This window comes from Pipistrellus kuhlii, unplaced genomic scaffold (genome assembly GCF_014108245.1).
Source record: "Pipistrellus kuhlii isolate mPipKuh1 unplaced genomic scaffold, mPipKuh1.p scaffold_m20_p_18, whole genome shotgun sequence".
Taxonomy (NCBI): domain Eukaryota; kingdom Metazoa; phylum Chordata; class Mammalia; order Chiroptera; family Vespertilionidae; genus Pipistrellus; species Pipistrellus kuhlii.
Genome location: NW_023425493.1, coordinates 19404562 through 19476650, shown reverse-complemented (window position 1 = coordinate 19476650; position 72089 = coordinate 19404562). Strand labels below are relative to the sequence as shown.

Genomic DNA, 72089 nt, shown 5'->3' with positions numbered 1-72089 from the left:
GCAATGGCTTCTATTAGCTAATTCTTATGTCAACACATGTATTGAGTTAGTTTGGTTTTAGTGGTTTGCAAGTGGAGAGACCTGCAAACCAGAAGATCTGGAAACCTGTTCACTCTATGCCTTCACAGTCAGACTGTGTGGGAAGCTATTTTCAAAGTCATAATAATTCTTTCAACCCTCTAGGAAATTCACTTAGTAGGGTGCCTTTTGTATCAAAATTTTATCATGAATATCCCATGCTTTTTGGAATTTAAATATTTTAGTGGCCTAGTTATGAAAAGTGAATCTCCCTCTTCACTGATCTTTATTATATTATTGAAGATATATATTCATGTTTTTTAAATCTCATTAAAGAGTTGAATCTTTATTGCCACCTCTATTGGAACTCTCTTTTGAGGCCTATTACATTTTGCTTTGTAATATTGGCCCTTTTTCGAGGACTATTGCATCTTCCTAATACATTGGAAGGGATTTGAATTCAAACTGTCTTATTCTTTATATTCCTCTAGCCAGTATGGCAGTGCTTAGCCCCTGGTAATGATTAGTGAATATTTGCTGATGAATTGATACTCAAGTTGATGGTCAACTGCATAGTATACAAGATTTTACTCACTGGGGATTTATTCCTTGATAAAAGTATTCACAAAACATTACTGTATTTTGCCCCTATAATGTCTCTGTTGCAATTAGTTTCCTTTCCCAAGCACCCATTTCAAAGCCCTAGATATTTCTCTCAAGACTAAGAAGTATCTGACTGCACTCCTGCCAATCAACTAAAACTGACAAAAATGAATGTCTAAAATATACATGGAACTCCAACAATTAATGAGAAAGATGAGAAACCCAATATTTAATGGAAAAGGATATAACTAGATAATTCTCAGGAGAAATTCAAATAACTAATAAATATATGAAGAGATGCTCTACATCATTAATAACTAGAAATATGCTAATTTATATTAATGAGAATGTGGAGAAACAGGAGACCTAGTTCATTCCTGGTAGAGAAGAAAGTGGAACAGTCATTCTGGAGACCAAATTGATTCTATCAATATGTGAGCTGGTATGCAATTACCCCATAACCTGCAACCCCATTCTAGGGCTGACACCCCAGGAATACTCATCAGGACCATACAGGAGGGCATCAAAAAGGATGGTCTTACAGTGTTGTTTGTGGCTCTGAAGCATTGAGCCAGCAATTGGGTCTATAACTTGAGTTACAAGCAAAACATGGTGAACTCACACTCAGGAAAATGATGTAGCAGAATTAACCAGATGCACATTCACCAACATGGATAAATCCTGAAAAATTATGCTGAGTGGAAAGAGCAAAAAAGAAAAAAAGTCATATACTGAAATACCATTACATAAATCTAAATGCCATATATTTCAGTGTCATACTCTAAATACATTGTTATGTATATTTATCATATATAAAGGGAGAGAATAGATCTAAGGGTGGACATAAAGGGGGGAAATACTAAAATAAACTAACCCATGTGAGAAACCACAAACAGGTAGATGTCATGAGCATCTTAGGATGATGACTTTAATACTGAACCTAGGTCCATCTTAGAATGACGTCAACACTGCACCTTTTCTAACAAGAAAAAGGCAGAGGGTAGTTCTAGATGAAGATTTGAGGAGGTCACCTTTGAGCTAAAAGCATGAGATTTAGTGTAGATAAATGTGAAAACATCTATTTTGTCTGCTCAGCAGGCTTTTTCTTTACATACTGATTACAAAATAAATTATTTCTTAATATCTAAATACCGTATTTTCCAGCGTATAAGACGGCCCCCTAATTTTACAGTTAAAACATAGGTTTAGGCCTATATTCGCTGTATAAGACTACCCCCCACTTCCGAGGCAACACCAGTTCTTTTTTTAATAGACCGCCTCTCTGACTCTGGCCAATCTGAGTAGGCTTTTTACTAGAACACAGTGTACATGTTCTGTACCCGAAGCTACACTGTGTTCTAGTAAAAAGCCTGCTCAGATTGGCCAGAGTCAGAGAGGCGGTCTATTTAAAAAAGAACTGGTGTTGCCTCGGAAGTGGGGGATAGTCTTATACAGCGAATATAGGCCTAAACCTATGTTTTAACTGTAAAATTAGGGGGGTCATCTTATACGCCGGAAAATACGGTACATTATTCACAGATTTTTTTTAAATCATTATTATATTGGTTTTTATTACAATAAGATATACCTGCAATACAGGCTGACATTCAGGAGTAATTATTTCTAAGGCCTTTATGAATACCCCAATTCACAAAGAAGCACTGTATCATATAATTTACCCCATAATATTAATATACAACACGTGAAAAATTCATTGTTTTGGGTGGCAAGGGGCAAGGTGTAAGACTCATCCATCAGCCTTATAATCCACCTCTACACCCCAGCATCCCAACCAGCAAGTGAAATTCTAATTCATTCTTCAAAAAAATACAAATTACAATATACTTTGAACCTAGAGGGTCATTTGCAAATAATGAGAAATGCAAATTGTAAATCAATGGAAGTCTGGGGAGTACTATTCCATGGTGACCACTCCAGTGCCCTGGAAGAGTTATTGCAGCCTTTTTAAGTGTTTAATATAATATCTGAAACAAAAGAGGCCATGCAAACCCTGCTCATTTTGATTGACAGTTTGGCCTGTGGCTTAGACCATTGCAGCACAGACTCTAAATCAGACCATAGAAGATTAAAATTCTAAAAGAAGCTGTTGATTTCAAAGCCTTTAATTCACATTTTTCAATCAGCAGGGTGGGGTTTTTTACAGTTCATTACCCACAGACTCTTGTGGATTAGCCATTGTGTGCAACCCATCTCCTCCTTAACTCCTCTAGTAATGTGATCCTGTCTATCACTTTACCCAGCCCCAGAAGACAAGGCCAAAATATCTGTTCATTTTACCTACATTTACTTTGGCAGGATTCCAAAAGCATGGGAAACAACATAAATTCCAGCATCTTAGCTTCTAAACAGAAGCTGATCAAGTCAATGATTCCTTAACACAACTGAACTAATGGGAAATTGAGCAAGAGCTGGCAGCTCTGGCTGTGACAGAGGAGAGATGCGTGTGAGAAGAGGGGGAAGTGGAGAGACTCTTTAGCCTCCAGTCAGAATCGTGTCCATCTCAGTGTCATTCCGCCTCAGGAGTCTGGAGATGAAAACAATTCAGCTTTGAAACACATGCATGCTATTCCAGAACACCGCCGACAATTATAAGTATGGAGTGGGGATACCTGAATAGGTTCCTGCTGTGCAAAATTGCATGTTATTGAGTTGATTGAGTTGTCATTCAGAAAAGGTGATTTTAGAAATGAAGCTAGCAGAGAAATAAAATAGAAATTCAGATAAAATGCATCCACGTCTTGTTACTGGTATCTGTGAAACTAAAAGATTGCAGCTGGTAAAGGTAATATTATTAAACAATGACACTGATGATCATTCTTTGTTACCCTTTTCTAAAAATCATCTCACTTCCTCTTTGGTTCATTGATTTCACTCAGCAGTCACTTGCTGACTGACTCGTTAAGGCTAGGATCAATCAGGCCATGGTCATACTAAGAAACTCTCATATTGTTTTAAAAGTCTCCTAGAAGGCATATCCCATGTTCAGCCCAACCCTGAGGCACCCTACCTCCAACCTCTTTAATACCCCACTAGGCTGACAGTTCTGGTAATTGACAGTAGGGAACAAAGACCCAGCTTTAAGGCATCTTGTGAGCTAGTCAACAGTAGCACAAAGTACATTTTCTAAAGGCAAGTGACAAACCGGTGTTTCATCGGGTTTACTTGGAGAGCTGACAGGAATCAACTCTGGGTTGTGTCTTGTCTGTAGTAGGTGCTCAATAAAATGTGTTCAAATGGCAGTTTCCTGCAATAGCAGGAGTCAGAATGGAAAAATCGGCATCTGATTCTGTGGCAGATCTGTCCAAAGTAGTAACAACCCCACTGAGCATAGAAGAAAAAGAACAGACTTTAGCTTCCCAGGGGAGAAGACTCAAGGAAGTAGCTGGTTTCTATGACTTCAGCGAAGGAGACCGGGGATCAAAACAAGACTCCAGTCCCAGCAGGGAGGGCAAGTTTGAAATGGAATCAACTCAGCAAGCCTAGGGGATGTGTGTACACAGTCATGGGTCCACTGCCACCATGGGCAGGGTCAGACCTGGAGTGGGCAGAGAGCACTGCAGAGAAGGGGACTTCAGGGCCTGTGGCTCTTTCTTTCTCAGCTCCATCTTTCCACACTGGCTCTCAGGATATATCAATTAAAGTCAGGGACTTCTTTCTCTTACAGGTTTTTTGATGCAAGATTCTAGTGGAAAGATTGTGAAGGAGGAATTCTCAGAAGCACTATATTTCAGTCCCAGCCCTGCTGTGACCAGCACGTGCCCTCAGATAAGTCATTTCACTTCTCCAAATCCCAGGTCCCTCCTCATAATTGGGGGCAACGATTCAACTCATTGGAGTGTTTGAGGACAAAGCCATTTCCACATATGGAAGCACTCTGTGAAGAATGGTAGCTATTTGTGTGTTTCATATTGAATCCAATGTTGAATTTGTCAAATTGAATTTTCTGTAATTACAGAAATAAAGCTTTAGTGTCAAGAAACTCCAAGCATCGAGCAGGCAAAATGAGTGGTGGAGGGAGCCCAAGAGACCTTTCCTGGGCCCCAGAAATCACACTGTGATTGGCACCTACCCAATGCAGCTTCACTGAAGGCCGCTCTGCTTGAAGCTGTGATCAGCAGCCAGTCTTGTATGAAGCACATTTAACTATCTGTTTGAGGGCATGTAAATAAAACCTTCAGTGAGGTAAACAGTTGTTCCGTTTTACAGCCCATGCGCACGTAATTTTTACGCTTCGTCATGATATATGGCTTCTCTGTGTGTGGAAGTCCAGAGCGTTGTTCCATATGGCATCCTCTAAGTGACTGGCTGATAAATGGTTATTTACTCACTAGTTTCCAGGGCCCATGAAATCCTTCAAACTGGAACACTGTCCCTAACTACCCATTAGTGATCATGGTAATTCTTCCTAATGGGATGTGAGCCAGTTACCTCGACAGCCATAATGGCACAGGGCGGAAGGTTGGGGAACGATGAGCGGGAGCCTAAGCTCAACTCGGAGGGTTCCTCTAAGCCCAAGGCCATCTCACATGGTGTGTCACATTGCGACAACATAGCAGTGCCATATTGTGACAAAATGTGGCCTCAGCACATGGCCATGTCACAGATAGGAAGAGGTTCCAGGAAAGAACTCGGGTGCTATAAACAGCACCTGTTCCTGAATCAAGTGACTGAACCCTCAATACTCACCTTCTGCTGGTTTCACACCAAAATGACTGCATTCAGTTGCTTGACACGATCTTAAGGCACAAACGAGAGAGTCAAGTATGTTTGTGCAGTTTCCTGGTCACACCTGCCAAAGCGTCTGGGATGTAAGGAAAGTCACTTCTCTATCCGGGGGAAGAAGCAGTCACAGCTTCATAATGGAATGGATCCAAATTTTGCTTGCCACATTGTTGGTTTGAATTTGCAAAGTACTTATAATAAAAAATATTATAACTAAGAGTTTGAAAATGTTACCATGATTATAATAACAAGTTACCAAGTATTGAGTGCTTATTACTTGTGAGAAACTGTGCTGTGCATTTTGCATGGGATACTCAAGGTAAGCCCATAAAATGGGTTTATCATTTGCATTTCACATGTAAGAACACTTAAGACTTGGAGATGTTAAGTCATTTGCCCAAATTTACAAAGCAATGAATCCCAGGTTTGAAACCTATGTTCCTGACCACTCCCCGCTGATCAGTGGAGACCCTTTTTTCCTTGATATTTCTATATTTCCCAAATATAAAAATGAAGTTGTAGTTGTAGCATCAGCAAGATATTTTGTCATTAACTTTCTAGGGTAGTCCTCAAAAATTGATGTTAGCTATGTACAGGCGATTTATGAGAACATGCGTCTGAGCAGGAGACCCAGGAAAGATGAGACAGAATATGGAAAATGAGGAACTAGGGTAGAGAAGGAAGTCAGACAGAGGGGGAAGAGGAAAAGCAAATGAAATGAAGGAGAAGAGTTCTTCATGGAAGAGCATGTCGGCATGGGAAGGCAACTGGGAAGGACTTTCAGGCTGGAGGGAAGGGGGTTGGTTTGTGCAAAAAACATGGAGGAGTAGAAAAGGTGACAAGAAACAGCAGTCTTTGAGTGTCAAATTAAGAACTTTGGGCTCTATTACATCTCCGTAACCAGTGCCACTTCTTAACCTCATGTGGATTTCATAACATAAAAATGTAACATGTTAAAACTGCTGTCAGCTGGCAAAAGAAAGAAGCAATTGTTGGCACCTACAAAGGCCAAAAAGAAATTTAAGGATAAAATTACTCAAGTGTCATATTTATCATTAGAATCGTCTTTTCCTTTGAAGTAATAAAAAGACGATTTTCACATTTTCAAAATGCTAATGATCATTCAACACATGTTATTGCAAGCACTCCAGTGTATGTGATCACAGGCCAGGTCTACTGGGGTGTGTTGTTTTCTCTTTTGTGCGCTGTCCTCAACATCTTGACACTGGGGACTGGAGCTTCTGGACCAACCTTCAGCCTCAGCATGTACCTGGAATATTAAGCGGGGAAACTAAGGCAGAAGCCCCATTATGAACTAACTCAGTGGCATTTTAAAAGCCCTCTTGGTTATACAGGGCTCGGCCCCCTGCCAGAAAGAGTTAAGTACCGGGCATCTCTCCCGGGGCATTGTAGACACACACACTCACTGAGTGCACTGCCTGCCAGGCACATAAGGAGTGAGTTCACAGTCTCATGAAGTTCCTCTATGGTCAGGGCTAACCCAGGGACCCACAGGGCAGAGCTTGTCGGTAGTGAGTGTCTGTGTGTCCTGCGCTGAGAGGCTGGTGGGAAGGGGCAGGTGAAGGGACCAGGGCGGGGTCCCACACAGACAAGAAGTAACATGGGCTTCACTAGCCCTCTACATCTGTGCAAGAAAGAAGCCTCCTCTTCTACACCCAGTGGTGGGAGATGAGATGGTGTCTGTTTTAGCTCTGATTTGTTTTGATTATTGTGCCAAGGGAACATATGGTCACTTTCCAGCCCAGGTAGGGCCTGCCCAGACTCTTCAGTTTCATCTCCAACCTTAACTGCAGCCACCTTGGACAATTTTCAGTTCCTCAAAAGCGTCACATTCTCTCCACGTGGGACCTTCAAGCAGTCTCTTCCTCTGATTAGCTCATTCTTCTCCCCTAAGGCCCCTCTCCACCTTCACCTGGCTCGTTCACTCAGTGCTCGCTCACCTGTTGGCTTGAACACCACTTCCCAGGGAAAGCCTTCTCTCCAGACCAGGGTGAACAGCACCAGCGGCTTCCTTTTCATGTTTCTTACCACACTTGTAACTATTGGTTTGCTTTCTCCCGCCCCTTTAAGACCATGAGCTTGTATCTCTTGTTTTCAACTATATCGTTGGTGTCAAGAACAGGACAAGGTCCAGAATAGATGCTCAATAAATATTTGTCAAATGAGTGCACAAGTCATTGAGTCACATCTCTCTGGAAGGTCAGGTTTCTAGAAATTTACATTAGTCCATTGTGAGCTTCTAGCGGCTGAGACCCAGCCTGGTTTGTCTTATAGCCGTGGTGCCTTGCACTCGTTTGGGTAGTGCCTGGACTTTCAAAAGAGGGGACAGAGGAAGGGAGAGCGTGAATAGGGCTTCCTCACATCAGGCCCTCCCCCTTTACTCATCCCTGAAAGCCCAACTCGAATTATATAGGACATCTTGCCTCCCCACATCAGTTTCCTCTTCTCCTGTAGGCTTCACCCCTTTCTTCTATGTTTCTCTCATGAGCTCCTATAAAGCAGAACTGTGTCTTCTTTCCTTTAGCCTTGGCTCTGAATTCTTTGCACAGTGTCCATATTCTATATGTATTGATTGAGAGCTGACAAGAGATTTTTATAAATATTTTTATAAACTCCTTCCCTGGAAAAAAAAAAAAAAAAAAAAGGTAGATTTTCAGGTGGGTGGGAAAGCAGAGTGAACACCTTTCTGGAACCAGAAAGATAAAGTACAGGAGTCCCTCTCCCAGCCTTGGAGTCTATGAAAATAAGTGTCATATCGACACTGTCAAAATGAGAAAGTGCTCTTTGTGTCTTCCTTTAATCAGGCGTCTTCAAACTACGGCCCTCGGGCCACATGCGGCCCGCAGAGGAGTCTGATCCGGCCCGCCAGGTTTTTTGGGCAGTGAGCGCAGCCGAGGTGTTACAGTAGGAATTAGTAGTTCATATAGTCCGGCCCTCCAGCTCTCGGAGGGACCGTGATCTGGCCCCCACTTTAAAAAGTTTGAGGACCCCTGCTAGATAAAGCCTGGCTTTGTCAGCGATGCTCAGGTGTCAGAGGGCGCTGGAATCAGGGGTGGCATTCCTCGCTGAGGACAGAATGGGCAGGACTGTTGCTTCAGAGTGGGCCTGGCTTCCATAGGATCCCTCCATAAGGTGCCGCCCCCACACGTCCTGGCACATTGCCCTGGCCCACAGATAATGCACAACAGCTTGCTTTCCTTTACACCAGCATTCCTCCTCATAGGAGCTCTGCTAAGCTTCCCTACATCTGCCCTCAAGGGTAGAGATAGGAAAGGCCCCCTCAAAGGGACCCCTGGGCATGTCACTAACCCACTCACCTACGTCTGTGTCACATGTAATTACTCATTCGATGCAGAATCACCTGTACCACAGCTCCAGACTGATGAGATGCCACAGAGCCTTCAAATTGGGGATTACGAAGTGCGGCGTGTGGTGCCAAGGTCGGTCTGGAGGGTCCTAAAGCTCTGATTACTGCACAATCCCCTTCTTTTTAACCTGAAAGACTTTATTTCTCCTGTTTCAAAAGGAAAAATATATAGAGTGTTTTGGAGGAGGCAAAAGGTGTTTCTTGGTGGTGGTTTTAACTACATGAAAGCCTTCCTGATCAATACCTAAATCCTCAGAGCTGCATTTAAAGCGAACTCTCTCTCTCTCTCAGTAATCTTCCCATTGGGGTGTGTTGACCTTTGCCTCATGGGAATAAGAAACTACAACTTCTTTATGGCATTTTGCAGGGAAATAATGCAAGAGCCTGGAAAGATGCTGTTTTGACTCTTATCTGCATTCCTACCCAGTTTAATCACCAGAGAGGCCCTGTGCAATCCTTTTATCACAACTCCTTTTCATGAGGATATTTTAAAGATACTAGGAATTTGCATCTCACCGTATTTGCAATGCCTTGGAAATTGGGGTCAGAGAGAACTTCCTGGACTCTTAAGTACACATTCCCTATGCCTGTGATGTAGCCGCTAGCCACAGGGGCCAACTGAGCAGAGGAAACATGGCTGGCATGAACTGAGATGTGTTATGAGTGTAAAATACACACCAGATTTTAAAACCTAGAATTTTTAAAAAAGTAAGGTACCATATTAATGATATTTAAATACTTGATTACATATTGAAATGAAATGTTTCGGATATGTTAGGTTACATCAGGATTTCTCAACCTTGGCACTTTTGGCATTTGGGGCCATGTAGTTTGGATAACTTTTTTCCCTGATTTCCAGTTCTGATCTCTGAGCCCTTTCCTCAGCTGCTCTTTCCAATCCCAGGTTCCCCTCTCATGTCCCACTCAGACCCTAAAATCCTCAAAGGTTTGCTGTTTCAGGCACTGAGCCTTTCTTTCCACCCACACAAGCTCCCAACCTATTCTACTGTGGTCACATCTTCCAGCTCTACACCTCCTCCAGCCCTTTCTAAAGTTGGTCCCTTCCAGACACTTCCCCCGATAGTTACACCTTGACATCATATGCAACTTATGGCCGAGTGCAGTCTGTGGTACCAGGCACCTCCATTCTCTCTAGGAAAGCCCAAGGCTCCTCTCCCATAACCTGCCCACCCCCATCCCCATGAGAGAAAAGAAATTTCAGTGTTGCCATTTTACCCATTAAGTTCCCTTTGACTGAAAATAACAGAAAAATCCAACTCAAACTGTCCCAACGAAGAATGGGTGGGCAGCTCCACCATTAATGTGGCAACTCAATAACATTAAGGCCCCAGGTGCTGGTCCTCATTTTTGTTTGATATTCTAAGAGTTTCCACTTGTTCCTTAGGGTTGTTCCCTTCCTGGTCCCAAAGAATCCACAGCAGTCCCCGTTGCTCCATCCAGAGACCATGTCCAAAGGCAAAAAAAAAAAAAAAAAAAAAAAAAAAAAAGCCACCTCTTCCCTGTGTCTCTTTTGAAGAGAAAACCTTTCCCATAAGCTCTTAGGAGACATCACATCTCATTGGCCAGAATTGCATCATGTATCTAGATCTAACCAATAACTAACTGGCAGGGAGACTGGGACCACCCACCATGGTTGGCTGAGATAGCGGTTCTCAAAGTTTGTTTGTTAGACCTGCAGTATCAGCATCACCTGATGCAAATGCTCTGACCCCACCCAGACCTGTTAAACCAGAAATTGTAGGGGTAGAGCCCAGCAGTGTAACAAGCCCTGCAGGTGATCCTGATGCACACTGAAGTTTAGGAACCACTGACTTAAGACCAATCAAGACTTGCTTCTGGGTTAAGGCCTTCCTCCCTTGAAACATGGTAATGATGAATGAGGATAGGTAGACACACACAATCAGAGTTTTTTAATGAATGAGGAAGTAGTGACGGAAGATGTAAAATAGATAGCCAACATCATTTACCATAATCACTATGTCAATTTTTTTTTCCTGTTTGACTGGAAAAGTTGCCATCCTATATTATAAGCTTGTATTACACATACCCCATAACCACTTTATGGCTAGACAAAAGAATGTTTTTGGATAGCCTTGGAAAAAGTTTGACTGGCTATTTCTATACACTACCTAACAAAAACAACACTTTAGCAATGCAGTTTCATATTATCCTCAGGACAATTCAGTAAGGTAGTTTTTATTTTCATTTTACACGTGAGAAAACTGAAGCTCGGAAAGGGCAGAATAACCCAGCGAGTGAATTTCAGAGCCACGTTTCACTTTGTAGATGTTCTGGCTCCAACTCTTTTATTCCAACTTGCTTGATGAGACCGAGCTGCCTCCCCAGTAAACATTGCTAGCAGACACCACTGTGACCCACGCATCCCGTCAGAACTCTGCGGGGCAGTAACCTCCTGCCATAAGTCTTTTGGGGAGAAACCCATGACTGTCTTTGTGACTTTTGTCCATGGGGTATGCTCTGATGCAAGACGTTGGAACTCCAGCTACAAGAAAAGCTGACAGCAAGAAGACATGGCAGAGATTTCTCCCTCACCGTTCACTGAGCAGCACAGAGATTTTGTATTGCTGCTGCCCAAGAAAATTAGCGTTTTCATAGCACCATGGATTTAATGAGTGACCTAAAGTTCAGCAAAAGAGATGCTATCCTGATCACATTGAAATTACCTAAGAAGGTATTCTTATCTAGAAAATCCAAGATTTGTCATTTTATTTTTGGGGAGCTAAAGATATGGGTCATTTTTAAATCTTAAATAAGAAAAGAACGCACTATATATATATATATATATATATATAAATTCAGCAGCGGCGTTTCAGTTATCCAGGCTGTTATGTTCTTGAACAACCATCAAACCAGGAGTACAACCCCGAAGTTGAACCCCACATTGGGGAACCTGGGAAAACAGAACCCAAGGAACAGGGCTGTCATGTTGCTCAGCAGCAGGAATATTTATTATTCCAGTGTCCTAGTACTTTATTCAGTCTATAGCCTTGCCAGAAATTTCCTTCAGGTCCAGGGACCACTTTTTTTAATTAGGACAGGACCGCTGAGGTAAGAATCCTGTGAGCTCTATCACAGCCCAGACCGACCCTATTAGACCCTCTGACCGTGGCCAGAGACCCACAGAGCAGGCTGTGTCACAAACTTTGAGATTTCCAGGAACAAAGGTCTTTGAGAAGAATATGTCAGCAGATATAAATGGAAACCCTGAATAAAGGACAAAGTTGACATTTTCCTCATGTCCTTGTCCCTAGGATTCTGCTAGGGAAAAGGTCGTCTCCAGATTCTCTCCTCCTGGCCCTGCCATTAATGTTTCTTCCTCCCTGTGTGCCCTCAGTTTACCTATCAATAGTATGATGATCTCTCAGCTCTGACGTTCTATGAATCTGTGCGGAGCTCTCCAGCTCCCAATTCCAACATCCCTCTAACCTGGCTTGTCTTAGCTGGAATGCACCTGCTCACCAGGATGCTGTCACCAAGAACTTTCTTTTTGATCAAGAGAAATCCCAGCTCCAACTCCATTGGGTCTTGGCACATCTGCTAAGTCCTGTCCCTGACGGAAGTCAGACAACTTCCTGCTGGAGCCCAGGCGGGGAAGAACAGGTCCCTACCTCAGCCCTGCAGGAGCTCTAGAGTTCAAAGCCCCAGGAAGGGCTCCTCCTAAGCTGGGTTCATAAATGCTTTATTATTGTTCTGCTGAGCAGTTACCCCCATGCCAGGCAAGTCAGAACAAGCTTTCTAAGCCTTGGTGATGGATGTTTGCAGGAAACCCAGGGGAGTTATTAATATTCATGTTCCCATCACACTTTTGCAAGTAATAGAAACTTGTTTTCTGTAACACATCATTAGGAGAGGAAGACAAGTGACCTCCTAGACTTTTGAAGCACAAAGGTGACCACCCAAGACCCAGAAGAGAATGCAGGGAGAGCAGACAAAGGGAGAGGCCGGAAGGTGTTAAACATCCTCCTTTTGGAAACTCCCAGGAGACCCTGTCAGTGGATGCAGACCTGGACCCCTGCTGAGCGAACATTGGAATCACGGCAGGACTCAGTGCAGGTGTCCACAGTCACAGCTTTGAGAGCACAGAGTGGGGAATAGGGACATCTGAGCTGAGCCATACTGCCTGCATTAGAGCCCTCAAGGGGTCTTCAGACTCAGGGTTAAAATAGCAGGAAGGCATGAGGGTTGGAATGAGCCCAGGGAGGCCAGGTTCCCTGCAGCAGGAATTGGAGTGAGAGAGGGTATAAGTGTCAGTCAATTGGTCAATCAGGATAGGAGCAGGAGAGCCAGCAATGAGCTCTCCAAGCTGCCCCCTGTCCCTCCCACACTGGGAGTGCCCAGTTAAAAGGCAAGCTGTTTCCCACTCCATTCACACCTCAGAACTTCTCACACTGCACCATGATTAGATGTGCGGCCTCTTTGTGCCTCATCTGCAAAATGAGCACAATAATAATAATACTTCATTTTTGTTTCCTCATCTACAAAATGAGCATGAAAATAATACTTCACCTTTTTGTAGGAATTAGAAGAGTTGGTGTGCATAGACGTGCTTAAAACAGCACCTGGCACATAGTATGCTCCATTAAATGAGCTATCATCATTATTAGAATTATTTATGAGTCCATTTCCCTCAGCCGACTGGGTTCTGGAAGCAGAGCCATGTCTCGTTATGTTACCCCAAAGCCCAGCACAGTGCCACGCACAATTGAATTGCACAACAAATACCTAGTGGGTGAATGAATCAACGAATGAATGGTACCTTCTCTAATCCTGCAGTTGTAGGAAAAGCCTCACATCCTCAGGCTACACAGAGTCGTTTTTTCCTAATAGCATCAGGCCTTAATCCATTCAACAAGTAATTATTGATCCCCTGCCCTGATCCGGGTGCTGTTCTGGGCACTGACAATACAGCAGAGGAGCAGAAAGAACAAGACTCCCAGACCTCGTGGAACTAACCTTTATGGGGGAGATGGAGGAGACAAACACAAAGGCAACAGACAAATAAAATATGTGATGTTAGCTGCAGATTTGGCTGCAGAGAACATGTAAATGGCAAGAACACCAGGGGGCAGGGGAGCTCAATGTAACTCCAGTGAAGAGGGAAGACCTGCCAGAGAAGAGATCCTTGCATCAGCCGAGGTGAGGGAGCCAGCCAGGAGGATGGCACTTCCTGTTAGAGAGAATATCGCCCATCTCTTTCCCTGCAGGAAGCACCAGTTAAATAAACATATAGAAAATGCCTAGTGCTATACCTGGCTCATTGTAATAGCTTCACATGGTTATTCCTGTTATTCCAATCTCATTTCCTCACACTCCCCAACTTGCACCTTTCAAAAAGAAGAGAAAGTACTGGAGGAGGTGTCGGCTATGTTGCTACTTGGGGAGGTTGGGAGGAGAGGAGGAGGAAAGGTATGACTGACTTTTAATACACGTTTTCTGCACCAGACTGAGGGCAGCTTGCCAGTAGCAATCTCCAATGTCACCATGGGCAGCAGAGGACCTGCCACATAGTAGGTATTCAGTGTGGAGAATACCATGCAGTAACGTACAGTGGGGGGTGTTCTGTAATGTGCTTGATTCGATGAGCCGGGCCAGGCTTCTCAGCCCACATGAGCTGGTGACTCCCACGGAATGAGGCTCGACGGAATCCCAACATCTCAGGAGCTTCACTCCTCCCTCACGTGTGACTCCTCAAATGCCACCTGGCGTTACGGATGGTGTGTGAGTGGCAGACCACAAAGGGGGGTTCAGGTGATTTTACTACAGTTTGGCTTTGTTGGCATTTAAATAAATTGCCCCCTTCCTGTAATTTTGAACTTCAGCTCAGTGTTCTCAGAGAAGATATAAATTATTAAACAAACGAAAGCAACTCTGCCTTCAGATCAGATGGCAATTAGCATCACCTAGCACTGAGAAAAGTCCCTCCATGTGGTCCCCGTGTCAGCAGAAAGAGTTTAGGACTTGGCAGCGATGCTCCAGTTCTGGCTGGTGTTAATCTCAGATGTGCCTGGAATTCAGAAAGACTAATTAAAATGATTCGGCATCCTCCCCCACTACAAGAGGAAAGAAAAGGAAATTAAAAAGAGAAGAAAAGAGAAAGGGTAAATCTTGGTATAGGAACAGAGGAAGTTTACATTAACTGTTCATTTTCTATGTACCAAATGTGGTACACCCATGTCTCATTTTAATTTTTACATCATGAAGTGGGTGCTACGTGAAAGATGAAACAGAGTGGGCCGGAGATTGGGATGCCCGAACACAGGCTTTATTGAAAGAAGAGTACCACTGCTGGCTGCCTTCCAGAGGAGAGAGAGCGGCTGAGGGCCGGGGTGCAGGCACCTTTTAAGGGGAGGAGAGAGAGGGGACGGGGGGGGGGGGGGGGGCCTTAGGGCACTCAGCACATACTGATTGGTGGTTTCCTGTAGGGCACATAATTAGGGACCTAGGGACTTAGGAATTTGGGGCTTAGGGTATTTGGCAGGTGCTGATTGGTGGTTCAGTGCTCAGGAATGTCCAGCTGCAGGTGGAGTTTATGTCCATCAGTTGGAGGAAGGGAGGATCTATCACTACTGTCTGTGTTGCAGATGATGAAGCTGAAGTTTATAAGAGTTAAGTAACTCATTCACCCAAAGGCACACAGCATCTGGAGGGGCTGGGAGAAGGCAGGGGACCAGAATGAGAAGCCACACCATGCATCCCAGAGGGCTCCTGGCACAGAGCAGCAGTGCTTTGGGAAGAGCATGGATGGGGACTACCCCCTTTGAATAAGTCTTCACCCATTTCAGTGACATCAGAATTATTTCCTCCCAGTGAGAAGAAAAGGATCTTTCTTTATAGCAAGCTAAGCCAAAGTCACAGGGTCCCAGAGCACCATTTCTCACTATTTTCTTCACTGTGGTCTTCCAATTTGGCACATATGTGTATCTCCTATTTGATTTTAATCTATATTGTATCTGTAAATACATAGCTAAATATATATAGTTCATAGCTTCCATCAGAGTTAGAACCAGGCCTTAGTAAATAGTTGTTAAATTCTTATGTAAAATCTATCATGAGAAATAAAAGATTATATCTGACCCAATAAATAGTGTCCAAAAAAAGACACCTTTAAGCATTGATTTTTTTTTTCTAAATCCAAAAGTAAATCCCCCTCTTGGAATTCAGAAAGTGACAGGAGTTATTGACAATGGGATATGGGAAGTAGAAGGTTGAATTAATCAGGTATCAAACAAAAATCTGTATTTACCTAAGAGTCCCTCTTCCCCTGCAAGATAGATGCCTCTTATGATGAAGAGTTTCACTTCTCAGGGATGATCTTCACAGAAATGAGGGGAAATGTGCTCTTAAAAGGTAAATGAAGAAGTTAAAAGGACACCATTAGAAAGGCATGGAGGGTTCCCAGGTCAGAGTTCCAAATGGTCAGACAAATATTAGCAGAAAGGAGAAAAGCAGACACTACCAAGACAAAGATGAAATTCTGAACCATGAAAGCCAGGAAGGTTGGGAAGAAAATACTGCTTCAGAGATTCCTAGTAAATAAAAAATAAAAAATAAAAATTCCTAGTAAGATCCTTTTTACTCATCTGAAGATACACACACACACACACACACACACACACACACACACACACACACTGATGAGAATGATCCTGGCCTTGGTAACCTTCCAATAACCATTGTTGCCAGTTGCTGTGCCCTTTGTCCCAAAACACCTGCTTGGTATAACACAAGTCAGAGAATCCAGCTGAGCAGCCCAGGACCATTGAATTTCACATTAACCAGATGATTTCTGAGCCCAAGGAAAGAGCCAGCTCAAACATTTCACTTGGGATCACGCCAGAAGGCAGCTGCCCAAATAACAGTGCCATAACCAGCTCCACGAAGACTGTCCCTCTGGATGAGAAAGGTCATTTCTCCTGCCAGGAGAGGCATGGAGAAAGAGTCAGGCAAAAGAAACTGACAATGTGATAATGTCTACATCTTCCTTCTTTGGAAATTTCAAACCTTCTTAGAGCAAAGACCTCTGATGACATAGCTGCTCTCTGCCATTCCATAGCTAACCCATTTTTATAAAACAGCTAGCAATAAATCCAACAGCACTCGTGTAAGTATTTATAAGTATTAACTCTAATCAATGCAAAAAAATATATCATTACTCCCGCCCTACTGGTATGGTTGCGTGTTGATCTATAGAGCTTTAGAAAACACTATTTCCAAGCCTGACATGTAAAATCATCTTATTTTTTAAGAGCATCTGTTTTTTTAAAACTTTCTTTTTCTTTTTTTCCCCAATGGGAGGAGGAGAAAGAGAAAAGCTTCATGCCCTGAAGGAGAAATAATTACCTTCTGGACTTTATAACTACATTCTCACTGCTTATGCCATTTTGATCAAAGTCAGTCATGAATTAAGAACAAACTGTAGCCTTCTATTCAGTTTCTTTAAATAACCTTTCTGCCTCTCCTGTTTGAGAAAAAGAAAATTTTAGAACCAAAGACTGGTATTAACCATAATGATAATATTTCACTGGCATCATTAGGCAGTTAATGCACATGACGCTTCTCTCAGTGAGGCAGGTCAGCGTCGTTACTCCCTCTTAGCAACGGGGACCTGGATGCTGTAAGATCCAGCACTCACTCACACACTTGTCATCCATCAGTCAGTCATACAGCCAGGGCTGGAAACCAGGTCGATGGAATCTCAGATCTTTCCGACACGCAGAACCAGCATAGGCCAAACAGCCTCCAGAAAAGAGAGTGTTTACAAAAAAGGAAAAATGTTTATCAATTAATAACAGGATTCAAATAGTGTTCCCATTCTTCAGGGGAGATAAGCCTCGTGAATAATAAACAGAGAACAGAAGACAGTGTAAAAACCAAAGGCGGTGCTGTGTAGGATTCAGAGAAAGCAGACGTGTCTAGGCAGAGTTCTTTCCCCCGTGTTTTACACCAACCAGGATTCTCATAGCTCAGGGGTGCTCTGTATTCACACAGTCAGAGCACATACACACATTTTCACCATGAGGACTGGACAGCAACTCCTTCTGCAGAAGAGAATGCATGAGGCATGTGTAAATCAGGCTTCTGCACTCCTCTGTTATAGTGACTGACCTGGATTTAAGAAATCTCCTATACCTTAGTGATGGCATTGCTGCAAGACTTATGTGACCCAGCCTGGATCCCTGCACCAAAGAGACAAGACAGAGAGGCACTCATAGGGCTTATCGTTGGCTGAAATGAGCTAATTATAATATTTGAAGCAGCTCAGTGTCTCACTTCAGGCCAGCAGGTAATTTCAGTGAATTTTTTTTAAAGGGCTGAGTTAAAGCAATAGTTTCAGACCTTGGGGTTTCACAGAAAGATCACACTTCCTACTCTCCCCAAAGTGTGGGGAACTAGAAACTGCTTTGTCAAGTAAAGGCATTTTTTAAAGTGTTATCATCTGCTACTACCATCAATTTATAAAAGAAAAGAGTGTTTTAATGTCAAATAAAGCAGAAGGGCCTAATCTCAGGATTCTAACAAAGTTCCTTTAGCTCCATGAAAACTCACTAGATTCTTCTTTCTTTTTAATTTTTATCTATTGATTTTTAGAGAGGGGAAAACATTGAATTGCTGTCCCACTTATTGATGCAATCACTGGTTGATTCTTGTATGTGCCCTTACCAGGAATCAAACCCACAACCTCGGCATATCAGGACGATGCTCTAACCAGCTGAGCTAGTGGCCAAGGCCTCACTATGTTCTTATTTTTCTCACCGCATTGCGACTGGTGAAAACTTGGCAATGAATATTCTAGCTCTAGCCGCAGATCTGTGTTTGGAAATCTCTGGATTAAATGCTCAGTAGGGTTTCTGATGGCTCTTAATTTATAGATCTGATTTGCCATTTTATCATTTGTATACAATACAAGGGAAGCCATGCCACACACCTATTCTGTTCCTTGAAGCCATGGTGACAGGTAGACTGCGCTTGCAGAGGGTAGTGTCTGAGGGAACAAGCACTTTCACCCACCCATCTACCCATTCATTCATTCAACATTTATGGAGCACCTACTGAACACCAGGGACGATTTTAGGAAGTGAAGGAGCAAAGAAGGATCACCAAGCCCCACTGACACATAAATCAGGAAACAAGGAGACAAAGTTGCAACAAGACCTGCCAATAGCAGTGCCAGGGCTCATGCAAGAATGGTCAGAGATGACAGGGGTTGGGAGGCCGTGTGCACATGTTGCACCCACCACAACTTCCATCTCCCACCACACACCCTGGTAATGCTGCTGACAGTATGGGAGAGCTTCAGATAAGGCAGACAATGATACATCCCACTGTTCTAATTCTGGAATTGCTATACCACCTCATTAATATGTGAAAATGTGTTTTAAAGCTGCTGATAAACAGCTGCACAGAGGCAGAAATGCTGGCTCCCCTCACATCTGCAAGCTTTATTGGCCCTCAAACATGGCAAGGGAAACGAAGCTTTGCTTGCATGTATAAACCGGGTAATTTGCTGTAATACTCCACATTATTGGCAGACATTTTGCCAAATCATGTCTCCCCAACCACAGTTTAAGGACACTCCTGATTTGCACAGCTCTGTAAACGGCCTCTCTTTTAGAAAGAACTGTCATGTTGGCCGGCAGAGTTGCTTTAACAATGCAATTTGTCAATAAAACGGAAGATTGACTAGCTTCCATGCATTGCACAATTTCTAATTGCTGAATTTCTATTCCCTCGGAGAGCGTTTGATTAAGAATTAGATACAAGTTATATAGAAATCAATGCAAGCCCTAAATCCACTGAGGCTATGGGAAGTGCAATTTCAGGGGAAGGGGGGAATTTTATTCTAATTCAGAACCCAAACAGCTTGTCTGAAACATTGGAAGAGCAGAATGTCATTCCTCCCAGGTACAAAAGCCCCAAAGTCCCTTACTGTGGGGTGGCTCTGCTCCCTGTTTCTCTAGCTACACTTCCAACTGGAGGAAAAGCCCCCAGTGAAACTCAATTTCAACTTCCTCCTTTCTCCACTTCCCGTCTCTCCCCTCTCTGGTGACAGATTGATGGCCTCCCAAGATGCCTCCTGCATGCACCCTGTGACAGGGGACAGCAACACTGAGCTCATGGAATTGATTTCCATGTGTCCCTATTAGCCCATGCTTGTGCAGACGATTTTCATCCCTGACCTCTGCTCAGCCTCCCCACCCCACAGAGGAATTATGGCCTGTTGGGTACCCTGTCTGCTGGATAAATATTAAATTCTGTTCTGTTTGGTACCAGGTGGCAGCTGCTCCTTTCCTTCTGGGTTGGGGATTATATATTTGTGTGATTTTTATATTGTTATTTGTTTTCTTGGCAGATGGCTTACTTCTCATTATTGGGGTGGGATGGGGGAAGGAAGGGTATAACTCTCAGGGCATGTTCTGCTTGATAAAAAGCAGATAATTAAAAGGTAGTTTTAAAAAAAAAAAGACACAGCAAAACTATATAATTTTAACTAAAGACAAATGGCCTTGGATCCTACCATTATCCACACAACATCCAAGCAGAGCTCAGAACAGGGTAACTTAGAGATGGGATTTTCTTTTGAAAAGCATTCAGATGATTCTCCTAGCTCACATGTCTCTTTTGGCCCAGCTCCCCTGGACCCCCTCCCCAGCCCAGCCCCTGGGAGAGTGGGCAAACAGACTGGGTCAGGGTGTCCCCACATCTAGAAAACACGAATGTTTCCTGGCAGCGATGAGAGTAGAGGCCTTGGAATTGCAAATGCAGCATTAAGTGAAAGCCCTGAGTATAAAATTTGACCTAATTAAGACACTACCGGGGCAAAGCGTTCCAATAGCAATTACATCGGTTGTAAAGGGGTGAAGTACGTTTTAAAACCAAGAAATGCTTCTGCCAGAAATAAGCGCCCCTGAGGGTCAAACGAAGAACTGTAAATGCAGGATATTACTTGCCTTGACTTCACTCGAGGCACCTGCCTTCCATCAGCAGCCAGGAGGGCTGCCCCGTGGGTATTTCTCCAAGGAGCACTGGGTTCTCCCCGCTGAAGGTCTCCATCATCTCTCCCGTGGACAGTTTCTCAAAAGCTGTGATGATCCTCTCATTTGTGTCCCTTGCCTGCCTTCCTGAGCCATTCGTTCATTTACAGATTTTTATTTATTTTTAGCATTTACTATATCAAGACTTCTCTCCATTTCTAAAAGATGCAGAGATGGCTCGAAGTCTAACAACAGGATGGCCCCTCATGGCAACCTTTAGGCCAGAACTAAATTGTGGACATTTTCTTACAAACTATTTGAGGTTGTCATGATGGGAAATGATTCATTCGGGTCTATTTTGAATATTTGGCCCTTTGATTAAGGATAGGTGCTATGCAAGGACCTGGAAATATAAAGATGAGTAAGTTACATCACCTGGCCCTGAGAAGTCTCAAGTCTAATGGCAAAAATAGATATATGCATAAACACATAAGATAATGAGTAAAGTCCCTCAGTGGCTGATGGGAAATAGGCACAGAGATACACTGTCTGAGATAGCTCCATAAGACTGGGAATGAGATTCAGGGTTCTGCTAGGTTTGTGAAACAGGTAAAACTATTGTGTGTGTTTTTTTCTTTTTGATGCTATAATCTGTTTATTTTTATTCTTAACACTATTGCAGATGGGGACATCCCCTCCACCCAGTCCCCATCTCCCTTCCCTCTGGCCATCACCACATTGTTGTCTGTGTCCATAGGCTATGCATATATGTTCTTTAACTAATCTACTCTCCTCCTTCATCAAGTCCCCCCTCTCTTCAGTCCTCTGAAAGCTGTCCCAGTTTCATGTATCCATGCCTCTGTTTCTGTTTTGCTCATCAGCTTATTTTGTTCATTAGATTCCACATACTAGTATACTAGTAAGTGAGATCATTTGGTATTTATCTTCTCTGATTGGCTTATTTTACTTAGCATAATATTTTCCAAGTCCATCCATGCTGCTGGACCTTCTTTTTTATGGCTGCCTAGTATTCCATTGTATATATGTACCACAGCTTTTTTATCCACTGACCTTACTAGAACCTCCAAATAAGCTCTCAAGGTACAACTACTTTAAGTAAGCAAGAGATGATAATCTAGGCTCTGGGGCCCAACTTCATAGGTTCAAATCCCTGCTCCTCTACTTACTGTGTGATTTTCTGGGCCTCCATTTCCTCAGCTGTGAAGTAAGGCTAGTCGGGCCACCTCTTTCAGCTGTTTTAAGGGTTAGAGTAGACAACATGTGAAGAACGAAGCACGTTGCTTTCTCAGCTCCATCGTTAGCTGTGAAATGTTGGTCAAGTTATTTGAATTCTCCACCTAATACCTTCATTGTATATTAAGAGAACTGAATAAATAAACACATTTAAGCTCTTGTAACAATGCCTAGCACAAAAATCTCAGTTATTATTATTGATATTTTTATCACTATAAACACACCTTCAATGTAATAATGAGAAAGCTTTACACTTTATATTATGTTCTCACATTCACATACCCAAAGGCCATCAGCTTGGTAATCAGAACTTTAATTAAAGGGAATTAGGAAAATTGATTAACCTCTCCAGGTCATGGTGTTTTCATTGATAAAGTTCCCTCTTCCAGAACCTTCCCAGTCATCTCCTTCCCTGGGAGGCAGAATCAGGGGCCTCAGCCACACACCAGCAGTGCCTAGAACAATAGTTATCCTGGAACATATGGGCCACTTGTCTCCCAACTCAACTGTGAGCTCTTGGAGAACTTGAATTGGCTTTCACCCATCTATCCCATGTGAGATCCTAAATCTGTTTGTTGAATGAGTAACTCCAAATTTTTAACTGAGAAGTTTTGGGGATGCTGATAAATTCAATTAACTTACATAAAGTTGCCAGTTTAGCTAGTGGGAAAAGGTAAGCCTAGAACTGAAAGTCTTATTTTTACTATAGTGTCTTCCCTGAGACTACAAAGTCAGCCTCTACAAAGTGATAAATGGGAGTGATTGTTTTCTTTGCAAATAATTCATTATTTTAGGGGCTTAATATCAATTAACTTTCAAATGCAAGCTACTCCAGCGCATTTAAAAACTAATTTAATTTAGCAAATGTCAATGTATCTGCAACTTGTCGGTAATATACCTGTTCACAAAGCTAGTGCGGGTACATCCTGACTCGAGATATTAACTGATGTGCATTATTGGGGTGACAAATGGTTTGTTGTCATTGCCTGCAAATGCAAAGAAGCTGAAAAATTGCCTAGAGAAGTCATGAGCATGAGACTTCTTACTTCATATTTCAAATACCCAAAGACATAGAACTGAAATCTTGAAACTCAAAACTCAAATTCTTTCCCTCCATCCAGTATGACGAGGTCTCCTCCTGACTGCACACCATGATTATAGAACACAAGAACAGTGGAAAAGAAACAGTGATTATCTTTTATATTCCAAAATGGGCTCTTAGAACTCAGAAACAAGATTTAAAAGTCAATGCCTTTCATTTCCAAAAGCCAGGGAGCATTAAAAATTAGCCAAAATCTTCTAGCCAAAAGTTTGGATTTATTGAAATAAGCTCTGTTATATCTGCCTGTTCTGGTGAGTGGGACTCCATGGGACTCCATAGGTATCTTCCAAGCCACTTGGAAGACGCTTAATGGAAAAGCTTCTTCACAACAGCAATTGTGAAGAAGAGGAGATAAAAGGCTGGGGTGGAGCTTAGGTGAAATGAGATACATTGAGGGAAGATCCTCGTGGGATGGCGTCCATGTATGTACACACACTAAATCACACACAATCTTCAACTTGGACCCTTCTCTTTAGAGACTTCCAGTGCAATGCTCAGTCTTTTCCTGCTCCAGAATTATGCAAAAGGCAAAAAGAAGCAAGAAGAGATTCTGTCCTAGCAGTTTGGTGAGTCTAAATCACATGATCTCCCTTTCAGATATCATGGCCCTCTTGGTATTGATAATCACAGTGCATGATCACCCTTGTTCCTTCAGACTTCACACATTACCCACTGATTCTTTATGCCACTTCAAATTCTGGCATAAAAATTTGCTCTGCTATGCACTAGCAATGAACTTAACTTTGATCTTAACTATAAGAGGTGGTACAATTTGACCGTATTACCTATCAGCCCCCAAATTATATGTATAGATGAAAACCCTATATTATTAAGGAATGGCAAGGCACTAAGTTCTCTGAAGATAGCTTTAAGTATGACAGTTATATTAGGCAGTAATTTTTGTGTATATATGTCTGTCTCCCTCACTAGACTCTGAATATTTTAAGTGTCAAGATCATCTTGTTGGGAAAGCAGTGCAATGCCTGACACATTATTCAATTAGTAATTAATGAATAACTGAACAAATAAATGTACATATGTCTGGGACAATGTGGCTAAAAGCCCAGATTCAGAGGTCAGACTATCTGGATTCCCATCCCAGTTCCTTTCTAGCTGTGTGACCTTAGACAAATTTCTTAATTAATCTCTCTCTCTCTCTCTCTCTCTCTCTCTCTCTCTCTCTCTCTCTGGTTTTCAGGTTACTGATCTATAACATGTTGCAGTAACATAGTCTTCAAAGAATGCATACCACAGTGCCTAACAAAACAAATACTCGAGAAATAGTGTGGCCAGTGTGGCTCAGTTGATGAGTGTCAACCCAAGAACCAAGAGTTCATCAGTTTGATTCCCAATCAGAGCACATACCCAATTGCAGGCTTGATCCCCAATAGGGGACATGCAGGACGCAGCCAATGAATGATTCTTTCTCCCCCTATTTCTCCCTCTTCCTTCCTCTCTGAAATCAATAAAAATATAGTTTTAAAAATACTCAAGAAATATTAGTTATTGAAACTCAAAGTGTATGGCCACCATAGCTACCAAAAGATTCCAAGTATGTAGCTGATTTGATCCCCAACTCTAGTCAAGAAAAAATAAAAATTTTGTAAGACTTCATTTCAGAAGCTGGGACATGATTTGATCCTTGCAGAATGTGAAAGACTTCCAGGGACAGGTGGTGGTGAGCAGCTGTTTTCCATCTCCGCTGAGGACCAGTTGAGAGTCTTAAAGAGCCACATGAGTGATTTGGGTAGAAAGTATTAGGAATAGCTAGCTTCCTAATGTTCAAGGGTGTGAAACTCTAGGCTGAAGCGTCAAGGGAGGCCATGGAATCCCTCTCTCTCGAGATTCTGTAAAAATTGGATATTTAATCGGCTCTCTCTAAGATGATTCAAGACCCAGAAAGCATCTCACATTAAAATATCAAGCAGCTTGCCCAAGTCAGTCAAGCTTGAGTTGCATTGCTGTTGACCTAGTTTCAGCCTAGTACTGTTATTACCTAGAGATAGATCCCAAAAGAAAGAAAATGTGGGAAGCAGATTCCCCTACTTAGTGAGACTGTAATGAAACATTTAATATGCTCTCAGTCCTCATTCAAAGTAGCGGTTCAGTCTCATTAAGAAACCATTTCTGAAGGACCTGAATGAATGGTGCCTGGTATAATTACTTCATGGGAGCGGGCCGCCTGGGGCCATGTTTAGAGGCAGCCTCAGGTAAGTACCCAACACCCTATTGCGGGCAAATCATGATTCGGGCAACTGCCAGATTTAGATGGCAAACAGAAGAGGGGAAAGGGCACTTCCCTTCTGCTCTTTGTGGGTCAAGTGTCCCAGAAACTCCTGTGAGTGAGACCCAAATTACCACCTATTAGTCCTTTTGAGCAGAGGAGCGTCTTGCATATTTCCTCTTGGGAAGAAAAATATTCTGATTTTAGTGAAGAGGTGGATGCAGTCTCTTGCTCTCCCTCTTGGCTGCTCAGAGGAAGAGACCAAAGAGAAAGAAGGCTTCTAGGGAAGAAAAGAAAGCTAGCAGAGACTTTGATGCTGAGCAACCTGAGGCTCGAGTGAAGGCTCAAAGGGAATCTGTACAGTAGAGGTAACTGGGAATCTCGGCTGGTTTGCAGTGTTATAGCCACAGAAGGGGATTAGACAGAAGGCTGGAATGGTTATATGTGATAAAGACACTTAAATGGAATTTAACGGTTTGTTCTCTTCCAAAATTACTGAACATTAAGTTGAAATGTTTTCGTATAAATATTAAATTACACATATATGGCAGGGTTGCAAATGTGCACGTAACCACTCAGTGTTTGTGTTATTGTTGTTTTTAAAGAAAAATGTCGCTTTTTCATTTCCTAAAGCTATTCTTCCTCTAGGAATGGCACCCCAGTGAGGAGTAAGGGGGATAAAAACAAACTTGTAATTAATAATATGTCCCTTCCCCCGTTAAACAGTGCCTTTTGGTAATTCCTTTTTTTCTTTAGAGGTCTATTCTCTTTCCTCAAAATGTCTCATGCTGATGGGCAGATACAGTGGATACAGTAGCCCCATGCATTTTGGGTGACTGGTTTGGCCCTGCCCTGGCTTGTTGTCTGCTGAGGAACAACTGGTCCCTGTGGCCTTTTGGGGCACTGTGCAATCCTTCCTAAGGAGTCCACACATACCAGACTGCAGGGAGTTGAGGACTTGCCTCACACCATGGTCATCCCCAAGGCCAAGCTGTTATGGCTCCCAAGCCCCGTTGGACAAAGCCATTGCAGCCTCTCCCAAGCTCTGGACCAGGAAAGGCACTGTGAGTCCCCCAGTCTCGGGCTCCCTGTTCCTAGCAGCATATTTTTTATCACCACCTGCTCTACTCCCCACGCTTCCATCTTGCAAAGGGAGGAAATATTTTTCTCTTACAGCTGCACTTTCTTTGTTTTAGCGCAAATGCTTTGAACCAGCTGAAGCTATAAAATGATCATGACCTTTAGCAACCTCACCAGCATCACCACCACTAAGAAAAGCTAATAAACAATCAAAACCTCTGAGTGACCCCTTTCATCAGACCCTTACTGGACCCACAGAGGGTTCTCTCCCGACCAATTATCGACAGGACTTGTTTTAAACAATCATGTGCAGATGAACAGGTGCATCCTGACTTCACTGGGATATAACCCTGCAATCCTGAATCTGCATACATGCCCTGATCTCCTCCCTTGCTTATATAGACCCTGATTTTTCCCCTCCAGCAAGTGTGTGCCCTCTGCCTGGGAAGTAGCTAAGGTCAGTGCTGGCTTTGTGCACACTGTAGTCACTGGTTTTCCATGTAGAATCCCAGCAGGAGGAGGAAGTGAGGGCATGGGCATCTGCCATCTCTGCCTTCTTCGGTCCTCAATCTCCTCCTCTAATGGGCTTCTTTCTATGGGGCAGGATGTCCCCCACATCTTTGTTCCCAGGGGCTCTAAGCCGCATGACCTACCATTGGTGGCAGATGGGCTGCAGGAAGAGAAACTGGCTTAGTAATAAGGGTACATATTGAGTACTTTTAAATTATCATTCCCATTCTATACCTATCGATATATCAAGAATGAAAAATCCACAGTGTAATCTGTTAGGTAACAAGATAGTCAAGATTATACTTATATCTAGATTATATACTGATAATTTAAAAAAAGGAGGAGGAGGAGGGGGAGAGAAGACACTTACATAGTGCTCAGCATGTCCCAGGTACTTTTCTACAAGCTCAACTCATTTAGTGTTGCAATGTCCCTATATGGTAGGTAGTATTGTAATTATTATCCTCATGTTACAGATGAGAAGCACAGGACAGTCAAGTAAGCTTGACTAACGTCACTAGGTAAACTGGGCATGAGCCAGGATTCAAGTCTGAGCAATGTGACTCCTGTGGAACTCACCCACTGCTACCACAACACCACCACTGGGTGTCAGCATACCAACCTGAAGGAGGAGCAGTCTCTTATGGAAGAAAGGGGAATGGCATTCAGAGGGTCTTCTAGATGCAAAACACTTGTGCATGCATTTCCTAATTTAATCTGAGAGGTTAATAAATTTTTTAGGAAACAAAATACGTAGTTAATGGAGTGATTGGTTGCATCAGAGAAGTTTTTGTTCATATTTTCGTAACTGAAAAAAAAAAACACACATAAAAAACAGTGGAGTAGACTTGGAAGTTAAGAGGATCAGTCCCTAGGTTCTTCATTAACAAAGGGCTCCTTCCAGAACTACACACCCTGTCAAACAACGAAACCATTGTTAGAGAAGATTTCAGGGAAGAAACCACTCAGAGACCACTCAATGTGCCACAGATAAGCATTTGCTATAAAATTACCTGGTTTAATGGTTGCCAACTTTATAATTGTAGTACATTAGAGTACAAAAACCTGTATGTACAATTACACATACAAAAAATACTCTTTTTGATGAGCAATTTTTAACAATCTGACAAACACTGAGAGTCGTTTCTATTTGAGGTTTGAAAGGGTGGATAAAATAGGAATTTCTAGGCTGTCTCCCTCTTCCCTCTGGCTCCAGTGTCCAAACATCGATTTGCAAAGGCCTGAAGCAGGGAGGGAGGGATTAACAATATCGCACATTCATTGCTCCTGTCAGGGAAGGGGTGAAGTTTTAGAAAATGTTTTCCATCATTTATTAGACTAATGTTCCATTCATCTGCATCGATAGGTTAGGTAGTTACCATGACAATATGATGCCTACAGCAATCTAACTTGATAGCCAGATGCCAGAATATGAAAAAATAGGACCAGCTAAGAAAGTGAGAGAAATATAATTAATCTGAACCACATAAAAAATGTGCACAAAACAAGAACCAACAGAGAAACTGCTGAAATGCCACTGAAAAGGGAATTATGATAAGAATAATTAAGTTTTAGTATAAAAGCTTTTGCTAAGTAGAGTCATGAATTGGTCTATAATTGAGGAATGAGTCAAATTAATCCAGGATGTTGCTTTGAGTGCCCCCTCCCCCTGACCCCCAATACTTTCCTGCTGCAGAGCCCAGTGGTGTCCTCTGTCGATCCCTTAGGCCCTGAGAATCTGAAGCTGCCGTCCTTGTGCTGCCTCTGTGGCATCCTGCTCATCTCCAATCTGCTCCCATGCCCAGCTTTCCCATGTGATGAAGTCATTTCCATCTTGTGAAGCTGATCTTAAGAAACTGGACTGAGCTGTGTCCTGCCCCTTTGCCTTCTCCATGCCCAGTGGAGACAATAGGCTAGCACAGCCCTGCTGGGGGCCTCAATCCAGCAGAGGGGCTGGGAGATTAAGAAGGGAAAACAACATAAATGTGCTCCAGGGAGACGGGCCTGGGTTGGTCATCATGGCTGGGTTGGATAGCGACGCTGAGCTAGACGGTTTGGCCGGTTCAGGCTAGCAGCCGTGGGGAGCTGGAAGAGAAGCAACATCACACTGCATTAGAGCCCCGAGCATGCTTCCTCCCGGGGCTGACTGGCTGGACTGAGCTAGGGCATCCTGAGAGTCTAGAACACTCCAGCTGCGTTTGGCTTCCTAGTGTGATGTTCTATGTATTCTCTTCCACCAACACCTTGGGCTCTTGACTGAGGCAAAGTGCCCTGGCCACTTAGGCTCAGTGGATAAAGCATCAACCTACAGACTAAAGGGTGTCAGGTTTGATTCTGGTCAAGGGCATGTACCTGGGTTGCAAGTTTGATCCTTGCCCTAGTCTGGGCACGTGTGGGAGGCAAGCAATTGATGTGTTTCTCGCACATCCATGTTTCTCTCTCTCTTTCTCTCCCGCTCCCTTCCACTCTCCCTAGAAATGAATGGAAAATAATATATCCTCATTTAAATAAATAAATAAATAAATAAATAAATAAATAAATAAATAAAATATGGCAAAAGAAATTCAATTTTACAAAGCAGAGAGGCCAAGTGACACATAAGAGCCACCAGTGTGCCCCAGGTCACTGAGGAGCAGCGAGGTTAGCTTCGCTCGAGGTTTGCAATGATCCACTCACACCAGGACAGGGCGAGGGTGCAGGCACACTGCTGATAGCAACACCAGTTGTGTCCCTGGAGTCTCAAGAGTTATGAAATCTCTGGAGCAATATTGATAATTGCAACACTGACTGACAGGTCCTTCTGTGTGCCAGGTCCTTCGCATACTGAATCTTCACAACTACACAGTGAGGTACCTACTACTAAGCCCATTTTACAGATGCAAAAACTGAGACTTGGAAAGGTTAAGTCGTTGCTCAAGAACTCATGCACAGCACATGGTAAACTAGGATTATAAACTCAGATCTTCTTAATCCAAAACCTGTCCCTCGGGGCTTCCTTACCTGGGGGACCTGAGATGGGTTGTAGAGAGGAACAGCACCTTTCAAAGGGGTTGGGGGAAGCAGCGCACCAGGGTTGAAGTAGGGCTCAGAGGAAACACCCTGTAACAGAAAATAATCGAAAATCCTATCAGTCACCACCTCCCAGATTCAACTTTGGTCAAGAGTTGCAGATGGGGCCTTCCCAGTGTGGCTCAGTGGTTGAGCATCGACTATGAACCAGGTGGTCACGACTGGATTCCCAGGAAAGGCGCATGCCCTGATTTCGGGCTCAAGCCCCAGTGGGGGAGATGAGGCAGGTAGCTTATTAATCATTCTCTCTCATCATTGATGTTACTCTCTCTCTCACTCTCCCTTCCTCTCTGAAATCAATTTTAGAAAAAAAATTAAAGAGATACAGATGGGAAGGGCTTCTCAATAAAACTCAGTGAATATTGAGCAAAAAAAAATATGGTTCAAGTGGACACAGCCACCCCCTGGGTCTAGGTGGGAGTGCAGAGGCTCAGGTGCAGCTGTCCCTAGAGGACATGAGAAGAAAGAGCCACAATAATGAAAGCATCGTAAAAAGTAATCTATTCTTTGAAAGGCCTGCAGTACCTGAAGAGCACTCTAACCGGCCACAAGAAATAAAAATGCTCTCCTAGCAATCAGCATGAAGTCACAGCAGAGTTTATTACAGCCCTCGCCATGGACAATGTGAGCTCCGATCCTACTGGGATACAGAAAGTTCTGTAGATTTCACCAAGGAAGCAGTTATGGGCTAAATCATGTCCTGCCAAAACTTACTGTGTTGAAACCTAAATCCCAGTACTTCTGAAAATATTTGGATACAGGGTCTTTAAAAGGGTGATTAAGGCAAAATGAGGTCATTAGGATGGGCCCTAACCCAGCATGACCAATGTCCTTGTAAGCAGAGAAAATTTGGACACAGACACACACACACACAGAGGGAAGACCATGGGAAGACATGAGGAGACAGGGATCATCTACCAGCCAAGGAGAGAGGCCTCGGGGCAAACCAACCCTGCTGAACCCTTGATCTCCGATTTCCAGCCTCCAGAACCTTAAGGAAATAAAGTTCTGTTGTTTTGTTTAAGCTTCACAGTCTGTGGCCCCTTGTTGTGGCAACCCCAGCAAACTCATAGAGAAGTGCCCCCCACATTCCCCTGGAGTCAGGCCCCCACCCGGAAGGTTCAGTCCTCGAACACCTGGGCATCTGGTGTGGCCCTGGGGACAGCCATGGGCTGCTCACCTGGAGCCCAGGCAAGCCTCCATTCCCAGCGATCTCAGCGGTTCCCCCACCGGATTCTGGTCCTTGGACTTCACCCCCACCTAGGAAGCAATGAGTCAGAGCTGTTTGCACTGTTCAGCACTGAGCAGTCCCCATTCCAGGAAGATCCCCCAACCCCTGGGGGACCACCAATGGCCCCGAGAATGTGAGGGTGGCTGTACCTGTGCCCATGGAGAAGGTGCCAGGGCCCGGTAGAGACGGGGGCTCCAATGAGAGGCTGGAGCCAGCCTTAGCGGGAGAAGATGCTCTCGGGGTCTCCTGCTCAGTGGAGGAAGAAAGGCAGCCTTGGTGGTTAACAAGTCCGTGCGGGCCTGCTTGTATTCCTGCAGCGCCCAAAGCAGAGCCTCCACCCACAACCTGCTGTGGGGTTCTCTCCCCCAAACGCCATCTCCTTTGTGCTCCCTGCTTATTAATAAACCCAAATCACCCCTGGCCCTCTAAAGTGGAAACGCTTCATCCTAGCTTCTAAGGCCTTCCTTCCATCATCTGCTTTGCCCCTCATGAGACCTATTGATTTCCCACCATCTCTGTCCCTTCACAAAACCTCTGCTTCGTCCAGCCTGGGGAGAGTCTCCCACCAGCTCCAACCCTCAGAAGGGCCCCAGAAGAGGGTGCTTCCTTGTCCTCCGGCAAGTTACCTCTGAGTCGGTGCTGTCAGAGGAGTCTTCGTCCCCAGAGGGGGGGGTGCTGTGGGAGGGCTTGGAGCGAAACCAGCTGAACCAGCCAAAGCCTGAGCTCTGGGAGGAAGGAAGGGGCAGTTAGATGGCCTTTAGGTGCGAGTCTCCCAATTCTCACCAACTCTGAGATTAACCCGCCCCCGGTGATGGTGGTGAGATGGGGGAGGGAACACAGCCAGAGCCCAGATCACTCATAGACTGGGAAGAGAAGACCCAGTCGCCCCACCTGCATGCCCTCTCCCCTGTCTCCTACCTTTTCTCTCTGTGCATGGTCTGAGGAAGACTTTTTATCTGTCTCATCCGAGGACTCCTCCTCCTCCTCTTTGGCTGAAACAGTGGAATTCTCGGAAATATTTTGAGCTCTGAGGATCAGTGGCCCCTGGAGTTAAAGAAAATAAACACTGACACATGTATAGCCCTCGACAGGTTACAGGGGCACTTTTATGGGGACTGTGTCACCTGACCTGACCTGCTCACTAAATCCATGCACATTGTGGGAACTCAGTATTTGTAAACAAATGAATGAATGAATGGATGAGTGAATGATGGTGCTTTCAAAGAATAGATTTCACCATACCAATATTAAAAATCGTATTTATGAATGACATGGAAAATCTCATGTTATAGCATTAAATAACAAATAAAAAATAAATGTTCATATTCATATGTTTTTAACCATTTAAAAAACACACATTTGGGAGCTCCAGTGGCGCAATTGGTTAGCACGCGGTACTTATAAAAAACACACATTTGTGTGTGTGTGTGTGTGTGTGTGTGTGTGTGTGTGTGTATGCACACAAACATACTGAGTGGCCAGATTATTATGATTTCTTTACACATAATAATCTGGCCACTGAGTGTATATCCTAAGTAATACAAGGCTAATATGCAAATTGTCCCCTCAACCAGGAGTTCAACCAGCAGGCAGGCCAGCCAATCTCCCATGTCCCCTCCCCCTGGCCAGGCTGGCCAGACCTCACCCATGCAAAAATTCATACACCAGGCCTCTAATATATATACTAGTGGCCCAATGCATGAAGATTTGTGCAAGAATGTGCCTTCCTTCCCCTAGCTGCCAGCACCGCCTTCACTCTAGCCGGAGCCACCTTTTCATTCTGGCCTAGAGCTGCCTTTCCACCTTCCCACACTGCCCAGAGGCCTGGAGTAGCTGGGGTAGTGTGGAATGCCTGTGTCATAGCCATGACAATGATGTACCCATCCCACCCTGCCCCCAGATGCTCAGTGCCTGCGTATGAAAATTAACCTGCCATCTTTGTTGGGTTAATTTGCATACTCACTCCAGATTGGCTGGTGGGCGTCACAAAGGTACAGTCAATTTGCATCTTACTCTTTTATTAGTGTAGATATATACACTGAGTGGCTAGATTATTATATGTTCAGAAATCATAATAATCTGGCCACTCAGTGTGTGTGTGTGTGTGTGTGTGTGTGTGTGTGTATATTTATATATATATATATATATATATATATATATATATATATATATATATATATAATATACACACACACACTTGAGGACCGGCACACAAAAGTTGTGCACAGGTACGGTCTGAAGGCCTGACCTGCGATCAGGGCCATCTTCTCTAGCTGCCCGCAGCCAGCCACCCAGCTCTGGTCTGCCACCCTCCCCCCCTTCCTTCACCATCAGGTGATTGGTGAGTGATGGCTGGGGCAAGGAACCGAGAGGACAGCTGTTCCTGCCCACTCGCCGCCCCAGCCCCGCTGTGGGTGGCCCATCAGGTGATCAGAGCCTGTCGGCCAGGGAAAGGGACCAAGAGGTAATCAGTGTGCCTCATAGCATCTGGTCGTTCTGCCTTTAGAGTCAATTTGCATATTACCCTTTTATTATATAGGATATGGGAAAAGTATTGAGGGAAAATTACCAAAATATTTGACTTTGGGATTATGAGTTATATCTGTTTGAGTCTTCATTTTTCAAGTTTTCTATTATTAATAATGTACTATTTTTTCAGTAGAAAAAGAAAAAGTATAGAAGTTTGTAAGGCCCATAGTCTATCACTACTTGAGAAAGTTACATGATGTAACCCTCCAACCAGGCAAAGCCGAAAAGCCTCATAAATGTGGAACCAGTGCTGCCCAGAGTTGGGGGAAGGGAGCATTCACTCAACCACTAGACAGAATGATTCATTAGACACGCTCACCTCTGAGACCACACAGCCTCACTGAGGACAAAAGGCACAGGTGCGATAGACCCTTCTTGGAAGTAAAGCAAGGCATAATAGAAATGAAAACAAAGAGAGAAATAGTCAGAGTCTTCCAGGATGGGAGTTGGGGGGTGGGGCATGTGTGATGTGACAGTAAGAATGTGTCAGAGGAATAGACCTGTGAGGCCAAAACTACACAGGGCCCTGATGCCCCGCCCCCAGGGACACAGGCTGGTGGGACTGAGCATCGGAACAGCCTCCCCACATCTTGGGGCTTGGTGTAGGAGGAAACAAGAAGAAATGAGGTGCCCGGGGAAGGGCAAGCAGGTGCCAGGCAGGCGAAGGAGTTTGCATGTGGCTAAGATGCCAGGTGGCTGGAAAACCTGACGCTGGGGGGTTCGTCCTCTCACCTGCGGTTTGGAAACCTTACCTTTTGACCATCAGGATGCTGGAAGGTTTCTTGGGACACTGTGTTCTCTCCTGTGGCACAAAAAGAAACAAAAACCATGACTTGCAGCTGAGCCTCTTCCATCCGTCCTGAGGCAGGTAATGGGGACAGTTGGCTTTCCCAAGCTCCAAGCAGCTGGTGCTCTGAGCCCCCCAACCCCAAGCCAATCACGGGAAACGTGAGGCCCTCTTGCTGGCCCTCTCACCCAGCCGCCCAGGACACGCTGCTCACCCTTCCTCTACCCAGACATTCTTTAAGAGCCCTGGAAGTCAGGGCCACCCTGAGCTAGGACCCTGGGGTCCTCCTTGGCTCTTCCCTCTGTGACCTGTGGACAGGCTCTATCTCCGAAGGTCTAAGCTAATCCTCTAGCACGTCCCTGGCAACACTCTACACTGCTCACCCCCACTCAGCCCTGCTGTCCAAGGCCTGATGGGCCTAAGACACTTGGGAAGAAGACAGGAGCACAGGCCTCTGCAGGCAGCAAGCTCTTAGCCTTAGCAGAACTTGACCTTCACTATGGTTCACAGTGCAGGTGGCACTTTCTTCCCTTCTCCACTCTGCAGCCTCTCTCCTAGAAACTGTAATCCCAGGGGGTAGATGCTGTTGGTCGCACTATGCTTGTCTCAGTAGAGAGCTGATTGGAAGGGAGAGAGCAATCTCCCCCGGCTGTATGCAGAGCACCAGGGCTGACACACAGTAGGCCCTCCACCATGTACACACCCCATTCAGTCTTTACAGCTACCCATTGGTCCCTACCTCTCCCTCATCTGCCTCCTCCCTTCTAGAACTCCACACCCGAGGCTGCCAGCCTAGCACAGGTCTTACCAGGGGGCGGGCGTGGCTGCTGGGTTTCTGCCCAGGGCCTTCCTCCAGGAGCCTCTGCCACTGCCGTGCTGCCACTGATCCCTGGCAGACGGGTCTCAGGAACCGAGTAAAGAGGCACCGGAACCCCCGTCTGTCCCAAATCTCCTCCCGCTGGGTAGGAGCCTGGCTGGAGGGGCAAGGGCTGCTGTGGGCTGGGCCAGGTGGGGCCCCTTGGCTCCACTGGAGGGCACAGGGCAGAGGGGTCCCCAGTGGCTTCTGAGTCATCTTGACGTCCTGAAAAATCCTGGTAGAAAGTGTTTCCTAAGAACACAGGATGAAAAGAAAGAAGTGAGACCTGACCTGTCATATCTGCATGGACTGCACACCCGGCACATTCCTTCCATATTCTCTTTGGGGGGTAGTCATGGGGACATGCCCCTGGCTGTGGCTGCCACCAATGTGATGACAAGTACAACGCAGCAGTTGTAACAGCACTCAGTGCTTGTGGCTTTGAGCTTGTAAAAGCATTTCCCTGACCACCTGTATGATCTCCGAGCCTTACACCAGTGGGTTCGGAGGGCAGAAGCTACCATCTCCTGTAAAGCCACACTTGGTTATGTTTGGATGAACATTCTTCTTCAAGGATTTCCTAGTGGGGTTGGGTATGTAACACTTAGAAAGACTTCAGTTAAAATGCAAATCAAACCACAGAAATGATGGCTTTGCTCTTAAGGAAGTAGAGTGTTGGCCCCGCAAGGGCCCCTGGTGGATTTGTTTTGGCTCTGCCTTTCTGCTGACTGGCCCACGGTCACCGATTGGAGTGGGCAGACGACCAGCCTGCTCCAACAGCGGCTTCTAGTGGAAGCGGCCATTCAGAGACACCAGCCAGCTCTCCTCCTTCACCTCCACAGGCTCCGTGACATGGCAACAAAGCCGAGAAACAGAAAACCAGAGGCCTCCCCTCACAGTCCCTGAAGGGAGAGCTAAGGTGGGAAGTGGCCAGATTAGATGAGACCTCGGTCTGACTCCACAGTGGGATGTAATTTGGGGAAAGGGCATGGAATTAATTGGGGGTAATAATGTTTGCAAACCCAACACTCAGAGGCATCCTGAGGGGAAAGGAGGTACCGTATTTTTCGGACCATAAGACGCACTTTTTTCCCCCCAGAAGTGGGGGGGAAAAGTCCCTGCGTCTTATGGTCCAAATATAGTCTACACATATACTTTTAAAAAAAAGTTTTTTTACTTGCCCGGCTCTGTGTGGTCTCTGTGTGCTTGCCCGGCTCTAAAATGGTTCTAAATGCTGCTGTTTACTTTACAGGGTTGATTACATGTGTTTATGACTGTGATGTTGGGTTTTAATGCACATAAAATATTTTAGGACACTATTTGTTTCAGAATCTTTTTTTCTTCATTTCCCTTCTCTAAAAACTGGTGCATCTTATGGTCCGGTGCGTCTTATGGTCCGAAAAATACGGTATGTGCTGAAACACTTTGAAACACATTTCAAATGCACGTGCCAACCGACAACTTAAAAATCCTAAGAGCTCCCAACATCGCCAATACTAACATGAAATGGAGGTCATACACCATCTCTGGCCTCAAGAAATGTATTCAGCTGGGGAGACTGTAGTAACAGCTGGAACATTAGACAACAATTCAGTGTAACAAGTATTAAAACCTGGATGTTAGGCAGAAACTCTAACAAGCGGGCACCTGGAAGTGTCAGGATGACCAGATGACCGTGGCCACAGGGGCTGTGTGAGGAGGTGCCTGGGCCATAGGGTCAGACTGACACAGGCCTGGGAGACACTCCAGGAAGGGAGGGGCCAACATGCATTCAGTGATGTATCATCTCCTATACCCAGGTCCCGAGAGTCAGCTACTTACACACTGGGCTCATCAGTTTGGGTACCTGTTGTTCCTTGGGCTCCTGAAACGTCTGGGTGAGCAGAATGGGGGTTCCCAGTGTCTCTTGATGCCTTTTGCTATTTGAAATAAAGGAAAATCCTTTAAGCAACACAAAGAGAAACAAGAACAGGGAATAATGGTTTAAAAATTAAATCAAGCCGAAACCGGTTTGGCTCAGCAGATAGAGCATCGGCCTGCGGACTGAAAGGTCCAGGTTCGATTCCAGTCCAGGGCATGTACCTTGGTTGCGGGCACATCCCCAGTAGGGGGCATGCAGGAGACAGCTGATCGATGTCTCTCTCTCTCATCGATGTTTCTAACTCTATCCCTCTCCCTTCCTCTCTGTAAAAAATCAGTAAAATATATTTTTTAAAATATATTAAATAAAAAAGAAATCAGAGGGAGTGACAAGGTGAGGGATCCTCAGCCAGCCAAATGCTGGGGGAGAAGAGGAGGAAGGGTAGGCTGCTGGTGGGAGAGGTCAGGAGGGTGGGTCTCAGCCCTTCTCATCTCCCAGCTCTGCCAGAGCAGGCAGGGGCCAGGGGACCAGACCACCAGGGCCCAGGAAGGGGCAAGTGCAGGAACTCAGTGCCCCAGTACATACAGCACGTGAAGGGAGGGAGGGCCGGTTGTGCCTTAAAAACTGCACCTGTTCTTTCTAAGAGGCAGAGGGAGAAAGAAGATGGAGGGGATGTACAGTACAGCATAGGGGATATAGTAATGGTATTGTTACAGAGGATGTGGTGTAGAATTGCATACCCAAAAATTATGCAATTTTATTAACCAATGTCACCCCAATAAATAAGAACTTTAAAATAAAATTTTAGGAAGAGATGGAGGAAGCCCTGTTCCAATTATTGTCACAATTACTACCTGCAGCTTTTGCAATTGTCAGAACAAAAAGGGAAAGGCCTGGAAGTCTTTTAGGCAAATGCCCTACATTACATGAAAGGGATGTGGGTCCACTGTGATCCATTGTTCCTTACAGAGAGATGGAAGCCTTGATCATCATAAAACGTACTTCCTGGGGCCGCAGAGAGGGTGGCAGGAATGATTTTGAAAAGGCCCCACGGTCTCACAAGCGAACACAGGAAAATGTTCAGCTCAGCAGAGGCAGTGGCAGGAAGCGCAGTGCCACCCTTCCCCAGGTCAGAGGGGGCTTCAGGATGGTGGGGGACCCCATAGCCGTCCATAGAGTCAGTGCCTACACCCTCTGTGTCCAGAGGGACACAAAGGGCCCGCACACTCCCCGCTCCACGCCCACTCACCTCCAGCTCCTGGTGCCGCTTCCGGAGGCGCATGAGCCAGTCCGGCTCCAGGTCCCTCCCTCCGCGGCGTCTCTCTAGCACCAGAGGATCCGCCAGCTTCAGCTTCTCTGCTAGCTGTGCCAGGTGTCCAGGCAAGGAGGGGCAGAGGGACAAGAGGGGAACCGAAGAAGAGAAGGAACAGGAATGGAAAGGAAATGGGGAAAGGTGCAGTAAGGGAAGAGCAGAAAGTGCCTTAACTCACTTGTAAATTAGATTATAAAGTGTCATCAAGAGAGAGCAAATCCAGCAGCTATCATCCCAAAATTGCAACATACATAAGCAATGAACCCATCTTGGTGCTAAATATTAAATACTAAGTGAAGCCTGAGGAGAAATGATTACTGATCTGTATGTCCTACAAAGCTGTCTGCTTTGTACAGATGTTTCTCAAACTCCCGTGTTCATACCCTCAGTTGTCTGGAGCATCGCCCTGCACACCAAAAGGTTGTGTGTTCGATGCCCCAGTCGGGACACGTACGAGTAGCAACAGATCAATGTTTCTCTCTCGCCCTGCACACCAAAAGGTTGTGTGTTCGATGCCCCAGTCGGGACACGTACGAGTAGCAACAGATCAATGTTTCTCTCTCACAATGATGTTTCTCTCTCTCTCTCTCTCTCTCTCTCTCTTCACTCCCCCTCCCCCCGTTAGGATTTAAAACACACATACACACACACACACACACACAAAAAAAAAAAAAAAAAATTCCTAGGACCACCTGGGACCTTGTTAAATGCTAATTCTGATGCCTAAAGTGGGGCCTGAGATTCTGCATCCCTAACAAGTTCCCAGGTGACCCCTGCAGTGGGTCGAGGGACTATTTTGTATTGCAAAACTGTATTCCATTATTAAATTTCAAAACTTTCCTCCTCTATCCTAATCCCTGAGCTCACTACCAACACCATCCTCTCGGCAGGAATATCAGGATAAGGAGTTCAGCACCACCGATTTCACTGGTTATAGAACGAACCCAACACTTGGGCCTCATCTAAAGCAACACAAATATTGACGGTAGGCTGCCTTTTTCCTCTCCAGCTAATGCATTTTTCTTCAATTAATTGGAACAACTATTTGCCTGATTGTTTTCTTCCCTTGGAACCTAAAAAGTTGATATGTTCTGTTGTTTTTTTTTAATGATATCCCACAGGTGATAAAGTATTCCATGCATTTAAAAGCATTTTAATAAGGGGCATTTCCTGTTTTAATTACTAAAGTATATTCTCTAAGCCCAGCTTTTATAATTAGAATGTTTCACCTTCACGTACAGTCTTGCTGTACCAGAGAAGCAGATGCAAGAATGAATGTGTTGCATTGCATATGCCTGGTTCCCCGTCTCCCGCGCCCATCCCAAGTCATCCCCCCCACACCCCTCACCCCGCCCACAGCATCCTTCTTTGCACAGAGTCAGGCCTCTGCTTATCACATCTGGGCACGCATGCATGGTCGAAGACAACCTCAGGCTCCTATTTTACAGCAGGCTCAGAGACGATGAAAGGTGGAGTCTAAGCCGCTTGGCAATAGTTGCTCTGAACGCTGCAGATAAAACAGCTGCGGAGAACCCTTTGAGAAGCTCACCTTGATGAGTTCCACCAACAACACAGGGTGAATGCTCTCTCCCTGGCTGAGGAGGGCCGTGCCAACAGCTTCACAGTAATGCAAGGCCTGGGACGCAAGGCCATAGTCTGCCAGCCGGGAAGCATAAAGGAGTTTATATACCTGCAAAGAGGAACAGTGCCAATGACTCGTCCACCCAGGCAGGGATAGAAAGAAAGAAATGAAGAAAAGACTTCTTGGAAGTCCGCTGACTGCCAGCTTCCTCTGACTCTGGCATCTAACTATCAAAGAGGGCCCGTGCCACCGGGGCATTCTGTCTATGCACGGACCCAAGTCCAAGCACAGCCTGCAGCTCCCAGACAAAGGGACGAAGTCATAGCCACTCAGTCTCCCCAGGTCCTGGTCACCATGGAAATGCAGCCCACACCCCTGGAGAGCCTAGTGTACATGGGGCACAGGATCAGGTGCCAGGGAGACATACACAAGAAGGAAAGATGGTTCTGGTGCATGGGCTTGAAGTGGACAAATGGAGGTTAGCATTCACAGAAACATGTACAACAGGGCAAGATGGAGCATAAGGGTTTGGGAAACAGACAGGCCCAAAATCACATCCCAGCTCCATGCTGGTTGCGGAACACTGGCTACCCACCTCTCTGTGCCTCAGTTTCCCCACTATACAGTGGGGATAATACTATCTACCCGTTGGTTGTCACAATGATTAAATGGGATAATCCATGTAAAGTACTTAGAACAAATGATGTGCAAGAGATGTGATCCCATAACTCTGAACCTCAATTTCCTCTTCTGTGTGAAATGGGGGTCATCACGCCAGCCTTGCGGGGTTAAAAATAATACATGAGAAGCATAACAGCCCAGTGCCAGGCATGTAGACGGCATTCACCAGAACTGGCTAATTTCATTACCATCAGCCCCGAGATAGCAAGAGACCAGAGGCCTGCACCCCAAGGAGCTGGATAAGGCGAGTCTGTGGGGAAACTCTGAAAGAAGGTACTAATAGGGCCATTTTTCTGTAATTCATTCATTCATTTTCCACGTTTTGTTTTGTGTTCCATGTGGTGGGTGTGCATGTGTGTGTCGCTGCTGGGCCACTCGAGCAGGCACTGAAGGAGGCTTTATGAATTGAAAGTGACAGCAGCACATCAAGCAGAGCAGTTGAGAAGAGAGGTTAGAGCCTGTGAAGGACAGAGCCACCCGCACAGCTGAAGTGCTAGGGGAAGATAAGAGGGTGGGGGCTGAGGACAGCACGGAGGAATTTGCAGTTAGAGCAGGAGGAGTGGAGAGAGGTCAGAGAAGCAGGCCAGCAGGAGGGAGCACAGCCTGCAGCCCCCTGCCCCCAGTGGGACCTCATGCCCACCCCCTGCAGGGTGGCTGTGGGCCCAGGACAAGGGAGAGAGCGCTGCACAGCCAGGACCCAGGCGGGAGCCTCCAGCAGAGGCCACTGCCGCCTTTTGCTTTCATATCTTAAAATGCAGACATTGAGGGACCTAGAAAGAAATATTAATCCTTCCCACATTCAAGCTAAGGTGGTAGGTGACGACCCAGCTGCCCACAGCCGCTGCCACAGCCCAGGTGCTGGCCCCGGGGGTCAGTTACCTGGAAAGAAGGGATGAAGGACTGGGGGCGGCCCAGCATCTGGCAGTACTCGAAGATTTCCGTCCTCTGGATAGCCTCAGTGGTTGCAAATTTCAAAAACTCTTGACTAAAGCCAGGGAATAATAATAAAAGAGATTGAGGAGGGGAGCGGGGGAGGAATTTGAATCCGAGTAGATGGCTGAACACCAGCTGTGCCCATCCATGGCAGGGTGAGTGTCCTGGCCAGGAATGAGAGCCAGGCTCCAGAGTGAAGCTCTTTCTCCTCCATTCCAGGGTAAGGAACAGAACTCCGCCCTGCACCAGCCCTTGGGAAGGGATGGGGTGCAGACTTCGGGGAGGGGAATCCTCTGCCCTCATTGCTAGAGGGTCCCTTAGGCAGGCTGTTCTCCCTCCCAACATGGCGGGGCACTGCATCCTCCTCTGGAACACACTGACAGCTCACCTGGGTGCCCAGAAAGCCTAGGAGGTGCACCTGTCACAGGCCACTCCCAGCCTGAGCCAAAGGGTACCAAAAAGGGAGACATGTGACACTTCAGGAGCACCGAACAGAGATGCATGGCAGAGAATGGGGAGACTGCTGAGCCAAAACCCAATGACGGTCCCTGTACTGGAGGTTGGCTCAGCCAGGGAGGAAGCCAGCTGGGTGACTGTGACCTGAGGAGCCATCAAATCTCTCCCTCAACAGCTCACCAGTCTCCGGGGCCATCCCTGGGTTTATGACTCTATCTCCATACATTTCCTGGTATAATACAAATATAGCAGGGAGACAAACTAACCCGCACACTCTTACTGTCACATTTGGCACATATGGGCTTCTCTGATAAGCTAACCATGTGCTATCGGAGACCAGGGCCTTGAGAGAGCAGGCAATAAGACGGGTGTTTCTACAGTTGCAGGCAGTTTGATGCAGCACAGACTGGATTCAAAGTCCAACTTGACCCCACACCAGCTGTGCTATCTTGGACAAGTTGCTTAAGCTCTCTGTGCCTTGGTTTTCCTCCTCTATAAAGTGAAGTTGAAAAATAACATTTTCTTTAGAGGGCACATTTGTAATGATGGAAGGAAATAATGCAAATAAATTGACTGGCACAATCTAATAGTTCAGGATATCTTAATTATTACAGAGTCAGGGGAAAAGAGGTCCAGAACTTGGAGGATTGCTATGGAGCAAACTGGCCTTTTTGTTCATTTATTCATTGTCTAGGGGCTTATTAAAATCCCCTTATGTGAAAAGCCTAATGCTACAGCCCACAGAGAACAAGTGAAAGGTAGAACTTTGAGTAGCTTGTGCACCAAATCAGTAGCTTGTGCACAAAGTCAGGGGTGTAGGAGCTAAACATCAACTTCTTCCACTTTCCAGTTTGCCTAGGACTGCCTGACACTCAGCTGCAAGGTGCTCACACGAACATTTTATAACCATCCCTGGTCATGGACTCAGGGCGCCACCAAGTGGCTAGAGGTGCACAATACAACACAAGGGCACATTTCCCACAAAAGGCCACCTGGTGGTGTGATGCGGCGCCCCCTGGGCATCTCCTTGCCCAGACCGGTGCAGAAAACTACCCCAGAGGATGGGACCGGTGGAAGCTGAAATTCACACCAGAAAATGGAGGAATGGAGTCCAACAAGGGCTAAACTAATACCCCAGAAAACATCCTGTTTCCTTTGCCCCAGATCACATACCTGTGGCTGCTGCCCAGCAGGGCCAGATGGTCTGTCTTCACCGTGTAGTAGCCGAAGGGCACGTGAGCCATGAGGTAGCAGAAGTGAGCTGCCTCCACCAGCCCCTTCCCAGCTGCAGGAGGAGGACAAGCCCCAATCATGAACACGCCCACGTGGGCACCCATCACAAGTGGGATGGAGACATGAAGAGTGGCTCAGAGGCCAGAGGGAGAAGCCTCACAGACCCCAAACCCCACCCAGTCCTTCTCACACCATATTTATGGCTTCAAACATTACACTGTAATTTCTTCAGCCACAATAAGACACTGTTTCACGTCACCCCTAATGGATTTTTTTATTAGGAATTTTCTAAATATTTTTGTCCTTCCTGAGGGTGAAAAGCAAGTAAAATGCCTACACCTGAGCTGGAACAGTTCCATTAGAAGGAACAGTTTTAAAACAGGCTTCCTGGGGCACTAATGCAGTCCCTGCTGAAATCAAACAATACCAGCCTTTTCTCGGTGCTCATAAAAATCACATTAATACTAAATTGTTCCCAAGTTTAAAATGTTCTACTACCTCAAAACCGAGTTAATTCAAGTAGGTAAAGTACCCAGCAAGGCACCTGGCACCTCAGAAGGACTCAACGAACGTCAGGTTCCCTTTGTACCCAGCTGTGGAGTGACCTGCCATCTGGGTTGGCACAACCTTACACAAAGCTATTTTACGTTTCACAGAGTTCCACAGAGAGAACCATGATTTCTCAATGTCCTGCCCCTTGACCAAATCTGAGAACTACTGATCCGAAACATTCAATAGTCCTTAAGTGTTTATAAGGCCGCGTTCACAGAAGGAGGACAGAAATAAAGACTCCACAATTATCCACAGTAGTTCAGGCACAAATAGAATTTCCTGTCTGGTTGAGCTGGGTCACTGCAGGACTAGCGGCTACAGGAGGCCACATGTCCCGTGTCCTAGCTCATCCTCAGGGGAGTCAGACAGAAGGTCCCCTGCTGAGAGGAGCCTCCCACAGCTGCAGAACTTCTGGGAAACAGAGAAGCCAGGACACTCCTTTCCCTGAAATTTCTGTCCCCAAAACACTGAGGCTCCTGGGTCAAAAGCAAACTGAATGGATATACTTGGGTCCTACACAGAACCCAAAAACCTGAGCACAGGTGTGCAGGGCCTGGGGCTACCCCAGAGGAGAAGGGGAGGATGGTGCTGACGCCTGCTTACCCAGGGTGTCCCCCATGGTGACGATCGCACGCTGATGCAGCTCCGGGTCCCCACCCTGATTCGACAGAATCACAGCCAAGTGAGGCCTCCAGTCTCCCCACTGCTTGTCCCCACAACACTGAAAAGCAGCGGGGGAAAAATGAAGATTTAGTCAATAAAGTAGCACTGGCCAGAATGGATGTAAAGAAACTTGTTGTCTATATCCTGATTTGGAAGCGTTCAGAAGACACCCACCACACCGCCTACAATACTGCCATTCATTGATTTCAAGTTCTCCTTTTAAAGAGCAAAACCCCAAGAGCAATGGCTAGGCAGACAAGCAGATACATATACATACATACATACATACATACATATATACATACATACATACATACATACATGGGGATAAGATAGATAAATAAAATGACTTTATCAATCACTAATTTTCAAATTTCTTCCTGGTTCCCCAGTCCCCAGTAGCTAGGGACAAAATGAAAATAAAACCCTGATGCTTGAGTGGGAGAAGGAAGACCAAACACACTGGGCTCAAGAGGAGAAGAGTCCACATTAGCCTGACAGAAGTCAGGGGAACACTGGACTCCTTAATACCTTACAAAGAGCTAATACTTTCTGGTTTTACAAAGCCCTCTCACAAACGTCATCTTATTTAATCTTCACAACAACCCAATGAAATCTAATTTCTATCTGCACTTGGAGAATGAAAACCCAAGCCAAGTGGCCCAGCCCCATTCATTCCCAGTTGAGGGCTATGCCCCTCCCCCTCTGGTGACACTGCAGGAGCAGATCTCCACCAGGAGGCAGTAAAGTATAAACAAAGATGTGGGTGTAGGAAGACTCACACAAATGGTGCTTTTCCTACCCTCTGGGAATTTCAGGGCAGGAAACACCAATAAAGAAACACCATAATGTCAAAGAAATAACAAGGGCCCAGGATCAACTGGACTCCTGCTTCTTACTAGTTGTGTGACCTTGAGCAAGTTTCTCGATGTGATTAAACCTTTGTTTCCTCATCTCTTTAACGGAGATCATAATTTCTACCTAAGAGGGTTACTGTTGATACTAAAATAAGATAATTAGGTAAAGCTGGTTTTCACTTTATAAATTACATGTAGTTACACACACACACACACACACACACACACACACACACACACAAAGCAAAAAAAAAGAGGTGCTTTGCAGACCAGCTTAACTTCCAGTTGTTACATAGAGCGGGTGGAACAGGAGATTGACAGTAAAAGCTAAGATGTGGAGGTCAAAACTATTCACAATTACTTGGTCTTTGTAATTATCCCAAGGAACAAAAGAAGCTTTATCCGACTCCATTTTACAGTTACTGTTTATCTGGGCAATGCAGTGTGAATGAGAATGAAGATAATAATAAGTCACAATCCTAATAGCAGTTCTCACTTATTACACTCCAGCCATGAGCCATGCCCTGTGCTAAGCATTTCTCCTGGGAACAGCCCCGTGCTTTGGGTACTATTATTATCCCCATCTTCACATGTGCACCAGGCTCTTTTTTGCTGGAACTAAAGAAACCAACAAAAGAAAAGCCTTTGCTAAAAACAACAAAAACTTGAAAGACATTTTTCTGTCTCCTCAAGTGATTTTTAAAAGTCACTATAAATTAGATCTATGGAGAGAGAGTGAGAAAGCACAAATACTTATTAACTAACTTCAACACGTCAAGCATGATGGTTGATGTGTTCAGATATTCTCTCTCCTTCAATTTTCACAATAACTATTGGTTAGGCATCAAAATGCCCACAAACATGAGAAACTGAGGCTCTGTGATTAAGGAACAAAGTCAAGTTCACAACGCAGAGGGGCAGAAGCTAGGTTATACCTGTGCTGGCAGCCCACACCTATGATTTCTGGTGGTCGTGCTTTTTTCCCACTACACCCCTCATCACAAGTAACTGAAGTCTAGTTTTTACGGGACCCTGTGAGGCCAGGAAACTCTCCAGCCCTGAGATCAAATACAGCATTGGCACATCACCTCTGACTCCTTGGTTTTCTTTCTCATCTACAAGTAGGGAACATGTAGCTAACTCTGCCATTGCCCTGAGCCAAGGGATTGTAAACTGACTGCATCATTTCCTGCTTTTTATGACATGATGCAATCTCACTGCAGGGCGCAGGCTTTCGGCCGAACTGGGAGGCGGACTCAGTGTTCCAGTGTAACCAGTTGGCTTGATGATGGGGCATGTAAGTGATCATTTCCCTTTTGTGTGGAGTTGTGCCCAAGCAATAAGAAAAATCAAAAAGCAATTGTGAGGTCCATTTCCATTAAAGCTAGGTGTCAGCAGAAACCCAAACCTCAAAATACAAGAAAAGGCTGCCAAGTGATGACGAGTGAACAGAGGTGCATTCGCGAGCACACAGACAGAACACAGAGGGAAAGGACCCTCAGCCACCTTCACTGGCTGAGGAGCAGCGAAGGCCACACAGACGTTCACAGGAAACACCAGGGGATGCGAGCAGCGCCAGGTGGCCTGCAAAGGCCCTCGTCCCTCCCAGCACAAACCTCCCACAAATAGCGGGCCAGAGAAGACGCGACTTCTGTAAAGGAACAAGCACAGAGTCTGCACAAACATGCTGCAAAGATAAAGGGCGAGAAGTAACTGAGAAAATAAATGCAAGGTCAAAAGAACATTCACCAGGAAAAAAAATGTTATAAAACCAAGAATTGTCACCACATATTTTCTCATGAATTTAAATAAAATAAAGTGATGAAACAATTTCTGTGAAGCAAGGGCCTAAAGCTCAGTTTTGAGAGCTCAGGGAAGAGGTGGTGGGAACAGGAGGAGATAACATGTGACCTGCAGAGCTCAAGGAGGAAGTGGGAGAAACACCAAAGAAATGAGGACCAAAATGCAAAGAATATAAAAACTAAAAGACAATGATGAAAACACAATCAGAGTAGAAATTAAAAGAGACAAATAAATAAATAAATGAATAAAACAAATAAAGTTTTTTAAAGAGAAAATTATATACAGGGGTGGGCAAAAATAGGTTTACAGTGGTTGGTATGAAAAAATATAGGTTATGATTATTACAATAACTTTATTAACTGTTTTGTATATTCATAAATGTAAACCTACTTTTGCACATCTCTGTAATTCACATATCTAAAGTTCATTTAATATATGAAATGTGTACAAATGGAGTTCCTGAAAAGTAAATCAAAATAATAGAATAAAACAAATACTGAAGAATATAATTCAAGAAAACTTTTCTGGACTGTAAGATAAGAATACACTTAGTAAAAGAGCATCCTGCATCCCAAGAAAAAAACTGACCGAGACTATCAACGAAGATGTATCCTCATTATTGGACTTCAAAGATACGGAAGGAATACCTGAGCAAAAAGACCTCTTAAAGTGGAAAACTATCTGGCTGGTCTCAGATGTCACCTGAGCCATATCCAGCTCTAGACAATGTGTAAATTCTAAGTCCAGCTTTGAAGATCAAGGTGCAATGGAGGAAAAGGAAAGTAGTCTATAGAAGTCTAGAGAACAGTTTCTTGTTATTCAAACAAAGCAGGCAGATGTGTTACTGTGCGACTGGCAAGGTCTTTGTAATCACAGACCTGGGCCCATCCTGACTCCACTACTCACTAGCTCTGTGACCATGGGTCATCTCACACTCTGTACCTTAGTTTTCACGTCTGCAAAGCAGGGACAGTAACCCCTACCTCCATGCATTAAATGACATAATATGAATCAGAGTGCTTAACACATGGTAAGTGATTAACAATTATTTTGACTTTTAATCTTCAAAGCCATCCCCTGTTCCAGAGCAGTCTCCACCCGCTAAACCCTCAGGATGCTGGGGCGTTAAAGGGTACCGTGGCTGCTTGTGGGATCCTCCCCGACATGAGCTGGAAGAGGGTCTGCAGTGGGTCATTGAGCGCCAGTGTGCTTGTGAAACTGTGGAGAGAGGTGACCATCAGTGGTGACCAAGCCAAAAGAGTCTTCACCCCATTGCCCATGAGGCTCAGGCCTCGGTACATTTTTATTTGATTGTAGCAGCTTCTTTTGGAACAAGAGTTCCTCTGCTTTTCTGTTGTGCTTTTGTCACACCCACTTTGGGGGGGGGGGAGGCAGAATCTTCATTCCACCACACACCCCAGGAAGATCCCATTGTTGAGGGAGATTTTCTGCTCCTTGGCACTGACACCCTAACTCTTGAGCAACCATTTCTGTAGGCCTCCCTCCATCATGGAGGTGACCCGCCAACATTTCCAAGGGTCCTGAAGAGCCCTAGCAGTTAACCTGCACCTCTTCCCTGTGGGCCCCTCTTTTCCAGCCCCTCCCTGCTACCTTAGCAGCCCTCCTCCGTGCCCAGCCCATGGCTAGCCTGGGTCTGTAGAGCACTTACTAAGCACTAAGTAGCCATTTTCGGTAACTAGAGAGCACCCCTACACCTACCCTCTCCAGTGATCCTGATTCTCTTTTGCTGTTTCATCCACTTTATTCCAAACTGCTGGCTGTGTACTCATACCTCCATTCATATCTCATCCTGGTTTGGGCATTTGTCCTGGTCCACCTGGCACCCGAATCTTGACATGCTGGCATGATTTCTAACTAAATGTACCCCTTCAGCCAAAACCGGTTTGGCTCAATAGACAGAGCATCGGCCTGCAGACTGAAAGGTCCCAGGTTCGATTCCTGTCAAGGGCATGTACCTTGGTTGCGGGCACATCCCCAGTAGGAGGTGTGCAAGAGGCAGCTGATCAATGATTCTCTCTCATCGATGTTTCTAACTCTATCCCTCTCTCTTCCTCTCTGTAAAAAAATCAATAAAATATATTTTTTAAAATAAATAAATAAATAATAAAAATAAAAATAAATGTACCCCTTTGGTTTTGTCAACTCCCACCACCCTTGATGAAGACTTCCTGATCTAATTCCCAGTCCCATAATCCCCTTTCCTACCACAGCTCATGGTCCTGCTACCTGTATCCCTACCTTCTCCTCAGCACCCATACCTCCACTGCAAGACTAAGCAATAGACATGTACTAATCCTCAGTCCTAAGGCTCTGTTTATTAACCTCACATGATCATTTGTATTCCCTCACTGATGGAACTATCTAGAACAGCCCTTCCCAAGGAAGAAGGCTATTGCAATATAGAAACCCACTTAACTCTGTGGAAATCCTGACTCTGGGAAATATTACTAAAACGTTTTATTCAGCTTGGCAGGTAGAATGTACTGTATCCAGATTAAAAGGACCTGGGGAAGAGAAATGCTACATCCAGCTCAGAAAACAGAAACTGGAAAGATGCTTGGAATGGGGGAGAGGGGAGCATAGAGCTCTCAATGCATCTTGGATTTCTCCCCACTGTCCCCCACATTTATTGGGGGGGTCACTCTGCTCCCTTGGTCTCCAATGCAAGTCCCCAGCTCACCCACTCATGACCCAGTTGTAAGTCCTGGCGTCCATTTTGCTGGACAGGAACAAAGCATGGCCCCATAAATGGTTCTTCATGGCCCACTCCAAGGCTTCCTGAAAACAAAGCATCACATTCAATGTTTCTCCTTCACCTTCCCCTGTGCTTAGGTACCACTGTCCCCTGAGCACGAAGACTCTGAGAGCCTCATATGGGAAATGGGCTTTAACTGGCATGTATTTCTAAGTTGTCCTTTTCTCCAGCCTCCACTTTGTCAAAATCCATCATGCTATTTCATTAAATCCCCCTCAAACATAGCTTCCAGTTGGCCTTATTGCAAGCAAAAGTTACCGGTACACAGTACTTTTATGAACCTGAGCACCAAAAATGAGAAACACCTCCCCCCTAGGACTGAGTCTAAAAATACAAGTAGCCAGATGGTACAGTCACCCTCTATATCCATGGGTTCCACACCCACAGATTTAACCAGCCTCATACATTGCTGGGAGAGTACACTGGTACAACCTCCAACAAGGCAATTTGTCATTATCTACCAAAATTACAAACCATCTACCCTTTGACCCAACACCTCCACATCTAGAAATTTGTCACACCTACACTATCTACATAAGGCAAATGGCAATGGGTAGTCATTGAGGCATTGTTTGTAGCAGCAAAAGATTGGGCAGAATCTAAATGTCAATCTATAAGGGTTCAATTAATTATAATTTGTCTATAGAGACCTCTGCAGCCATAAAACATAATCATAATAAGGAAGATATTTATAGAGTATAAGGAGCAGGGGTCAACAAAATGTAGCTAAATTCAACCCACAAGCTAAGAATAGCTTTTACATTTTTTAAATGTGCGAAGGGATGGGGGGAGAGGTGGTGGAAATAAAAGAACAGTATTTCATTACACATGAAAATTATATATAAGACAAATTTATATGTCCATTAAGTTTTACTGGAGCACAGCCACGCCCACTCATTTACATGCCATCTGTGGCTGCTTTCACAGGAGAGCAGAAGAGGTGGGGGCACCATTTCCCCATTATATCTCTTTTTATCTTTCCATTTTTTTAATAAAATTGATTCACACTGATTTTAATCACATATTATAATATTTAAGTTAATTTAAGACTTTTGTAAAATGTGAGTTTGACTTAAACAAGGCATAAAAACAGGTAAATACGTGAGGTGATGGATTTGTCACTTAACTCGATGGGGAGGGGAATCCTTTTGCAATGTATACATTTTTATAATCACTACAATGTACACTTTAATACCTTACCATTTTATTTATCAAATATAGCTCACTAGCAAATGTAAAGAAATAATGTTGTCTAGTTTACATATCAAAAAAATAAGCAAGACATCACTTCATCTGCTGAAGTAAAGTGTTCAATATTGGCAGGAACCCCTTAGATACAGCTGGTGGGGGTACAGCTTGTAAACAAACTTTCCAGAAACTAATTTAGTATATATACTTGAAGAACTTTTAAAAAGTGCATGCCCTTCAACCCAGTAATTTCACTTATAGAAGTTTATCCTAAAGAGACTTACATGACATGTGCTAAGTGTATAATTTATAATGGGTGACAAAATAGTCGATAGCCCACATAGTTGACAATAGTGGATTGGTTAAATAAAATATGATTCCCTCATATGTTGGAATATTGTCCAAGCAGTTTTTTTACTCATGTAGAATCTTTTTTATTGAATTTATTGGAGTGGCATTGGTTAATAAAGTTAGATATGTTTCAGGTGTAGATTTCTATAACACATCATCTGTATATTTTATTGTGTGTTCACCACCCCAAGTCAAGTCTCCTTCCACTACCATTTATCCTCCTTATACTCACTTCTACCTCCTCCCACTCTATCCAACCATTTTTTAAGTGATACATTTTAATGCCATGGGAGTATTTAGAAGAAAAAAAAAGAAATTATTTTATTTTATTTAGAATATACATTATATGCATAGAAAAAAAAGCTAGAAGTAAATATATCCAAATGGTAACTGGTGTTATCTTTTAATGGTAGGATTATGGGTGTTTTTTATTTTCTTCTTTGTACCTTCCTGAACTCCAGTGAATATATAAAGTGAATATATATTCCTTATCTAATTGGAGGAGGACTGAGTGGTGGGGACGGACAGTGGTTACTTTTGTAAACAAGCCTGCCGAAGAGCACTTGCCTTCTTCCTTCCGTAGTAGAGCAGCTTAGTGAATTTCTCCACGATCTGGGCGGGTGTCTCCACACTGGGGGGGATCTCCCCAGTGAGCAGGTTTGGGGTCCCTGAGCTGAGCACTGGCAAGTCGTCATCGGTCAGGTTGATGAGGTTGGCCACGGGCGGCTGCCTCTTGTACTTCCCCAGCTTCTTGCAGTCTTGCATCAGCAGCTCCGCAATGTCAGACCCCACCATGGACTGCAAGGCAAAGAGGGTCATCCTGAGGGAGAAAGAGTCCTCTTCATCCTCATGGGGGTGAAGAAGTAGACACGGAAGGGCCTGCCTTCTTCCTGGGGAGGCCAGCACTGGATTGCTGTGTCTCACACTCAGGTGCCACAAAGAAATGTGCACACTCTCATAGGAGTATCATCTGGCTGGTGCAGTAACCCAACACCTTCTCTATAACCCAGGCCAGTACAGAAGGGCAAAGTGAAGGTCAGTTTTGGCAAACTGGCACTGACATCTGAGCAATTTGGGAGACCACGTGTTGCTTCTTTACTATTAATTTTTATTATTATGTCATAAGCCAAATTATACTTATCCCAGGAAGGCTTACATTTCAATACAGCCTGCTCCTGCCCACCCATCAGAGGGGTGATACTCACCCCATTCTGTCGACAAAGCAGAACCAACAGTTGCCATAGTAGAGCTGCATCTCTGCTCTCGGGTGTCTCTGATTTGCGGCTCTGAGCTGCTTTCTGCTGGCAAAAGGTCATGATGTCCACCTTGTGGACATCTTCCCTATGGAGAGATTTCAGGGAGCAAAGGGTGAGCGGGCAGACTCTTCCCCATGCCGGACCGTGAGCTCCTCCCCTAGTGTGAGGGTGCTGGATGGACCCAACAAGCCAGGACCAGGACAGGGAGAACAAGTCTATACTAGTAGCTACAGTACAGCTGTTTCTTTGTGGAACAGGAAGAAACTTCAGATGTTCTCGCATTTACTTTCTCCATTTTACAGGTGAGGAGACTGAGGCCCCCGAGACCTGAAATATCTGCCTTGGGTAGCAGGCAAGAGCACTCTTTGGAGTCAGGCAACTCTGGACTTAAATCTAGCTTGCCATGTCTCAGCTGACAAAACTTTCTTATCTCCTCTGAGCCTCAGCTTTTCCCCCTAAGGTCAGAATAATTGTAAAAAATCTACCTCCATACAAAAAAGAAATTAGCAAGTTATGTAGCATATATTAAGTGCTCAATAAACAGGCAGTATTATTTGCTTAAGACTATTTAATAATATCAATGCCCAATTGGGATCAGTATCCTAGTGTCCAAAATACCCAATTTGATGCTCTGCTCACATCTGTATACCTGAGTGTAAGAAATAAACATACTCATTTTACTTAAAAGAGCTGTCAAAATACTAAATGGGTATTTTCTTAGAGGGAAAGATCCAGGTTAAGAATACATTTATATAACGGTGTTGCTATTTAAAGGGCTTCCATGTGCATAAATCTCACTTGTGTCTCATGGCCATTGCCTGGAGTGGGCAGAACCAGTGTGACATAATTTCTTAAGGGGAAAACTAAGGCCAAAGAGAGTTAAATGGCCTGTCTGCCATGGTATATCTAGTTAGTAAGATGCCTAGGGCCAGAACCCAGATGTTCTCATCAGTCAGGACACTGAATATTTATCAGAAGGGACTGGGCATTTAAAAGCAGTTCTAGCTCAATCCTGCAGAGGGCAGACTTGCACACCATCCAGGAATTCACTTGGACCAGTTCCCTCTCCAGAAAAAGGCAAGCCTTTTTCCCCACTATGATCCACTTGTCTGTGACGTCCCGGATGATGCTGCACTTCCGCACTAATGTCTGTTAGGAACACGGAACACTAAAACCTCCTACCATGTCACCTCTGCAAAATGGAACTGATTTCAGATTTTTAAACCTTCACATTAATTGTTCTTCCCCCTCTTCAACTAGTAAGTTGCTTCTCAAAAAAGGATCAGGCCACATTAGGCTCTGTCTGGTAGCACAGAAAATTCTACTCTAATGGGGACAGACATTTTCTTTCAAAGAAGCCAAGAACAAATACCCCCAAAATCCTATTCTTAGCAGGAAGACTGTGTATGTCTCAAAAGGCTTTACTCGGCTGTTCAAATGCTCATTTACCTGATCAGGGGTCCTGAGAAAGTTCTCATCTCTTCTTGTTCCTCAGAATCATTAAGAATAACCTGGAACAAAAATTAGATTTGCTCTTCAAGACAATGTCCAAACAATGCCCAATATCAGAAACCAAGGCTGTGGTCCCAAAGTGCAGCTCATGCCTCCTCATGGAGAAAGCGAGTTCGCCAGTGGCTGAAACTGAGCCAATAGCATCTCAGGGAAAACGGAAGTCCAGCATCACCTCTTTCAGAGAAGATCCCCACCCAGTTCCCCATAAGAGGCTCCTGTTCCAGGAGATGCCAGGCTCAGGCAAAGGGGAGCAGGGAGCATTCTGGGAACAAAGACTCTTATTTACCTCCATGCTGTGCAGTTCAACAAGGGCCGTCTGCCCGTCACTGGGGAAGTTGGGACACACACACACCAACTGACCTCCTGGCCCAAAACTCGCAGGCACATGAGGGACGTAGAACTTCATGGGTGCCTTGGGATCAGCTGCCAAGTCAGCCTCTGATCAACAGACACAGGTGGACACTGTTAGCATGACTGCCACTGCTTTTCTCTACTTAGCAGGATGCCACAAACACATTTCTGTGTAAATTCCACCTAGGACCCAGATAAGATTCTGGGTGGGCTACAGTAGAAGCAGATGTAAGCCCCTGAGAATATGTCAGAACATAATGCAAGGATGTTATGGTTGGTCCAAATGGTAATAGCACGCAAGGCCCAGACTCTTGGCAATGGAGAGAGGCCGGGACTAGACAAGTCAGCCACATCCAGACAAAGCGATAATGCTTTGTGGCCTGCCCTTGCTTTACCAACCTGACTCCAGCCCTAACTTCCTTCACCTGCTACTTAAAAGCACCAAAGCGTGCCCAGTATGGCTAGGGGCAGGGTTCCCTACCGAGAACCCGCTATGATGCAATGTCCAGTAAAGAGAAAAGGTGGGAAATGGAGCCAAGCGGACCTCTGCCCAGGAAACCTGTGTAAGCAAATGAGGTGAACAATGCTCTACTCTTGGAAGCCACGGTAAGGTGTCTTTCCGAGAAACTTGCCCCCAGCCCTCTTCCCATCAGACACAACCAACTCCTTTGATCACTTCAGCACCCACCAGCCTTCACTGGTCTCCAAACTGTTGAAGCCGTGGGGACATAAGGCTCGGAGGCATCTGCCATGTATTGACTGAGCTCATAGCCACTGGAGCTGAGGCCAGACTCATGCTGCTCAAGCAGGTTGGACTCCTGGGGCAGTGGTGGCTGGAAGTGAAAACAACAAAAACACATGGGAAGAATCAGAAACAGTTTCAGAAAGATGGTCCTCCCAAGTGTTCCGAACTTTAAAATAAATACAGTGAATGTGAATGTGTTGAAAGGAAAGGGATGGATGATTCGATTGACAGGTGTTCGCTAAGGGATGCAGATGTTCCAGTGGAAAGAGTGCAGGCCTTGGGCCCAGGAGGGGCAGGAGGCCTGGAATCAAATCCCAGCTTTGTCAATATCAAGCGTCTATGACCTTATGACAAGTGGCTTGGGCTCTCTGAGCTGGGTATTCTCATCTATAATATAGATAATCATAGCTGTCCTGCATAGTTCAAGTACTTAATCATGCATTCATTCACCAGCTATTTAATGAGCACCTACTATGCTCTAGGCGCTGTGCTTCCCCTGGGGATATAGGCATACAAAAATTTCATGGAGCTTACCTCCTGGGAGGATACAAATAAAACATTGGATGCAAAAGCTCTCTGTCACTGTAAAGTGTTGTATGTGTATGCCTGCTTTCATGATAGCACGTGGCCTGCCCTACTGAGCATTAGGTAGACAGAAGAAACTGTTCTAAAAAATCATACAAATCCAATCATGGAAACAAAAATTTATACAAGACTGTCAAAAATTAAAAGCCGGTCACCACAGTGTCTTTGCATCTTTTCCATAAACCTAAAATTTTTCCAAAATAAATATGTGAGGTTTTTTTTTATTTAAGAGCTCCATTTTTTTACCCAGGTGGTATACACAGTAAGATTTTAGAAGACAGGTGGTAGAGATGGTCTTCTAAAAAGTCAAGACAGCCAAGCTGGCATGGCTCGGTGATTGAGCATTGACCTATGAACCAGGAGATCAGGGTTCAATTCCTGGTCAGGGCACATGCCCAGGTTGCAGACTCTATCCCCAGTGTGGAGCATGCAAGAGGCAGCCGGTCAATGATTTTCTCTCATTATTGATGTTTCTATCTCTCTCTCATTCTCCTTCCCTCTCTAAAATCAATAAATTTGTATTTAAAAAGAATGCTTTGCAAAAAAAAAATAATAATAATAAATAACAATTAAATGTCAAGACAGGCTTCAAGCGCTGCTTTTCAGCCCTGAATTAAAAGATTCTAGCAACTTCCCACTTCCTGGGTGAACCAAACTGCTGGCAGCCTCTCCTCTGTTTACCAGCACCTCAGAGTGACTTGTGTGACATTTCCCGATTCAGCCAATTTGGCAAAAATGTAAAAGGGCCAGATCAGGGCCCCAGGCCCTTTGGGTTGAAACAGAAAAATGGAGAAAAGAGGAGGGATGAGTGGAGACTCTGCCAAGAGAGGAAGAATTGGATGTTCAGTCTGCTGGCCACTGGAGGCCCCGTCTCCAGGGCTCTGTCCTGCCACTGCTGACGATGTAGTTGGAAGGCACTGTCACAGGCCACCAGCCCCATGTCACTTCAAGTTACCTTATTCTTCTGGGCCCCAGTTAGCAGACTCTCCGGAAGCAGGTCCCCAGGCCACTCCTGTCCAGAGTTAGAAGCAGGGCTGTCTCTATAAGGGTTCCCACTCTGAGATCTGCAGCAAAATGACAGGAGAGGTGAGAGGGGGTCCTGGGCAAGCCAGCAAGGCTGAGCTGCTCTCTGCGGGAGGTGGTTCTGTTGTCGAGTGCGGACAGGTGTCAGGTTGGCCTGTGTGCTGCAGAGAGAAGCACTGTCCTTCCATTTACCACCTCAGTCTGTTAACACCAGGAAGATAGGGGCTCCTTGGCTCCCCAGTGCAGTTGCTAGAAGCTGCCCCGAACCCTGCAGAGAAGGGTGGTCCCTGCTGCCTGACATCTAGAATGACTTAAATCAGAGCAGTGGGATTGATGGGTTCCAGGGTAAAGGTGCCAGACCTAAGGGCACCAGGACCCGTACTAGTATAAAAGGCTGTTCCCATCCCCTGCTTGCCTGATCCTAAAAGATGTCCTGTTCTTAGGGCACAGGAGTAGGCAGAAGAGAAGCATCCCAGCCCCGGGCAGGACCCAATCATGAGAACTTTTGCAAGGCCACACTTGTCCTGAGACCAACATAGAATAAAGGCCCTGCTTTCTGATGGACGTCAAGAAACAGGACTCAGGCTAGTCCAGGTTTGAGAGCCACATCTCTGAGTTAAGAATCTCTCCTCCCAGGGTTCCTGTTCACCCTGGCCTGGGCCATCCTGGGCTACACCTCCATCCCCGAGAACAAAACTCCCACATCCCCACAAGAGAAGCAGACGGGCTGCCAGAGGTGAGGGCCCAGCACCAGATGCTAAAAGATTTTCCTAACAGAGTTTGAGTTTGGCTGAATCATGTTGACCTGGCCTCTCCTTTCACACTTACTGGAACTGGGTCTCACTGTTTGCTCGAAATGGACTATTCCGGTTTTCATGATGATGTTCATTGAGGTACTTTTGATCTCGATAGTCTTCATGCCGGATATAAGGACTCCCTTGCCTTGGCACTGCACCCTCAGAAAAAAAACAAAATAAAGCAGGTCACTTTCTGTTTGTGAAAAGTTCCGAAAAGACACAAGCTGTGAAGCTGAGTTACTGGAGCACAGTAGGTACAAAACACATTTTCCAAAATGAGTAAAATTCGTGAGAGCTAATGGTGAGATGCCCTTCAGTCCTCACTGAACCAATTAGCATGGCCCTATACAACTGTACAATGGTGAGGATGGGGTGTGTGTGTGTGTGTGTGTGTGTGTGTTGTGTAAATATGTTCAATGTTGAAACAGATTTCTCTTTGCTAGCAGCCATTAGCATATATCTAAAGCCTTACTGTTGTATAGGATATAAATTCCTAATGGCACATATGTGCACCCTCAGGGTAAATAGTGGTCAGACTCATTACAGGCCAGTCACACACTTGAGTACATCACTGATATTTGGTCAGAGACTATAATATAATCTTGGCCATAATGAGCAGAAGAAAATACGTGAATGAAGTGCAAACTATCCTAATATTAGCAGCATAATGATAAGTTTCAATACTATCATCTACACGTACAAAGAAAAATGACTGCCTTCTGTCTCCTCTCCTCAAGACAGCAAGCAGTAGTGTCTTTGCCGTGACCTCATCTGGCCAAGAAAGAGGTAGGCAGGGGCAGTTCTTTCTACCCCAGTAGAGCAGGTGCCCAAGGTGAGGTTCTGAGCATTGCTCCCTTGGCCTCTGCCCCGCCTATCAGACCAGCTGAGCCACCCCAAAGACTTCTGGGAGGTTATTCCATACCTCTTTCTTCTGGTTGCTGCTGTGGGTGCCTAGGGTAGTAATAACTTCCATATGGATATTCTTCCCTTGGAGAGTGATACCTCTGGTATGGATCATCAATGCCTGGCCTAAAATGGCACAGAGAAAATCAGTCATTTCAAGGATGAGTGTGGTAAAGAGAGAAACCAACGGGAGATTGGACAAACAACTTCAGAGGACAAAACTGTGGCCCCGGTCCAGAACCTGCTTAAAAGGCACAGTTAATTCTAGATCCCATGCACGGAAAATCCAGACCCAGAGCAGTAGTAAGAGCTTTGATTCAGAACACAGCTGGGATCTTTATAGCAAAGTGTCTCATTCTTCCTCCCCATGATCCCTCTTACTCTTCAACTGCCTACATCCAACCACACAAGGTATTATCTTAGAAAGTCCTGCCCTGATAGTATCCCAGAAAACCCCTTCCAGAGATGAGCACGAGGCCATTACAATTCCCAGGCATAGTACAGATGGAAATGAGATGAAAAGGTCAGCTTGAACTATCTTAAATCTGATTGCTTTTATTGCCTCTGTCCTTAACATAATTTCCTTTGAAAATTTCAGATTGTTAGTATTTTCATGAATTAATAATTTTTTAGCATTTTGTAGGGGCAAAATTCTTTAAAATATTTGTCGTAATTCCAGTGCTGAATCTGCAGACAGATAAATATCACCCCACCTGAATGTGGCTTCCAACATTCCATAAAACATTGTGCGTCCAGTGCTCTCAGAACCCAGAAGTAGGAATTCTAGATTCTCCAACCTCGAATTGCCTCACTGAGATCCCTTCCCTTCTGAATGTGGAGCCTGCAAGCTTACATCTGCTTTATCTGAGGTTGATTTTTTTTTTCTTTTTTTTTTTTTTAGTTCCCATCCATTCATTCATTGCTTTTTTTTCCCCCTGGATGCCTATCACATGTTAGATACTATCCTAGGTACTAGGGCTCTTGTTGATGCTGGTGATGTCATACTAACCCTGCATCAGAGTGGCTCAAAGACAATGAGAAAGTTTTTATAGGGATGCCTAGGAGAAGCTAGTCCATTGTCTACGTATAGTTACAGTATTGCCCTTTTGAAATCCTGGAATAGAGGGTTTCATCTGCTCTCTTTAATTTCATCCTCTCTATCCTCTCCCCTGCCCCCAACACCCAATCAGATGCGGATGGCTTCTTTAAGCAGCACCCCCAGGGGATACAGAAAGGGGAACTATTCTTTTCAGTCAATTTGAGAGAGTAAAGGGTTTAGCTACATCAATGTCTAGGTTGGAGGAGGAAAAAGAAAAAACAAAAAGGAGAAATAAGAGGAAAAGGAAGAAGGACAAGAACAATCTGTAAGCACTCGGGAGAGTTGGGTCAATTCCAAGCTCTAAAACCATACCTTGAATACAAGTGAGGGTGATAACCCCCTTCGTAATAGTCCACCCCGGGCACCGGCTGATGCCATTCCCCGGGCCTGGGTACGTAATGAGGCTGCTGGTGGTCTGCCTTGGGGTCCTGCTGTGGCTGGGAGCTCCTTCTGGTGTCTTGCCATTGACGGAACCTCTCTCCCTTGTGCCAAGAGTGAGGAACAGGCTGATGATATCCATCTCTCCGAAGGCCTCGGTCTGGACCCTGGGATGGGGCTGGGGGCCTCCCCCGGGGCTGCGGTGGCAGCTGGGGAATCCAGGGCTCCATCCCTGACCTTCTGAATATCTCTCTTTTTTAGTCAGTTGTGTAGTTATTTTATCTTCCTATAGGAAAAAACAAAAAGACCTCAAAATTATCATTACTTTAGGTTTATATCCAAACACGATGGTTGGTTGAGGTTTTTATTTTTTAAAAAGCACTTATGGTTCTCAAAATCTATCTAAAACAAACCGCATAGCCATTGATACAGAAACATCTGGAGGAAAATCTCAAACAGATACGTGAAATAAATAACAGACTAGACAACTACTAGTATGTGGTTGTAGCTTTAAAAATTAAAAAGTACAATTAGTTGGAGCAATAATAGATGTGGGAGGCATGAGAGACAGAACAGTAATAGATGAAGCTCCAAAACCCTATCAAGGTATTCCAATTAAATAAATGTCCATTTATTCCACCAGAAAATACTGATTCAACATTTACTATGGGGATTCTATGCTATCATGGAGATAGAGTGGGCTTAGATCTAGACCAGAGGTCAAATCCTAACTCTGCCACTTAATAGCTAGTTAATTAATTCAAACCTCAATTTCCTTCTCCATAAAACGGGGATCATAATAACTAGCTTGCAGGGTTACAGTCAGAATTAGAGATAACGTATGAAGTGCCCAGTTCACTATCTGGTCTATGGTAACTGTTCAATAAATAGTAGTTAGTGTTGGAGACAAAGATTGGGATATTGAGGGCAGCTGAAGGCATTTCCTAAACAAAAAGAAGCTTAAATTGGCCTCAAGAAACACCTTTCCTGAATCCTTAAAGTGGCCTTTAGTCCTCAGCCCTATAACAAGGCAATGCCTGCCTCTCCTCCGGGGAGCCAACAAGACGAAAGTTTGGGATTGCTTCCATGACCGCCCAGAGAGCTATGTCCTGGTAATCCTCCTGGATGCGATTTAAAACCTGTAAGTCTCCCCAGAATCAAACTGATTTCCCCCACTTATTCTTCCAAATGGGCAGCAGCTCCTAATTCAGACTGCCTTCCAAGCTCCTCGGCCCATGTCACAGAGGAGCGCCCCGCCCCGTCCAGCGGCCCCCAAAGGAAGAGCCCACATCGGACCTCTCTGCTGCTCAGGCATGGGAGAATTCGTTAGCTCGGTCAGACCCTGTTTTTTCTCTGTTGGGAACTGTTTTCAGTTGAAATACTCTGATGGAAGCCACTTCACTTGCTCCCCCTCCTGAAACTCCCTGCCTAAAATAAAAATTCTTATCAGAACAAAAGGTCAAAGGGTACGTGTGGAAATCAACATGTCACTCTCCTCAAATGCCATAGAGCCAGGGTCCACCGCTATGAGCTGAGGGCTGTAAACAGACCAGTCCAGAAGAGCGAGGCGCAGAAGTGTCTTCCACCTCAAGATCAACCCCCGCTCAGGGAAACTAGCACCCTTTTACCCAGGTTAGCCCACTTTCCTGAAAAAAAATGCAGGCTTTTTCTAGCAAATTCCAACAAAGGCCAAATGCTCCAGACACAGTGAAACCATGTGTGGGTCTTTCCTGAAGGTCTGAGGAACTCAATACCATTTGAGCCCATGAAAGAAAGTCTCCGTCACCTTGTCCCCAGATATTTTCACTGGGCAGCCTTCCCTGACTGCAAAGGCACAACACCCAATCTCTTCGCCAAAATCTGTCATTTTGTTGTCAAGAGATATCAACTCCAGTAAATCAATCCTCGGGTTATAATTAAACGCAGCAACCCAAGGGCAACTAAGATTCTCAGAATGAAGGCGTTCCATCCACAGTGACAAGTCACACTTGAGAGTTCACATCCATGACCCTCCCTGGCCCCAGTGAGGGCAACGTTGCCTCTACTAATCTGACAGCCCAGCAAGCAGAGGTAAGAGAGAGGACACAAGGTAGCTAGGTTCCCACACACCTGCTCTGACGCCTTGCCACCTTCCTTCAGCGCGGTCCCAGGAACCTGGCCCAAGAGTGTCTCCTCTCCTCGTGGAGACTGCCAAAGTCCAGGTGCCACATCTACCAAGACTCACCTGGCCCTCCAATCTACAGCCAGTCGGTTACCTTTGCAACTGCCCGGCCTCCAAGGAGCTGATTCACTGGGGCAAAGTACATGTAGGACAGGCCTGATCTGGCGTATTTGCTCAGAGCCCTGTCAGAGACTGGTGCTTCTGTTTGCCTGGTTGTGGGCTGAGCCAGGTTCACTCACATGTGAAAGCATCCAAACCCCACAGCAAACAAGGAACAGAGGCCCAGGGAGAGGAAACCCAGAAAGCCCGCAGGCAGCCTGGCCCGGCCAGAAGAGCACAGCCGTGAGGCACTGACTTGGGGCTCTGCCACTGGCTGGCTCCTGGCCGAGCCCGTCTGAATCTCAGTTTCTTCTTCTGTAAAAGGGGAATAACTATCAATATACATAGCTTATGATGGTCACTATGAGGAGTAAGGGCTGGTAAAAATGGCACACGTATAAATAAATATACCCTATATATCAGTATTATTTTTTTCTTTTTCTTTTTTTAAGTAACATATTTCCACTGGTTGAGACAGAGGTACTCATTGGTGGGTTGTAAATACCTGGTCTCTCTGGTTGGGGTTTTTCTCACTCATGTTTCTCTCCACTGGGTTTTGTTTGTGTATCAAGAGTGTTATCCAAAGGAAGTTAAATCTAATTACTGGAGACACTGAAAAGTTTTCTATTACAATAAGAAAATAATTTCTTGTATTTATAAAATACATTTTTAGCATTATTATGAAAATCACAGAAAGCTCATGTCTACTTTTGAATTAATATTTTAAAATGCAGAAAATCATGTCATATACCTTAAACTTATACAATGTTATATGTCAATATATCTCAATAAATTGGAGGAAGGAAATAAAATTCAGCATTTGCCCCAAAAGTTTATTCTTTCTCTCACTTACTTAATCTCTATAAGATACCAGGATTTGACACATATAAATATGAAGGACAAAGTCCTTGCCTTCAAAAAGCTTGGAACAAACTGACCCCCCATGTCGTTACTAGTCCAGGGGAAATCACACGTGGGTCCCGTGATCAGATACACTACTGTACTTAAACTATAGGTCTCTATGAGGATTTAGAGGACATAGTTGTCTCAGCCCCTCAACTGCCTCCTAGGGCCTGACCATAGAATGTAAAATTCTCTGACCGGACATGGATATGGTTTCTTACCCCACTGGAGTCAGAGAATTCTGCCCTGATGTCTGGTTCATTAATGGGTGCACTGCCATTTTTAATTTTCCTGGAAAGAGGTGCTAGAGAAGGACACACAGCGACAGCAGGAAGCAGAACATGGGTAATTATGACACAGACTCAGATATACAATTACATGTTCTCACATCTCTATATAAAAGGCTAATATGCAAAGTAGCCTCTCGGGAGTTCGACCAGGAAACCGGGAGTTCGACTAATCGCTATGATGTGTCCTGACCACGATGGGGCAGCATGGAACAAAGGAAAGCCTCAGCTGGCAGCTGGCAGCCAGCAGCTAGAGGAAGGAAGGCCCCAATTGGCCCTGATTGCTGGCCAGGCCTAGGGACCCGACCCATGCATGATTTTTGTGCACCCGGGCTCTAGTATCACAATAAGGCTCCGAAAACCTGCTGTGACACTTTTGGCTTATAACAGGATGTTAGTACTGCCCCAAAACACAGACTACTTACCAGGAGGCTAACTCTGGAACTTCACTTTATTGATGATAAAACTAAGATCCAGAGAAGTGAACTGATTTACCCAAAACCACCACCACGCTGACCAGAAGCTCAGTCAGGGTTACACTGGTGTGAGGAAGTCACCTTACACTGGCCTTATAAGGGCTGATTATGACTTATGCAGGAGTCATGCGAGCCAGTAACGAAGCCAGTGGTAACTGGACATCCACCATGGTGGGAGTATTTACATAGCAACTGTCAAACGTAAAAGCAAGGTGTCCAGAGAGCCAGTTTACCAGCATACAGATTACAACCCCAAACTCCTAGCTCCTGACTCAGCATTCTTTCAAACTAAAACTTGCAAATTGCCATTCTGCTGCCAGCCTTCGTTGTACATCTCTGCTTTAAACATCTAGCTCAATTATTCCAAATGCTCTTTTTGTGGCATCCCAAAGCATCTCTAGTTATCTCAGGTGTTGTTATGAAACTCCTCAAACACTCACCCACCAAAATAAAATTTAATTAGCTTTAATTATTGTATAGACATATGCTTACAGCAGTTATATGGGTCATGGAACAAAATAGGTCATGGTGGGATCTCATCAGCCCAAAAGCTTTGGGATGTATCGGTCTCTTCCTTGCCCAGCCCACATATCTAGTTACTAAATCTCTCAACCCGGCAGTCCAATTCCTCCTGGTTTCTAACCAAATTTACCCAGCTTGACAAATACATTAGCAGCTCATCCCACCAGGAGGTGGGCTAAAATTAGTCTAGCCACCCACATGTTGCTTGCAGTGCCCTGGCTTGATCCCACATGCTCCCTCATGCTGGAATAGCGAGAGTCTTCACATTCTCCCTTCCCATCCTCCTGCCTGATTCCTGCTCTGCATTTCAACTACAGGCTAGAACTGGAGCCCTGGTCGCTTGCTAATGCATGTGAACTTCCTTTCCCGGTCCCTGCATCCTTCCCAAATGCCAGACCACCAATGAGGATCTTGCTTCAAATAGGAGCGACTACCCTGGTTTGACACCTGTCTAACAAAAGCATCTTCCCTGCTAATAACGCTGCTAATCTCTACTCACCAGAACAGGCTGAGCATCAGGTAAGAGGCTGGAGAAACATTAGGTAGGTCTGGGTGGGCTAGTGTGGAAAATAGGAGTGGGCTTTCCCTAGGAACATGTCCTCAGGGTAACAAGTGGGCTACCACTTAGATGGACTTGAAACTCATGGGGATTTGAACATCTGAGCTTCATCCCATGCTATACCAAAGCTCCTGGCAGTGCCTGACATCTGACCAGAACACAATAAAGATTTTATTTGTGAATGAATGAACATTTTAAAAGTTTAGTAGCAACAAACTAACTGTATAATTATGTCCAGCAGTTCTCACATCCTGAGTGTAGAGTGAAACTTTGATAGGAATTTTCTGGAAAAAGAAAAAGAGAATGCTGAAGCAGTGAGTTAAGGGGACTGAGCAGAGATTAACCAAAATGATACCACACGGGGCATAAATGAGACAAAATCAGAATTAAATGACCTGCATACCTTGTTAAACTACATACATCTAAAAGACACACTCCAACCAGACAGTAAAAGAAAAATATTAAATCACAATTTTTTTTAAAAAGATCTTAGCTAAACTGGGAATGACTGAATAATGTCCACGCTGCATTTCCAACAACAGCTGATACACTGAGGCTCTTTTTAGTCAGCAAGTGGCTCGTATCTCTGTCTCCAAGAATGAATCAAAGGGTAAAGGTTTAGCACAGAGCCGCCTCTTGACCCCAGCAAGCCAGCTGGAACCAGCCTCGGAGGCGGAGCTTTGGCTTCGGCCAGTCATTGGCCGCTAAGGCTGGGACCCCTTCCTTCAGGCGAGCTGGGTGTCAGACAACATGCACAGCAGCGTGTGCCACTCAGCAGTCCAATTATCAGGAAGGACATGTGCCAGGAAAACATGGTCTGAGGGCCAGAGACAATTAGCCTGGCACAAGCACCATAAGCTACCAGTGCCAGTCCTGGGGCTGTCGCTCTTAGCACAACCTCAGGAGTGAAGGCTTGAGAGCAATTCAGGTTTCCTACAGGACTGAGAAATCCCATTTATGATTTCCACAAAAAGGCTCCTTGAAATGCCACCTCCCTGGCTGCCTGCAAACTTGCCCTCCTTGACCCCACCTCTGCTGCCAAGAGCCAGAGAAGCAATGTGTTGCTCAGGGAAGAAGAGTGAAGCCATTCTTCCTTATTGGCCCTGTGCTGGCCCCACCTCTCTCACTTTACCCCTCCCACTTTATTGATGCCCCCTGAACCAGGATGAGTGGGCTGGCAGATGGATGCTGCTGTGACTTCTGACCTCACAGCAAGCTCCACGGCACAGGTGACTCACACACCCACTAGATGAAATAAAGGGCTGTAAAGTGGGGTCAATAGGACACATCCCCAGAGGAGCAGTACCACCTGGTGGCCATGGAACAAGGCTGCCTGGGTGTGAGTCTCAAACCCATTCCCTGCGTGAACTCGGGCAAGTTGTTCTGTATCTCCTATTCCTCTTCTGTACGATGGGGATAAAAATAGAACCTACCTCACAGAGTTATTATGAGAGTATAATTAGATTAAAAACCACCTACAAAGCTCTCGGTGTATAGTATGTGCTTAATAAATGTTACCTGTTCTCCTCTCCCTGGAAATGCTCTAATGTGCGTAGGAAGCGTTCTGCACAGTTTATTAGGAAGGGGTAAATTGAGTGCCTAGGACTGCAATGACATCACACTTTTCCTTTTTATACTTGACCCAGTGTCCCCTCACCCCTGCCCCATTGAGCCACGAGAACAGGGGAACATAGAGAATCTATGTCACACCACTACACAGGAGCAAAAGAATAGCTTGAGGTAAGAACATCAGAATTAGAAACTTCAAAAAAGTACAGCCCAAGTCTTCTCACACTTGAGTACTTAGAGCTCCAGCCACTTGAAGGAAATGCTTAAGAAACTCTTTCTGGACAAGAGCAGACATCAAGCACATAACGGATGAGCTGGAAGGAACCCTTCCCTGCAGGTGACTCTGTCTAAGGCAGGGAGACTCAGGCCTTCGCTCGCACACAGCTTTCACTGACAGACCTGCAGCCCTCCAAGCTCTCCACTGCTGGGTAAGAATCCTCTCTTATGTGAGACTCTCAGTTTACTGGCACAGAAAGTGTTTGTTTCTCCAGTGGAGGTATGTCCTCAGGCTCCTTATAGAAACACCACAAATTTTTACAGTCAAGATGCTCCTCCTGATGTACCACACACATGCATGATTCAAATTTTCATCTGAACTCTGAACAGAAGAAAACATGCCACTCTATAGCCTTCTTACCCAGATTCCATAGTCCTGTTTCTGTTTCCTTATAAAATATGCTTCTCTCAATCACTTTGGGGCATAGCAAAGGCCTGGAGGAAAGGAAAGAGGAATCGAAGCCTGGACTTAGTTTTAACAGTGCCATTTCCCAGCCATATGCCTTTGGGGAAAACAATTCAATCTCAGCCCTACCCAGATTGCTCATTTGGTTAGAGCGTCACCCCAATAGACCAAGGTTGCAGGAAATCCCTGGTCAGGTCAGGGCACATATAAGAATCAACCAATGCATAAATAAATGGAACAACAAATCTATGTATTTCTCTCTCTCCTCTCCTCTCTCTCTCTCTCCCTCCCTCTCTCTCTCTCTCCCTCCCTCCCTCCTTCACTCCCTCCCTCCCTCCTCTCTCTCCTCCCTCTTTTTCTCTCCCCCCTCCCCTTCCCTCTCTCACTGAAATGAAAGCTCTTTGAACTCCAGTTCCCTTATCTTTAAAGTTAAGTCTAAAAAGTACCTCACAGGGTATGTATTAAGAAGAAAAAAAAAAAGACCTGATAAATAGAAGAGTGGACTTTAAATAAATCTTTCTTTCACTCTTCCAGGCTCCATACTTCTGTTAAAGGTGTGACAAGCTAACCTGTATACAAAGCTCACTGTATACAGTATGGCGTTCAAGAACTCAGGTTCTGCAATCAAATGTGAAATTTGAGTCCCAATGCCTCCATTGACTAGCTGTGAGACCTCAAGGTTAAGGTTACATAACCTCTCAGGCCAAATGTCTTCATCTGTTAACTGATTGTATAATAATAGATATACATTACTGTGGTGGGGAAAATGATGTGTGTCTGTCCCAATGTACTATTCATGGCATTCAGTAGATGCTCAATTAATATTTGAAGAAGAGATGAATACATGATCTATGAAATGTACTCTGTGCCCGCACAGAGTAAGTGTTCAAGAAATAGATGTTGTCAGGCTTATTTAAAAGAACAAAGCAGAAGAATTATCTTCTAGGCTGACCAGGGTATTTGTCCTTATTTAGCATTTATAATAGCAGTTCATATTCAATTTTTACCTTTATTTTAGCTTAGGATCTAACCTGAGGTTATTATTTTAAATTTTCATTCTGCCTTCTCTCTCATAATAATCCATTTCACCATAACTGTCTTCCCCAGAGGAACCCATCCTTGGTTCATTGGTTTTATTACCCAGTGGCATCAGTAGAGCGTTGGTCCATTTAAGGGCAGTAAAAGAGAGACCAGAAAGAATAAGAGATCTCACAAAACTCAGTGTCATTATCAGTCATTGAGTGGAAGAAAAGCAATCACAGGACTTCTAGTCAAAGCTCTGCCCAGATAAGTATACTGGTAATAGCCACATGATCTATTTAACACAAAAAGGCAATTATTTAGAAATCCATTCCATGCAAATACCTGGAGTGTAAGTAGGCTCACTTCACCTGATATATACAGAGGTGGGCAAAGTAGGTTTACAGTTTGTTAACACAATAATTAATAAATAATAGTACAAGAATAAACTCCGTGTCTCATGCACAACTTTAAACCTACTTTTGCCCACCCGTCTATGTAATCATAAACATAAGAACTCAAAGATCAATATCTGTGTGTTCTTATCCCGCTTGTTAAGTCAGTGAAGCACATACTTTGCTGGCTACTCCTCTGCCTGCTGCTCCATGGACAGAAATAGCTCAAGTATGAGCACAGCATGAGCACATACACGCATTTTAGTGGTCTCACACCCTGTTCTCCCGGTCTGGAATAAGTGACTGCAGATACAGTTAAGATCCCCAGGAGTGCTGCTTTAATGCTGAATTTAGCATGTCAGGGAAATTTCCGTAAGAGCCACTTATGATACCAGAAAGCAAAGTTCAAACTTCAGTACCTGGAGGACACTGAAGGGCACGACAAAATGACGGAGAAGTCTCTTTTCTAAGCATAAATATCTGCAACCATCACAAGGGAGATGGCCAAAGGTCATTATATGAGGGGAGCATTCCATAAATGAATGTGATGGATTCTCTGCAAGCTGAATAAATACGTGCTGCCTTTCCTGACATTGCCTCTATGATGTAATTTCCATACAAGCTTCCTAAGGATATTTCCTTTCTCGCTAAGGATGGAATGCTTTCTATGCTTCATGGCACTGTTGGAGAACTAGGATTTACCCAGTGAATTGGAGGATTGGAGTGGTTCCAGAAGAGGAATCAGTCAGCACAAAAGTATGGAGGGGAGGTTCAGCTTGGCAGGCTCTGGTGACCCACTACATCTAATCAGAATGGAGGGGAACACCCACTAGGGGAGTGGGAGAAAGGAAGCCAGATGGTCATTTTTTAGGATTTTTGCTGAAGACTACCAGACGCTTCTAAATGATGCAAAGCAGGTGAGTGACATTGACATTTTAGAAAAACACACAGGTCACAACAAAGAGAATGGCTTGGAGAGTGCCAGACCGTAGACATATGGGGGACACGGGGGGTTTAAGAGGCAGTTGCCATCACCCACCTTTTTACTTTTTTTTTTCATATATTTTATTGATTTTTTTTTTTTTACAGAGAGGAAGGGAGAGGGATAGAGAGTTAGAAACATCAAAGAGAGGGAAACATCGATCAGCTGCCTCCTGCACACTCCTTACTGGAAATGTGTCTGCAACCAAGGTACATGTCCTTGATCAGAATCGAACCTGGGACCCTTGAGTCCGCAGGCCAATGATCCACTGAGCCAAACCAGTTATGGCAGTCCATCTTTTTAAAGTCAGTGCAAGCCAAATTAACACTGGTAAAGGGGAAAAGTGTCAGGATCAAGAGAAAAAACAGAGGCAGAATAAATGGGATTTAGAGGTTAATTGTATTTATGCAGCTCTGCCCTGATGATGGTAGATGGCCATGTCCCTGATCAAGACTGAAATGCATTTTCCAGGAAGAAGCGAGTGTTGTGAGTAAAGGTAAGTTCAGGTTGTGCCATGGTAAGTTGGGTTGCCTACAGGACAAGGTCCTGAGAGAAATCTGCTGGGACTTACATTGGTGGTGGGTGGTGTTTGTCTATACATTGATTCCTTCCTAAAGATTTGTGTGTAGATGTTATCAGGATTGATTTAGGCATTATCTGCAGGCAAATCATCATTAAAACCATGGATATGGATGAGATTGTCAAGGAAGCCCCCAGACTTCAAAATAAGAAAATAATAGCTTAAGGTAAAAGGCAGAGAAAGAGAAGTTCATGAAGACTGAGAAGGCAGAGTCAGAAGCCAATGAAGGAGAGATTGTCAATAAAGAGGAAGAAGTCAAGTTATATAAGAACTTGAAAGTGTCCACTGGATTCCATTGGATTGATGGAATGGTCAGAAAAGGGACAGAACAGTAGGCAGAGCATCAGCCTGCGGACTGAAGGATCCCAGGTTCGATTCTGGACAAGGGCACATGCCTGAGTTGCAGGCTCAATCCCAGAAGTGAGCATGCAGGAGGCAGCTGGTCAATGATTCTCTCTCATCATTGATGTTTCTATCTTTCTCCCTCTCCCTTCCTCGCTCTGAAATCAATAAAATAAAATAAAAATTTTTTTTAAGGGACAGGAAAACAAGGAGGGACCATAAGTGGTTATTCATGAGCTGATATGTTGGTTGGCTGGTACAAAACAGAAGACACTCAAAATTTTCTACCTTATGGTGGGAAGCCAGTTAGAGATAGAACTGAGACACAGGAGAATAAAGGAAATGAGGGATGGATGTAGTCCCTCAGGAAACCAATTGGGGATGTAGTTCCAAACCCAAGAGAAGGGATTACTCAAGGGTTGAGGAGCACATGTCTGCCATTGGGACGGGAGGGGGACCACGAGGGATGTATGAATGTTCATGTGGATATTATGAGAGCTAAGCTAGGCCCACCTGAAGGGGAAATTAGTATGCATACTCATTATATTAAGGAAATTAATTTTGCCCATCATTCTATTAAAAGCTGTTAATGAGATTCCCACAATTTCCAAAGCCCAAACTGACTGAGCTTATGGTGATGAGTTTCAGGAAGCTGAGGATGCACCGTACAGTCATCAGTGATGGGTGGTTTTTTTGTTTTGGTTTGGTTTGTATTTTCTACTCTAACTGAAAACACAACCTGTTTTATTTTTTATTCAATTTCTTTCAAGCTATAGTCTTTTGGTCATACCTATTTCAAGCAATTTCATTTTCCTTAGTGTCAGGCTTTTGTGTCTTTGCCCCTCAAAAATCAGCAGCTATTGGAAAGGTATTTACTATGATCAATAACCATTTGAAAATAGAAACTCCGATACGTTAGATGAGTCCTACCTTTTACACATATTTCTCAGAAGCAACCTTTTCTCCTACCCATATCACACTGTAAGCGGGCCCATTCAGGAGGATGCTTCAAGTTTCTATCATAGAAAGTCACAATTGGTACACACGAGGCCTCTTTCATTGGTAAAGCACCCATTTCCAAATGGGATGTGGAGCAAATCCAATGCTGTGTGAGAAGCTGTTCAGCAAGGGAAACACTCACACTACGTGAGGAATCAATTACTGTACTGAAGGGCTTACCCTTCCCAACCCCCTCACTGTATAGCAC

General features: G+C 44.7%; 1 protein-coding gene across 1 annotated transcript; it reads right to left on the bottom strand.

Moving 5' to 3' along the window:
• Nucleotides 1–28721: 28721 nt before the first annotated feature.
• LOC118721353 (protein transport protein Sec16B-like) lies at nt 28722–62554 on the bottom strand. The gene is given in 27 exon segments (XM_045583189.1): nt 28722–29021; nt 29937–30035; nt 31186–31265; nt 31386–31482; nt 31863–31961; nt 32155–32280; nt 34498–34512; nt 34515–34567; nt 35361–35660; nt 37255–37327; nt 38519–38632; nt 40131–40271; nt 41724–41829; nt 43407–43518; nt 44622–44739; nt 48478–48559; nt 50043–50140; nt 52224–52454; nt 52862–52997; nt 54362–54423; nt 54711–54862; nt 55464–55608; nt 57061–57169; nt 57957–58077; nt 58848–58954; nt 60240–60591; nt 62415–62554. Coding segments are annotated over 26 exon segments (3141 nt in total). The 5' UTR covers nt 60536–60591; nt 62415–62554; the 3' UTR covers nt 28722–28952.
• Nucleotides 62555–72089: the final 9535 nt, after the last annotated feature.